The following is a 72,089-nucleotide window of genomic DNA, read 5'->3' on the forward strand; positions in this document are numbered from 1 at the left end:
CTACAAAATACTGCAATTGTTCACCTTCCAGAAACCATAGGTTTCTAGGGATGCCGGGAGGAAACAGGGGTGTAGCTCGTTCAGGAACTGTTACCTTTGAATGTGAAAGGTGTTTCTTTCATACTCGAAAGAAAGGTATCGACTTCGGATGTGAAGGCGCTGGTATTTTTCCAGAAGGCTTTCTCCTCTACCACGTTGCTTTGCACTTGGAGAAACCCTGAAAGCCAGGACAGGTGATACCATTCCCATTCAAGAGAACTGAGGTCTTCCCCAGGCTTGTAGCTAGCTAGAGGCATAATTGAAGGAAGGACCTAGGATTCTGACGTTTCTCTATCTAGGCAATATATTTAATGATTAGGAGCCCAGGTATGTACTTAACATGGACCCACATCGACACAGAAATATACACAGGTGTATCTTTTGCCCAGACCAAAACCCAAGTTGCACGCGTGCTGTACTTTTTGGCTTATCCACTGCTGTATCGCCATTGCCTGGAAAAGTAGGTTCTCAGTCAATGCTTATTAGGTAAAAGCCGCAGCCCTTACGCTCACCTGATTTCTGCATTTGCTGGCCGAGTGCCCTCCGTTCCTCTAATAAAGTATCAACACGTCCCAGGACTGGGAAAGACCCTGAAGAGTCCGTTCTCCTGCCTCTAGACAGCACCACGCCTGAGCCATTTCTGATGGAGAGCACCCCCCCCCCCTTTTAAAGGCTCGTTGATATACACACTGAGTGGGACAAGACCCACCAGACAGGAAGTTTCGTTTGTGTACTTACTATTTCTCTGCTTCGCACAGTAGAAACCGGGAGAAAGTCTTATTCTATGGCAAGTATAATAAGTAGGTTTCAAGTCCAGATTACTGGTGTCTTCCAGAAGTGCCGTGCTGAAGAATTTTAGATGGTAATGAACCCTTTTGAGTAAATTTTAATTCCAGTATAGTTAACGTACAGTGTTATATCAGTTTCAGGTGTTCAGTGTAGCGATTCAACAATTCTATATATTCGTCAGTGCTCACCATAAGTGTACTCTTTATCCCCATCACTAGTTCGTCCTTTTTCACCCGCCTTCCCCTCTAGCACCACCATTTCTTCTCTGTAGTCAAGAGTCTGTCTCTTGGTTTGCCTCTCTCTCTCTTTTTCCTTTGCTCATTTGTTTTGGTTCGTAAATTCTTCCTATGAGTGAAATCATAAGGTATTTGTCTTTCTCTGACTTCTTTCACTTAGCATTATCCTCTCCTTGCAAATGGCAAGGTTTTGTTCTTTTTTGTGGCTGAATAATACTCCACTGTATGTACACATTACTTCTTTTTGATCCATTCGTCAGCCGATGGACACTTGGGCTGCTTCCATAATTTGGCTATTGGAATGAGCTCTTATTAAAAAAAAATCCCTGGGGCACCTGGGTGGCTCAGTCGGTTAAGCGTCCGACTTCGGCTCAGGTCACGATCTCACGGTTCGTGAGTTCAAGCCCCGCGTCAGGCTCTGGGCTGACAGCTCAGAGCCTGGAGCCTGTTTCCGATTCTGTGTCTCCCTCTCTCTCTGACCCTCCCCCGTTCATGCTCTGTCTTTCTCTGTCTCAAAAATGAATAAACGTTAAAAAAATAAATAAATAAACGTTGAAAATAAATAAATAAATAAATAAATAAATAAATAAATAAATAAACGTTAAAAAAAAAAATTAAGGGGCGCCTGGGTGGCACAGTCGGTTAAGCGTCCGACTTCAGCCAGGTCACGATCTCGCGGTCCGGGAGTTCGAGCCCCGCGTCGGGCTCTGGGCTGATGGCTCAGAGCCTGGAGCCTGTTTCCGATTCTGTGTCTCCTTCTCTCTCTGCCCCTCCCCCGTTCATGCTCTGTCTCTCTCTGCCCCAAAAATAAATAAACGTTGAAAAAAAAAAATTAAAAAAAAAAATCCCTGGGGTTGATGGGGGGGGGGGCGTCTGCAGGGGCAGAGGACAGAGTAGTGGTGGCATTTCGGATTCGCAGTTCCTGAAAGCATGAAGTTTCCTTTTGACCCCCATCTACATCATCCTGCCTACGCTGGTGATGTCAGCAAAAGATTATGAATTGAAGAGCCGAGTCCCCGCTTTTGCTAGGTCTCACGGTGAAATAACTGTAAGTATCTTTTATTTTTCCTAATAACCTATAAAAGCACTAGATCCCACAAGCTCCCAAACTGGGAAATTTCAAGCACAACCTCAACTAAGCAAGGGGAGAAAAGCAGCCTAAGACAAGAGACCACTGAATCCCCATCTCTCCACACGACACAGGAGACACGTCCTCAGAATGCTGAATCGACACAGAGCTCTTGCGGGGCTCTAAGGGTGGGTGGCCACGGGCCACCTGGAGAGCGACGTTCCAGGGAGGCGGAAGGGCGTTTACAAATATGGGCGCGCGGAGAATGTCTCATACAAAGCAAGGACTTCAGTGAGCCTAAAAGTAGGAGGTATGTTTGACATGGGAAGGTGTCTCATGTTGAAAGAATAGACCATAGGTCTCTGATGATATTTCTAAAGCCTTGAGCCTTCACCTATAGGTTGGTACGTCTCTTTCTAGATTCTTATTTCCAACCCCCTTCCATACACGTCAACCTGGAATTTGCCGGGCAATTCCGACTCAACACGTCCCCGACAAAACTTCACCTTGAGATTTGATTTCACGACACTCAAAAGCTTTGCTTCCCGTCTCCCTAGTCATTCAACAGGTTTTCGTGCTCTAGCTCTGTCTCATGTACAAATCGAGGCACTGGGCCACAGAAGTGAACAACGCAGAGAAAGCCCCTGCTCTCGCAGACAAGATTGCCAGATTTCACAAATGCAAAGGGCGCCGATGATGTTGTGTTCTTTGTGGCTAGGGCTGTTGGGGTCGTGCCGCGACGAACCTGAAGCCGTGCCCGTCTCGTAGGACTTAACTTCTGGAGGGAGAAGAGAGGAAATAAGTGTGTGGGCCCTGCAAAACATTTTTTTTTTTTTTCCAGATAGGGAGAAGTCATACGTAGGAAGGAAAATGATGCGAATAAGCGAGTCTAGGCAGAAAATAAAATGCTGTCATCAAGAGTGGTTACACTGGGACACACACTGCAAGGGACAGCAGGAAGACATCCTTGAGGAAGTGACACGTGTGGAGATCCGGATCGTGGCAAGGAGTCAGCCATGCAACATGGGGGCCGGGCGTTTCACACACAGAGATCGACAAGTGCAGTATCCAGGAGGTGGCAACAAAGCCTGGGCCTTCAAGAAACAGAATGGAGAGGTCTGTGGCTGGAGATGACGAATAAGGAGCCAGTGGCAGGAGATGAGATCGGAAAGCAGGGCCACATCAGGCCGGGCCTCGCAGGCCACAGCGACGAATGTGGCTTTGGTTGCAGGCCTGTGGGAAGCCACCGGACTTTTTAGGCAGGATCGCTGTCTTAGCTGGCATCCCCCAGTCACCCAGTTGCCCAACCTAGAAATCTAAGTCCCTCCCTCCTCATCTGGGTGGTCACAGTCCAAGGCTGTTTACTCTCTCCCTTAAATATCTCTCAAATTGTCCCCTTTCGTTTCATCCTCAACATGCAAGTCCCTTCTGATCTCAACTTTCCCAGGAGGCCTCCTCGGGGGCCGCCCTGCCCCGGCCTCTCTCAGAAGTCTCCGCCCTTGACCCCTGCCTGGAAATCTTGGCTGGGTTTCCGCTGCCCACTGGTCAGGGCTCAAACGTGAGCATCACCCCTCACTTCGAGACACCTTCCCATGTCGAACATACCTCCTACTTTTAGGCTCACTGAAGTCCTTGCTTTGTATGAGACATTCTCCGCGCGCCCATATTTGTAAACGCCCTTCCGCCTCCCTGGAACGTCGCTCTCCAGTTGGCCCGTGGCCACCCATCCTTAGAGCCCCGCAAGAGCTCTGTGTCGATTCAGCATTCTGAGGACATGTCTCCTGTAGCACTTGCCAAGTTGGGCTCAGAGTTTTCTGGGCACGGGGCCAACGCCCTCACTCTTGGAAGTTCCTGAGGGCAGAGATCATAGCCTGTGTCTCTGAGAAAGCCAGTGCCAGGCAGATGCCCAAGAAACACTGAACTTAAGAAAGGCATTCTATGACCCCCCAGAGACCCATAGAGAGAGAGAGAAGAGGGACATGTAGCATTTTCTATGGCCTCTCGGACCATCCTGAGCACAGCAGCCAACAGCCGCACCCCTTCAGAGGCTGGCATCCAAGCTGTTCAATGCCTGTTGGGGACCCAGGCAAGGAGGGGACGCCATCCCTCTTTCCCGGCACCTCCGGAACCCATCAAGTGAAATCGGCCCTCGACAACAACATCAAAAGGACTGGATAATTTGTAACTAGTCAACAGGCCACTTGTGTAGTCAAGCTAATGACGAGGTTATTTGGACAGTGCCCATCTGGGTGAACAGATACGGGCGTCCATAGACTGACAAGGCTCTGTGCTACCACGGTCTGGGAAGAAACCAGGAAGCAAGTCTCTGGCCACACGTATGCTCAAACCCAGGAAAGTCCCCAAATAGATATTTGAGGAGAATCTAAACAAAGTAGGCGGTGGAGCTAAGGATGTTAATCTCCACTCTTCAAACTTCTGCCTTTGGTCTTTTTTTGCAGCGTGAATAGCACACCATCCAGATGGGAGTGCGCGCTTACTGGCAAACGCTGGTTATTTAGATTCTGACAAGAGTCGGTCAGTATTCATTCGGGAAGAGATTGATTCCACCCAGAGTCAGGAAGAGTCTGCCGAGAGGGGAAAGCGCGGGAACAGGGCCTGGGGAGGTGGATGGGACCCTCACAGATTCGGAGGAAGGCGGATCCAGGGCAGGATGCGTGAAGCAAAGCGGGAGGTGATTGGCTTCGCCCTCTACTCCTGACAGCTATGGGTTTTCCCCATCGTACAGACGAGCAGACTGAGTCTCAGAAGGGTCACATGTCCAACAGGCACCCATCAAGGGGCCCACACAACACAGATGGGAAGTAGGGGAAGGCAGGGAGGGGCGGGGCCCCGGGAGCCAGAGCTCCAGCTCACTTGGAGAAGAACCGCGGCCACCAAGGCTGCCAGGACGTACGGCGACTGCAGCCTCCTCGGGGGGTGCTGTCCCCAGGTGGGGTGACTCCATTTCTGCCGGTTCTCTGATGTAAGTCAGAATCCTCTAACCTGCCCGGGAGCCCGGGCGCGTTTCAGCAGCCGTCTGAGCAGGTGGAGTGAGCCAAGCTCGGGTGCAAGTTTGTGAACCAGAGCCCCCCGTCCGGAACGGACTGCCAGCGTTGCCTCCTGAGGGTCTACGCACGGGGATGATTACGTCACCAATACCCTGCCCCTCTTCCCGCCGCCCCAGGACTCCCCACCCCGCGACCCCGTGCAGTAACTGCTGTGTGTGTGTGCGCACATAGCTTTGGCTTCCTCACCCTTTCTCTCCCGGGGTTCGATTGTGCTCACAAAGACCCCCACCCCCACCCCCCCAATGACTCGAAGCATCTCACTGGCAGTGACAAAGGCGAAGGAACTCCGGGTTACGGCCACGGTCCGGGCCCCACTCTCCCGCATTGTGCCCAGCCGCAGCAGTGGTCTCAGAGCGGTCGGGGGTCTTATATATCTCATATGTGCAGCAAAGCAGGGGAACAATGTGACAAATTATGAACAAGCTCAGAGCCGAGCCAGCGGAATTCTTCCCTTTGTGAGCCTCCGTCACGTGTCAGCTGGGCTGCTGGGCCGGGCGGGGGACACGGGGGTGGGGGACATCCCAGCCGCGGGAGGCCAGTCCAGCTCTGGAACACTTTTCACACTTGGGAACACTGCCCCTCCTTGACTTGCATGGTGGCACTCTCTCTCTTTCTCTGTCTCCCCCCCCCCCCCTGCTCTCTCTCTCTCTCTCTCTCTCTCTCTCTCAAGGATTGCAAGGGAAAAGAAAATTATTCTGACCCGATTTTTTTCTTTTCTTTTCCTTTCTTTCTTTTTAAATCTTTTTAACATTTATTTACTTTTGAGGGACAGGGAGAGACAAAGCACGAGCAGGGGAGGGGCAGAGAGAGAGAAAGAGAGAGACACAGAATCCGAAGCAGGCTCCAGGATCTGAGCTGTCAGCACAGAGCCCGATGTGGGGCTCGAACCCACAAACTGTGAGATCGTGACCTGAGCTGAAGTTGGACGCTTAACCGACTGCGCCACCCAGGAGCCCCAGCGGTTTTTTTTTTTCTTTTAGATGTAAATATTCAATCCACATTATCCTTGCTAAAGGGAACAAAAGACCCAAGCAAATTGTGAGAGTCTGTATTTCAAGAACCAAAGGTGAGAGGGACGCCTGGGTGGCTTAATTGGTTAAGCGTCCGACTCTTGGTTTTGGCTCAGGTCATGATCTCATGGTTCGTGAGCTTGAGCCCCACATCGGGGCCTCTGCTGTCAGCACAGAGCCCCCTTCCAGATCCTCTGTCCCCCTCTCTTTCTGCAGCTCTCCTGCTTGCAATCTCTCTCTCTCTCACAAAAATAAACATAAAAAAAAAAAAAAAAAAACCAAGGGCAAGAAAAACTCCAGTGATGTGGGTCACCATTCTGGCTCCTCACACTTCCTAGTCTTGAAGAACCTGCCTCTTCTTAACCTCCCGCTGCCTCGGTTTCCTCATCTATAAAGAAACATGGCAGTGAGGGGAGGCCACCATAGTAAATGTGTCTCAAGGGCTTAGAGCAGTGTCGGGTACATAGAGAATCCTCAACATGTGTGTTGTTATTATAATGATTATTTACAACAGGATAAGCAGAAATAGACACCCAGTGGCCACTTCGACCATCCTTCTCGTGCCTTGGCACCCTCACTGCCCAGCAGGCGCTGTCCAAGAAGGCCCAGCCCTGATGCGTCCTCTGTGTCTCAGAGTGCCTGGCAGGAGGCAGGGGACAGGGATTCTCAGTGACCATTTGCTCCCTAACTGCCGTGAGATGGCCTGCAAAAGAAGTCTCTCCATCACTGATGCTGGAATAATCTTCCCTGACAAGATGCTGTGTAGACTGAAAGCCTTCTCTCAGGGTAGCTTCCCAGGTCGTGTTAGGAGATTCAGGCCATGTTTTCTCAGGATAACAAGAAGAAAGTGTTCTTATGCAAACCATTTGGGAAACACACCTTAACCATTTGAGGGTTCTAAGTAGAAACTTAGAACCTAAAAGTGGCCCCTTTTCCGGACACTACGCCCTGAGATTTTTTTTTTTTTTCCCTCTCTGGCCAATGGCTATTTTTGTAAGATTCTTACCAAACTATTAACTCTAGAGATTTCTGTTCTTCTCTCCTTTGGTTAAGAGATACGAAGTCAGACCTTTGGCTGATTTAGCTCTAAGTGGTTTTTATTCGATAACGGACAATTCAAAGACCCCAATTATGACCAAGATAGAACTCGTCACCAATTTGGCAAACCTACGCAGAACTTAGGGAAATGAAAGAGGGGATAAAGGGGCACCTGGGTGGCTCCGTCGGTTAAGCGTCCGACTCTTGGTTTCGGCTCCGGTCATTATCTCATGGCTCATGGGTTCAAGCCGTGCATCCGGCTCTGCGTTGGCAGCGTGGAGACTGCTGGGGAGTCTCTCTCTCTCCCTCTCTCTCTACCCCTTTCCTGCTCACTTGTTGTCTCTCCCAATAAATAAATAAACGTTAAAAAAAAAAAAAGAAAGGAAAAAAGAGTCAAGATTTAACGATATCTCTTAGAAGTTAGAAAGCCGGAGAAGACTCCCCTTTTATTTATTTATTTATTTATTTTTTAATGTTTATTTATTTTTGAGACAGAGGGAGACAGAGCATGAATGGGAGAGGGTCAGAGAGAGGGAGACACAGAATCTAAAACAGGCTCCAGGCTCTGAGCTGTCAGCCCACAGCCCAATGCGGGGCTCGAACTCACGGACCGCGAGATTGTGACCTGAGGTGAAGTCGGACACTTAACTGACTGAGCCACCCTGGAGCCCCTGAAGATTCCCCTTTTAATAGAATACATGGCGGAAAGCGACACTTTATTCTTTAAATTAGCAGTAGACAGAGTAATGTGTCAGTACACCATCCTCTTCTTTTTTTTTTTTATTTTTTTATTTTATTTTTTTTTTTTTTAAATTTTTTTTTCAACGTTTATTTATTTTTGGGACAGAGAGAGACAGAGCATGAACAGGGGAGGGGCAGAGAGAGAGGGAGACACAGAATCGGAAACAGGCTCCAGGCTCTGAGCCATCAGCCCAGAGCCTGACGCGGGGCTCGAACTCACGGACCGCGAGATCGTGACCTGGCTGAAGTCGGACGCTTAACCGACTGCGCCACCCAGGCGCCCCCGTCCTCTTCTTAAGTATCAGGATATTCACTTGTGGATTCGGGCAATTAATACACTTCCTTTCCTGGTAAGACCTTGAGCAACTTACCTGGAATGCTGTGTCTTAGGCTTTTGAAGCTGTGCTCGATAGACAGAACTGAGCACACAGTGTGGGGACTGATAGAAGAAATACCATGGCTCATTTCATCTCAAACCATGAAATTACATGAACTCGGTAACTCACTTCCTGTGTTACCGAGCAGTGTGTCCTATGTCAGGCTCTTTCATAAAGGGAAAGAATGTAGGTCCCATTCTGGAGAGAGGCTCATCCCACTGGGAAACCAAGACAGGCACCTAGGACAAAGGTCAGTAGTCATTCGAGGCAGACAATGATCCAATTCCCAGTAGAGGTTGGGACCACAAACCTGCTGACCGATGAATGAGGGGGGTGGTCACTGGTATTGAATTCTCCAGGGAAGAAGAGGAACTCTACTTTGACGCAGGAGGATGGCAACATTTGGAGGGAGGAAGGGAAAAGGTGGGCAACCCAAGCTCAGATATGGTGACAACTCAGCACGGTCGTTGCTTTTTCCATCCATGACCATGGCAGCCATCTTTACCACATCACTCTTGGTCATCACTAATCAATCAAGTCACTCCCTCGACCCTCCAGTCCAGCCTTCAGAATCCTTCTGAACACGGCATTCCAGGGAGGCATTACCAATTGTTCAGAGTTAGTTCATCAAATAGAACTTTCCATTCTTCTGAGGGACAGGAAGGGAGATGAATAATCACAATAGCCTGAGAGGAAATAGGGGTGTGTGAGAAACTCAGGTCTTGAGGGAAGGTCCCCAGGTGGCCAGGAGTCACATGGTAGGATGATGCAGAATAAGTAGGGCCTTAACTGCCGCATTATCTCTAAATAATAGGGAAGAGGGAAGGGGGGAGGATTAGAAGTTACTGCCTCTATTTCTGACAAATCATTGCATACTTAAAGTGAAAGGGTGCAAGCTCAAAGTCACCCAGTGAGCTATTTACACATAACTTCAGGGCACCACTGAGATGACGTCACACATTTTACCTAAGAATGTTACATCACAACCCAATGGAATTCGTAGTGTCCTGGAAGGAAAGCCAGCAAGAGGCACGCACAGGCAAGAGAGGGTGTGCATGAATTGCTCAATTTATCTTGACACTTTGGGAGAAGACTGTGCTGACATGTCACTGTGCCCGTAGACCTTTTGGAGGGGACTTGGGCAACTCTGTGTCAACCCCTCGTTCATCTACCCCACTTCCTGCTCTACAAAAAGCAGAAGGATGAGTTTTCGGTGGGAGAGTCTGGTTCTGTCTTTACTTGGGAGCTGCTCAGGGCTCTGGCTGCTTCTCCACTGCCAGACCCACTCGCGCCCCCCCCCCCCCCAACCCGGCACAGGCTAGGGCTTGGAATTCAACGCAGAATCTCACTCGGCTTGACCACGTTAGAGAAGGAAACTCCTTCCACTTCTCTTCCTTCCTTTCCCTTTCTGCATGCAGCATCTCCTCTTTTTGGTAAAACAGGACATTGTCAAGGTCACTGAGAGGATCAAAGGCACAGACCTAGTTTAGGGCAATAGAATTTTGTCAAGCCCAAAATTATCCTCTGTACCTGCAGATGGCTCTTTGCGCATCCCAAATAAAATGTCCCTCCCTAAAATGATTGCTTTGATTTCTTGCAGTCTCCCTGGGAAACAATGCCTCCCCCCCCACACCCCCCCACACTCCCCCACACCTCCTCCACCTCCCCCCCTCTACCCCCCTCCCTTCCCTCCCCCACGTCCCCCACCTCTCCCACCCCCTGCTCCCGGCCTCCAGGGAAAGAATCAACATACCCAGGCAGTATATATCTTGGAGACACCAAGTTGGTCAGGCAACTTCCCTCCTACTCTCCACATTCCAAAGGAGATTATTAATTGTCCCCAGAAGAGGAGGCCAGCTGAAAAGGAAGATCCCCAGTTGATATGCAAATCTCACCAAAGAAGCAATTGCTTTCCCCCACCCCCCCCCCACCCCTCTTCGCCCGACCAACATGAGCAGAAAGTCTGCTGACAACTTAGAAGTCAGCACTTACAGAAAACAAAGCCCCTACCCTAACCTCTGGAGAAGGATTTTGTTTTATTTTAGGAAGGCAGAGAGATGGCTTTTTTGGTTTACGTTGAAATTACGAGGTGTGTAACCTTTTCTTTCTCCTTCGCGCCCAAATGGAGGCTCTCACACCGAATTTTGTTTCCCGACAAGAGAAGGAGAAGCCACTGGCCTCCTCGTGGAGGGCATCCCCCACCCCCGCCCCCCATCCCCAAGCTTTTGTGTTTGCTGGAGATCTTGGACGCTCCCCCGGCAAACGGCATTCAGCAAGGTTATCGGGCTAGTCACAGCCTTCAAGAAACAAATATCTAACACCTCGTTCCCTTTGGCGGTTCAAAAGCCACTGTCACTGGGGTCCACTGGTGGTTTCAAACAAGGCCATGATTCATATGTCAACGAGAGGAGGATTTTCATGATTTCATAATAAAATGTTGAAACGCTTTGATCGCAAGTTGTAAGGAGGTGTGAAACAGTGCCTCGGAAACAGACAGATATTTGTGTAAGCATCCTTTATGTATTGCCAGTGCGGAATAATAACATATGAAAGCCCCAACTTACCTCATCTGCCTGGTACAACCAAGGCATAAATAAAGGGGAACAATGGGATTACTATTACTCACTCTCCGAGAGCCAGCGATATCACTGTATCCTTTATAATTGCTGGCAAGAAGATTAATGTTTTGTTAAATATCAGAGCAAGGTCACAAGGGGGCTTGCGGGCCTGTCTAAACATCTAGTCTTTAAACTCCTTCTCTCTCACTTGCTCATTTTTGAGGAAATGAACTTGTAGCGTTTCCTCTAATTATGGTGATTTCTGCTTTTGAAAGCTGGCCTACATCATCACCTCGCCCCAAACACACACACTCTCTCTCTCTCTCTCTCTCTCTCTCTCACACACACACACACACACACACGCGCACACGCACACACACACGCACACCTTCCCCGAATGATATTTGGGGACAGGCTTGATTTAGCTGCAGCATATGGGCAATGTTGTTATGAGGCGACCTTGCCCTTTTAACCAACGTGGATAATTCATTGCCTGCCACTGTGGCCCGAAGCAAGGGGCTTGGGCTTAAGAGATCGACTTTATTGGGGTCCTCAGGGGGCTCCCTACTGAAGACTGCTATCATCGTCCGCCGTGCTTCTGTTATGTTTAGCCCGTACACCCGTCCATGCAGATGTTTCCAACAGCAAACAGTTCGTGACCCAGAAAGAACAAAATATTTTGGCTTTTCCCAGCTTTCAACACCTGTTCAAACCAAAGAGGCTTCGGAGCTCTGTGCACACACCAGAAAGCCCAGCCAGCAACTGGCGAGAGGCCGCTTCGTGGCCGGAGCCAACCTATGACTCAGTGGCAAACCCAAGAGCCTTCCCGCAGTGACCCTTAACGCCCAGATCTTACAGAACGACCCATCATCTTCATGCTGAAGGATCTATCATGTGTATCTGTCAGTGTATCTCTACCACATCAAAAATTAACCCGGGAAGTCCACAAGCATCCCTCTGTCGTTTTGTTCTACGTTTTTCAGGGCAGGGTCATGGCCTTGTACAACACTGGGCTCCGGGTATTTGCCGTTTGTCCGGTTTCTGCGGGCTGGCGGTTGACTTTGGAAGTCCTTCTGGACTGAGTGATTGAGGACAGCACCCCGGGCGTGGTGGTGGACGTTCTTTAGAGTTTCCCAAAGGGAACCAGCGACAACACTGAGAAGGCTCGGGGTCGACAGGAACATCTTACAAATAATGGCTAAGAACACAGTAGAAGGCAGGAAGGGGAACCTTACAAAAAGCAAGAGGATTGCCAGGGGGGTGCAGGGCCCTGGCTCCGGGGCCTGCTGATCTCCCCGCTCCACACCTTGTGCCTGGGCAAAGGCTCCATTAGTTGCGGCCCCAATTTTAAGATTTGCTTATCTGTTTGTTTTTCCTCCTTGCGGCTCAGGGAGGAGTTAAGAAGTAAAAGAGACAGCTTGGAATGAAGGTAGGTGTAGGAGGCAATTCAATGTGAAAGAGGGGATGTCCTGACTTTGGGGACTTGCCTTACCTTCCTTCACTAATTTCAGCGACAGTCACAGGTGTAGGAACAGCCGCGATTACCTCTTGCCTCAGCATGAAACAAAAGCCCCACCTCTGTAGATGTCTGTGCCTCGTTTACACTGTAGACCCTCAACAGCACGCGTTTGAATCAGGGAGTGGCTAGCTGGCTGGGTGGGTGGATGGATGGACGGACACATAGACGGATGATTACAGAGATTCAGCACAAGATAGACTAGGCAAGCAAGAGCTCAGCCACCCTGAGGGTTGGCAAACCATGACCTGTCATCCAGGTTTAACCGGACACTTGTTTTTGTAACACAGGTTTTGCTGAGATGTTGCTATGACCATTCATTTATGCACTGTCTGCTATCACGATATGAGGCGGGGCCATAGAAGCAACATGGCCTTCTAATTATTTACTCTCTGGGCCTTTACAGAATAAGTTCACCAGCCCCTGAGCTATACTGTTACTAGACTGTGTGAGTTCTCATGTGGTCTGTCCTCTTTCTTTGTTGTCTTTGTCTTATTGATACAATAACAATAATAAAAAAAAAAAAACACAAACAGTAAAACCACATCGTACATCCATTTTACTCGTATAAACTCTTGCAAACCTGTTAGGCATAAACTAAATAAGTCTGTTGGGCAGAAGAAGCCTAGTCAATGAAGCCAACCTCTTCTTCTGGGGTTCAGGTGAAGAAATGATGATCTGTTCCAACGCAGAGCATACAACACTCAATGTGATAGGATTTTTGAGAGCCTGTACACAAAACCACGTGCTCTGTACTTTCTGTGGAATTCAGGGGGATTTACTTAGGGGCTAATTTTGACCAGATGGCTAATTTTTTCACGTTCTTACAGTCGCTTTTTTTTTTTTTAATTTTTTTTAACGTTTATTTATTTTTGAGACAGAGAGAGACAGAGCATGAACGGGGGAGGGGCAGAGAGAGAGGGAGACACAGAATCGGAAGCAGGCTCCAGGCTCCGAGCCATCAGCCCGAGCCCGACGAGGGGCTCGAACTCACGGACTGCGAGATCGTGACCTGAGCTGAAGTCAGGCGCTTAACCGACTGAGCCACCCAGGCGCCCCACAGTCGCTTTAATATAGAAGCTGGGGCGCCTGGGTGGCTCAGTCAGTTAAGCATCTGACTTCAGCTCAGGTCATGATCCCAGGGCTTGTGAGTTCGAGCCCCACCTCGGCTCCGTGCTGACAACTCGGAGCCTGGAGTCTGCTTCAGATTCTGTGTCTCCCTCTGTCTCTGACCCTCCCCCGCTCGCACTCTGTCTCTCTCTGTCTCAAAAGTAAACAAACATTTAAAAAAAATAATTAAAAAAAAATAGAAGCTATCCTCATGACACCTAGGAATCTTATGCCCAGAGCTCTTATACATCCCATTGTGCGTGTTGAGTTTTTTCCTCTTGCTGGGTGGGGAGGATTATTTCATCTGCTTCCCATGATTCAGGAGGAACAACATAACAGCTGCTTAGATAAGATTAACTGAATTTCAGGCTCCTTAGACGCATCGATAATGAATATGGCGCAGGTTGGTAGGTCGCCGTGATCTATTCGGGTCCATCAATAACAGCAGCCGGCAGAAGGAACACAAGAATGCATGAGGTTGGCCAAGAGAGTAGTGCTATAGCAGAAGCTCAAACATGGAAAGTCTAGCTTGAGATGTCCTTGCCTTAGAGAATTAATGCTGCATGAACTTGGCTAAAATGATGCACAAACAGGAAGGGTAACGGGGGCAAGGAGTGAGAAGGCAGATATGTAGATGCATCAGGAAGACAGATATTGTGGTCTGTTATTTTGCATTTGTAATGGTCACACCCTATTTAATAGGATGCTGTCACTGCTCCCTGCATGTCGGGGCAAGAACACTGCTGGCCATCAGGTAACTCTGCAGCACAATCCCATTAACTACTTGGAAGATTAAGGTAGTGGGCAGCTTCAAAGATGGCCACTCGTAATCCCCGCCTCCCATTCCTTCAGGCCCTTTATAATCCCCTCCCTGGGAGCGTGGGCTGGACCTAGTTACTCGCTTGTAATCCATAGAATATGGCAAAAATGATGACGTCTCCCTTCTGAGATCTGGTTACAAAAGATCGCAATTTCTGTCTTGTTCACCTCTTGGCCTCTCGCTTGTTCTGTTAAAGCCAGCTGTCGTGCTGTGAACTGCCCTGTAGAGAGGTCCACACGGCCAGGACCTGGGGCGCGGGGGCGCGGGGGGCGGGCGGGGAATCTCTGACCAACAACCCGTGAGGACCTGAATCCTGCCAACAGCCACATGAGCGAGCTGGGAAGTGGATCCTTGCCCACTTGAGGCTTAAGATGACCATAGCCCCGGCTGACGCCTTAATGACAGCTTCTGAGAGACACTGAGCCAGAAGACCAGCTAAGCCGCACCTACATTCCTGACCTCCAGAAACTGTAGGATAATAAAGATTTGTTTCATTTAGGCCAAGAAGTTGTAAGGTAATTTGTTATGCAGCAGTGGATAACTAGTACAGTTAGAGTTTTCCGGCTAGTTTGGCTTTCCCCTTTATACCTTAATCCAACTCCCTGTGTAACAATCACTATTTGGCATACTATATTTGGCTTGGTTTTTCTTTCGAAGACTGAAAAGAAACTCTGAGCCAGGGACGGGTGAATGATTTGTTAACTGCGTTACTTCCTTGCTGGAGAAATTAACTACCCAGTGCTTAGAGACTTAATGGAACACCAACTTATTCTATCTCATGGATTCTTTTCATTTCGTTTCATTTTTTTTTTTTTTTTAAGAGAGAGAGAAAGAGAGAGAGAATGAGCCTGCAAGCAGTGAGGAGGGGCAGGGGGGCAGAGGAAAGAGATAATCTTAAGCAGGCTCCACATTCAGTGCAGAGCCCAACACAGGGCTTGATCCCACAACCCTGGGATCATGAACTGAGATGAAATCAAGACTGGGGTGCTCGACCAACTGAACCCCCAGGCACCCCTCTGGTGCATTCTTTAAGTCAGAAATTTGGGCACCACCTAATGTCACACAGAAGCATCAGTCGATGACTGGTCTGGTCTGGAGGGACTAAGGCGACTCCATCACATGTCTGGCGCTTTGGCAGGGGCGACTGTCAGCCGTGCGTCCATCTAAGGTGTCATTTGGAGCACAGGTGGCCTGTCCAGCATGCAGACCTTAGGGTAGTCAACTTCTGACATGGCAAACAACGTTCCCAAGAACAAGAGCCCCAAGAAGTTTGGTTTCATATTTATCCTCCAGAGAAGTATTTTTCAGATTGATTAGATTCAAGGATGGGACGCTAGACTCAAGAAATTTCTTTAAAAAAAAAGGATGATATGGCCCAAATAAGTTGGAAAACCTTTTCTTCTCTAGCTCCTTCTTTGGCAGTCAAAATGCATATTAGCATATTTAGGCCTTAAAAATCAAGAACCCAATTTAACTTATTAAGAGTTTCCCAAATATATAGACTACAGAACCCCAACCTTCCTTGAGTATGTTAGAACATTCATCTGGCATATGGAAATAAGGCAAAAAGTTTGAGAGCACGTCCTTTCTACATCAGCACAATTACTAAAGGCCATTCAAAGATTGTCCAGGGAAGGGCTGTCCAATAGAAGTTTCTGCAGTGATAGAAATGTTCTATACTGTCCAATATGGTAGCTACCAGAGACATGAGGTTATTGGGCACTTGATATGTAGCTAATGTTACTGGGAACCTGAAATTTTAATTTCTTTAATTTTAACTGGTCTAACTTTAAATAGCCATATGTGTCTACTGGTGGCCATGTTGGATGGAACAGGTCTAGGAAAAGGTACTTAGTTGATCTCAGTGTTTTATCATTGATTAAAGGTCCCACACTCGGTGATGTCACTAGGCCCCTACTGCCCTCTCATCTGTTCGGCTACTGACCAGTCCCCCTTGACCTGTAGGGTCGACCCACAATAAAGCAACCAAGTGAGTAGCTCCTGGGCCATTAGGAAACTTCTAAGACTCTGCTTCAAAGCTAAGGTTTACTGACTAGTGGTGATGGTTGATTTTATCTGTCAACTCAACTGGGCCACAGGATGCCAAATGGCTGGTTGTGCATTATTTCTGCGTCTATCTGTGAGGCTGTTTCTAGAAGAGATTAGCCCTTGAACTGGTGAACTAAGTAAAGAAGATGGCCCTCCCCGATGTGGGTGGGCATTATCCAATCTGTTGTGGCCCTCCGTGGAAAAAAAAGGTGGAGGAAGGTTGAATTAGTTCTGCTTGGTTGCTGGACGATGATATTGATTTCCCCTGCCCTCGGCATTCCTGGTCCTCAGGCCTTCAGAGCAGAACTAGAATCTCACCCTTGACTTTCCTGCCTGCTGTGACTTTGAACTATACCACCGGCTTTCCTGGGTCTCCACCTTTGCAGATGGTAAATCATGGAGCTTCTCAGCCTTTATAATTGTATGAGCCAATATCTCATAATAAACATTTTCATATACACACATTATTATTGACATATATATGTGTATAAATGCACATATATACATATACACATGTGGCCCGGTCCCTGGAAGCCCTGAATGACAGTAGATGCTGCTTCTGGTATACCTGTCATGGTCTCCCTGTTAGACTGTGATACTGCATTGCTGGGTGGTGATAATCTCAGGAGTGGGATCACAGATCTTCAGGACATGGGAACAGTGGATAAAGTTGGGGACACCAAAGCCAAATGTCCATGTTAAAATCTGGGCCCTACCATCCACTCCATGTGTACATTTGGAGAAGTTACTGGACTTTTTCTGGATCTCAGCAACTTGTACTATAAAATAGAGATCATGCTAAGAAAATGTCGTAAGGTCGTGAGCCCACTCTTACCATTTGTGGGCTAAAGAAATGGCCGACAAAGGGCCCTCAGGTGGGCGATCTACCTGTCTTTGCTCCAAACAACCCCAAACAACAACCTTTTACCCCAAGTTCAGCTCCATTCCCCCAAGTTTACCCTCACACCCATCGACAGTCATCTCTAGACCTGCGGGACACTCATTGGTTACACCGTCTCCCCTTGAGAAGACAAACCCAGGACAGAGGCATATGCAGCCTGTATGTGAGCAGAAAATTCTGAGGTTCTGGGCATCCTTAGTGTGATCTAGAAGAAGGGACAATGGTTCCAGGAGAGCATAACCCCTTGGCCCCGAGTCTCCTCACCACGGGGAGAGGCACTGTCACCAAAGGGCCAGATCAGAGCCCAGGGAACATGCATGCACTCACACACCTACGCAGGGCACAGGGCAGGGGCCCCTCTTGCCCGGGTCCAAGGGAGGTTCTGGACTGAGGATTGACAGCTTAGGAAAAGGGCTGGCACCTGGTTAAGAGTCCGTAAGTCACTGGCATATTTCACTTCAGTTTCACCGTGGCGTCTAGCTGTGTAAGGTCCAGCTGTCCTCTGAACCTAAGACCTACTAACAGATGACAAGAAAGAAACTTTATTTGACTTGGAGTGAAAATAAAGCCAGTTTATCCCTTCAAAGAGTACCGGGGATAATGGGATGAGGAGACACAGGTCCGGGGATACAGGGGACCCGAAGTTCCCAGCGGCCATCGTATTCTGGATTCATAAGGTCAAACTTTACAGCCTTGTTACTGTCACTCTTGAGAATCCCTATCAAAGGTAGGCCATTTCATCCCTGCACTAAGTGGAAAAAAAGAAAAAAAAAGGCTTCTGTGTTTTTCTTATAATGACACTACCAAAGAGCATTATGAAACGCAAGAATTTAAAGGGAGAAACGTATTTTTAAACAGATAGCGTCTACTGAGGTGTGAGCTAGCCAAATACAAGGTCGTCAGGGGGCCAGGAAAAGAGCGCCCGAGAAAGGAAACATACATGCAGTGGATGTGAAGTTACTTCTGCCAGAGACACGTCTCGGGGCTGAGGCTGCGGGCGAGGCCCGAACCGGTGGCCAGCGTGCACATCGGAGGAGACGCTCGCTCTCGGGGCTGTGTGCGTGGGCACAGGGCGGGCACCTGAGAGGCCGTGGGCTCCGTGTCTCACTCGTCATTCTGGCCCCGGGGCCCCCCGTGTGTTATAACCAAGGCTCTTCAAAAGCAGTAGGGGAGGCTGTGAAATCGCAGTCGCTTCTGGGATAAACTAGGGGACAAATCAACACAGATAACCGTCTTCGGAGGATTCGCACACACCAGAGTTCGCCGGCAGCTCGCTCTGTTGGAGGTGGAAAGGCTGGAAATCGCTAGGGCGTTCCCCCCCAAGGAGCCACCCTCCCCAGATGCGCAGAAAGCCCGAACATCTGGCTGTTCCCCCTTGCTTTCAGCTCAGCTGGGAGGCTTGTCGAGAACGAGTGCCAGGGGGGATCTGGCATCTGATGGGCGCAGGGAAAGGGCAGACCAGCTCCAGGGTGAGTCCCAGACCAGCCTGGTCCCCCCAGCAGGCTCCGGGGAGAAGAAAAGCCAGGCAAGCCAGGCAACCCAACCCACACTCTCTCCTTCCACCGGGGATATTTGTCTTTGTTTCCCTAGGTATTTATTTGTGTTTTCCTCCGACTGTTTTGCATATCATTGAGAGTTAAAGAAGACATATTGTATGTCCTAAAGAGAGGCAGTAAAAATAATTTAGCTTATTTCTTTCATGTCTGAGTGTATTAATTCTTGCTTACACGAGGAAATACGAAAAAAACACAAACTGTAAACAAGGAATCATTTGGAATCAGATTATGCATGAATAACGACACACATTCTCATCTAAGATGTGTGTGCGCGGAGGGGGGAGAAATGTAGTTTTACTGCCAGTTGCTTTAAAAAATGTGTTTCTTTTTCAAAGGAAATTACTCAGAATGTAATAAAAACATGTTTTCTGTTCTAAAAGGATTAATTTACCTTTTGTGTCATGAAAAAATAAATGCAATCAATACCTCAATTCTCCTCTATGGAGAAGGAGAATTTCCACGTGCAAATCCTAGGGAATGGCCACTTAGCTTTGATTTCCTAATACTACCAAGATTGTGTTTCTCTTATGATTTCTCTGTTATTCAGACTCTTTCCCGGGCCTCAGATGACTTCAGAGCAAGGAGGGGCGGGGCGGGGGGTGTTCCTCTGCTTCCTTTTCCAATTCTGGCCCCTCTTTTTTCCCTGTGACCCCATTCTCGCTCATTAGCACCCAGAGACTGAGAAGTGCAAAGGGCTCTGTAAAGCGAGGAAGAGGCAAGTGAATCATTGCAGACTCCAGAGATGAGGGGCGGGGGTTAGTGGCATCTCTAATTCCACTGAGCACGTGACCTGGGACTTGTTTACCTAACCTTACAATCCTTCGCTTTCCTCGCTTGCAAAAGAGAAATGAAAAACTGTACCTCCTGGGTAGGGCAATTCTAAGGAACGAATGCATGGAGAGGGCTCAGCACGGTATCTTGTGGACCTCATTTTTTTTTTTTAATGTTTATTTATTTTTGGGACAGAGAGAGACAGAGCATGAACGGGGGAGGGGCAGAGAGAGAGGGAGACACAGAATCGGAAGCAGGCTCCAGGCTTTGAGCCATCAGCCCAGAGCCCGACGCAGGGCTTGAACTCACGGACCGCGAGATCGTGACCTGAGCTGAAGTCGGCCGCTTAACCGACTGAGCCACCCAGGTGCCCCTTGTGGACCTCATTTTACTGGAGCCATTGCTTCCTGTCTCTTTTTCACGCCTGGACTTAGGCATCCCGTTCAGAAATAACCTTTCGTTCTCATTTCTGTCCTTCCCGCAGGCCGAGTTCATTCACCCGTCGCCCCAGGGATATTTGAAAGGATTGTTCTTCTTACTATTCTTCCATTTGGTTTTCCTTTACTGAGCCCCAGACTCAAGGGTTGGAAGGATTCTTTAGGATCTGCCACCCAAACACCCATCCGCGCAGCCGTCCGTCCATGCAGCCGTCCAACAAATCTACTAAGCACGTCAAGCACGGTTCTAGCTTTGGAATGGAGACGTGAACAAAATGCTCAGACCTTGGCTCTCATGGTGCTTCATCTTGTGAGCGGACATTGAACAGCAGAACGACATGTGACAAGTAGGGCAGCCAAGTTGTTTCGGTTTGACCAGGACTTACCTCGTTTCAGCGCTGAGGTCCTGGATCCGGAGACTGTATCCTCTGTCGTGGCAAACAGGGATGTTTGCTCATCCTAACAGATAGATGCGATGAAGGGAAAAGCTACCAGGGAAGTTGCCAGCTGGAGACCTGACCCCCGTCTCAGGTGTCAGAGGTGGCTCACCCGGGGAAGCCCCGCTCAGTGAAGACCAGACGGACGGAGCAGTAGACACCCGAAGGATACGGTGAGGAGGGGAAGGCGGGTCAAGCGTACGATCAGGGGCACTGCTTATACAAAGGCCCGAAGGTTGGAGGACTTGGAAGGCGCAGAGAAATCAAAGCCAGGTGACATTGCAGAGGCGAGTAAGGAAAACCCTACAGACTCCACGGAGGAACGTGTGAGTCAGCGGAGGGGCGCTGGGAGGCTCTGGGGAGGTTGGAGCAAGGACACTGCGACGAAAAAGTTCCTTACGAAGACGGTCCCCCGGCTGTGCTCTGAGCACTGATGGGAAGTGAGGTGCCAAGACTAGGTAGGAAAGTTCTACCTAGTGGGCGTGGATGAAGGGCTCCCCAGCACAGAGTGGACTGGCCCAGACTGACTGGACCGGGGACAGGAGGCAGGAGAAGGGGAAAGGCGGACTCCCAGGTTCCTGGTGGAAGCTCTCATGCACGGTAGGACCGGTCAGTGAGAAGGCAACGCTCGCCGCAGCAAGTCAAAGTTCTCGCGAGTCTCGGTGCTTCCGACGCGTGGACTCAGAGGCCCAACACGTGCACCTGCTCTCCAGACATTCACAGGTGACAGAGGAGCACGGCCTGGCAACACACATCCCCATACAGTGGAGAGGGGCTGTGAGGCCAGAAACGAGCACAGGCACTGAGCAGGGGGCAGGAGGAGGGGACCAGCCAGGCGCACGAAGTTGAGGAAGACTTCACGGAACGGAAGGTGCTGCCCTTTGGACTTAAAAGCGAAATAAAAGCTCAGCAGGTGCAGACAGAGGGAGGACGCTCCCGGCAGGGAGCACGGCACATGCAAAGGCAGGGGCTCTAAGACCTGTTGGGGGGATGTCCAGGAGTCTGGCCCGGCCGGAGCAAAGATGGCAGGGCCACGGGATGGAGGGGAGGCAGGCCGTGGCCAGCTCGTGAAAGTCCCCTCTGTCTGCCACGCGAGGAAGTTCAGACCTGATCTGGGAGTCCGTGAGGACCTACCAAGGGTTTTTGGTTTTTGTATTTTTTGGTTTTATAATTATTTTAGACTTATATAAAGTTGCGGAAGTAATACAGAGAATTCTTTGACTTCTGGGTTTTTTTTTTTTTAGTTTATTTAGAGACAGAGATAGTGTGGATGGGGCACGGGGCAGGGCGGTGGGGGGGGAGCTGCAGAGAGAGAGGGAGAATCCCAAGCAGGCTCCACAGGGTCGGCACAGAGCCCAGGTTGGGGCTCGGACTCACGAAACCGTGAGATCATAACCTGAGCCCAAATCAAGGGTTGGACGCTTAACCGACTGAAACACCCAGGTGCCCCTAGAATTCTCTGTGACTTCTTCACCAGCAAGGGGAGGGCATCAGCTTTTACCTGCCTTCCCAAGTGGAGCTTTTTAAGACTCCCTTGAGTGATTACGATACCAATAATTATTGTAACAGCAACACACTTATAGTGTGCCACGTTCCGGGCACTCTTCTAAGGATTTCACGTATATCAGCTCATGTAATCCTCAATCAACCCGGTGAGGCCAATACTTTCGAGGACCCATTTTACAGGTGAGAAAACAGACATTCCTAAGACGCATGGTTAATGAAGTGCCACAACCCAGATGTGTGGCCCACATCTACGGCCCACCCACTTGTAGAGTCTAAATGCGTGAAAACAACAACAACCCAGACGTCCCCTAAACAGATCAGGCACCCACAACGGAGGTACGGCAGGTGCTATCACCTCCTTGCAAAGGTGACGGTTAAATCAAAGTTTCCGGAAAAAGTTAAATGGCTTCTCTGCAGCCAAAACCTGCGACTCTAGCCTCTTGAGCGAATTTACCTGCCCCCCACTTTTTCCTCCTCTCTGGGATCTCGGTGATTCCATGAGGCCCACCCTCCGTGGGGAAGGCTGCCTGCCCTACTCAGCTCTTCCCATTCAAATGCCAATCTCTTCCTGAAACACCCTCCTCGACACACCCAGAAATAGTCGGCTATCTGGGCACCCCCTGGCCCCCTCAAGCGGACATAAAATTAGCCATCATACCTATCCTGTCACCTGAGGCGTTGCCCATTTATTTCCCTGAACACGGATTATTGAGCCACTATGAAGCATTAAGCTTGGAGAACACGTCGACAAAGACAGACAACACAAACCATTGTTGCTTCTGTCATTAAGGCATCTCGTCGAGGACAGAAGCTTGTTTAACGTGGGCTTCTCCAGAGCCACAGCCTTCAGTACTTTCTGGAAGGGCTTCATGACCCAAGAAAGCTCACAAGCGCAGTGGAGTTTGGCTGAGTTCGAATCCCAGCTGTCCTGCTTCCCAGCAAGGTGACCTTGGGCAGCTCGTCAGCCCTCCTGTGCCTCCATTTCCTCATGGGAATAATGACACCCCCAACATCCCACGGATGTTCCGAGGATCCAGTGAGCAGAAAGCACCGGACATCGCACGTGGCCAGATGGTAAGCATTACATGAGTATTCACGTAATTTTTAAGCCAACCGTACGGAGATATTGCACGCATTTAAGCCGTGTGGTCGGATGGGCTTTGACAGTGGCCTTCGCGGGAGGGAGCCCTGATGCGTCAAGAGCCAGCTATCGCCTTACGTTTAGCGCAATTCTATTTACTTCGTGGCCTTGCCGTGGGAACGCGTCGCCTCCCGAACAGTGCAGGGCATGTAACATATCCTCGATCAACGTGAGCTCTTTTTGCCACTATCGTTGGCTGCAAAGAGTCTCCCACCGGGCAGTTACCTAGAAACTCAGAGCAAAAAGAGAAGCTCCCATGCGGGGAAGCAAAGCAGCTGAAAACTCTTCTGAGAAAATACTCGCGTGGTCCAGCCCGGCGATGGAAGGTGCGTGCCACTCGTGGTCTGATCGCCCCCTGTTTTGAGCCCCGGAGGTCTCTGAACTTGACCCTTCCTACAGCGATGTAGACTTGAAGGGTGGCCGCCAGGATTCGCAGCGATGACCTGTTCCTCGGGCAGCCAAGGGGCTCGGCCGCCGGGGACGGGGCAGAGAGGTCACTACCGAGAGAGAGACCCCTGTCCTTCTGCCGCTTTGATGGCGCTGCCAGATTCTCAGCCTCCCATCTGTAATCCCAAGTTCATGTTTTTAAAAAAAGTCTTGCCAAAGAAGCCAACAGTGTCGGCTCCCAGGAAAACAAACACAAAAGTATTTTTGTCAAGGCAGGAGCCCTGCAGTGGTTGGCTGCTTTACAGATATCTGTTCACCTTTCATAAATGTCAGACTTGAAATAAAAAAGACAGGATAATGAGGTCTCATTTCCACAGAAGCGAGCAGGCACCTACTAATTAACCCACAGACCACTAACAAACATGCTGTTTAGACGCTTTGGCTGCGATCGGCAGAAGCGCAATAGCTTGGGCTCAAACGATCTGATTTCCTACCCTCCTCTGCTATTTTAAAATATTTTAAATGGCCCCAATGATTCAACATCTGTTCATTTAGTCGGCACGCATTTGCATGATACCCACTGTGTGCAAGGCGCTCGATCAGGGCTGGGGCGGGGGGGACCCTGCGAGGCCGTATTCGTGAGGAGCAGAGGCCCTGTGGTCCGGCCGACAGGTCGGGATTTGAATTTCGGCCTCGTCCCTCGGCACATACATGGAAGTGTTGCAAACCTGAGTTGACTCCTGCATCCCGCAGCGTGGAGATAATGCCATTGCGTGTCGTAAGCTGGTTGGGATTAAATAATAGAAGCAAAATGTCTACCAGGCGGAAAGGGACACTATTGTAAAGAAGGAGTCGGTCAGAGAGAAGGAGGAAGGAAGGGGGAAGAAGAAAGAGGGGGAAAGGAAGGGGGGGAAGGAGAAGAGTACATGGTGGGGGTGACAGAGGAAGGAAACCAACTAGGTTGGGGACAGGAGAAGGAAAAGAGGAGATCTCCGTGTCACTGACCTCTGCGTACGGTGTGCAAGGACTGATATTATTACGGATGACGAGGGCAGAGTCAGTGGCTAGGGAGGGACAGAAACGTCTAGATACTTTAAAGAAAGCAATCGCTTCTTACCGTGGATTGAGAGGCAGTGGTCAAGGGTGAGGAAAACCGATGCTTGTGTTTGGAGTCCTTGATGGGCGGACACCGAGACTGGAAGAGAAGAGCAGGGGAAAGGTGCCTTAGGTGGGAGGAAACAGCCTGGACACAAGCCTGGGGGCTAGATTGCACAGGCCGTGTTTACTGCCCAGAGAGGTGTCACAGCTGGCTTGGCAGGTGGGGCGCAGTGGAGGGCGAGGCTGCAAAGATAGGGATCCCCTGGGCCGTGGAGACCTCGAATGTTTTGTCCTGAAGGTGGCTAGAAGTTCTCAATGAGAAGATTCCAGAGGCGGAAATCCAAAGCGGGAGAGATCATTCCAAGTTATTTCGAGAAGTCCACGAGTACGGAAGAGGTCCATTTCTGTACTGTGCAAACAACGCTGGTCCCTTACCTCTACAATGCGTTTTATTTGCTTGGAAAACAATGCTTCATGAATTATCGTATTTAATTCTAGCCCTCTCCTGGGTCGAATGGTGGCCGCCCAGATGATAGGTCTACATCCTGATTCCAGGAATCCACAAATGTGACCTTAGATAGAATAAGAGTCTTTGCAGATTAATTACATTAAGGATCTGGTGATAGATCATCCTGGATTACGCAGGCAGGCGCTAACACCCAGTGCGAAGTGTCTTTGTAAGAGACACAGAGGAGAGGGGCACCTGGGTGGCTCGGTCGGCTTTGAGCGTCGGGCTCTTGATTCGGCTCAGGTCATGATCTCACTGTTTGCTGAGTTCGAGCCCCATATGGGGCTCACTGCTGTCAGCCCGTCAAGGCAGAGCCCGCTTCAGATCCTCTGTCGCCCTATCTCCGCCCCTCCCTGACTTGCACTCCCCCCAAAATAAATATGTTGTTTTTAAAGAGGGAGAGACATAGAGGAGAGACAAACAGGAAGAAGAGAAGCTGTGTAAAGAGGGAGAGGTGCCGTCACAAGCCATGGAACGTTGGAACCACCCGAGGCTGAAAGAGACAAGGAGATACCTAGGTTTCATACATTTCTGTTAAGCCACGGAGTTTGTGCAAATTTGTTATGGAAGCTCTGGCAAACTTTATAATGCCAACCGTTTGCGAAGAGCAGAAGTGGGATTGTACTTCCTCTCGGACCACTGAGAAGAAAAAGGTCCTGCTTTCAGGTAAGTTCGTGGGGGGAGCAGGGGCCACTTGGGACCCAGCAATCTGTTAGCACTGGTGCAAGGCATGGTAGGAGAGTATGTGAAGTGGCCGGGACCCAGCCAAAAACACACCAAAAGACCCAAACAACTTGGATTCCAGGCTAAGAAACTTAGAAACTGGTGCATTCTGCGTTAACTGAGTTGTCAATCACCGGCCCTCGGAGGGACCCTCAGAAACCCTACTGATGGAGCAGAGCTAAGTTCATCCGACCTAACTCCAGGAACAGAAACCACCAGCTGGATAGAATCCCAATCCGGGGAGAATCGGGAAGGTATTCTAGGGCTTTAGGGTCAGGGCTGGGTGATTCCAAGGTGAGTTCTCTAAGGTGGGAAAAGGCAGTTCTCTAAGGTGAGTTCTCTAAGGTTGGAACCAGGCAGAATTTATTTCAAAAGGGTTTGGATTGGTGGGTAGAGGGAGGTTCCGACGGCAATTTCGACGAGCAAGCTGTTCGTCTCAAAAGGAGGTATTTTAGTTGAGTTATAGAAGCGGGGTTTTCCGGTGCTAGAAGCTAAGTGCTTTTCTTCTGGGCCCTGTAGTGCTTAGCACGGGCAGCGGGAAGGCTTTTGGCTTAAGTTCTCACACAAACATTTACTGGGTGAGGATCTTTGACGTCACAGGTACTGCTCTAGGTCCCTGTGTGGTGTGTGTGTGAATGCACATGCATGTGTGTGTAGGTACCTACCCTCATAAAGCCTGAAATCACACATACACACATACAACTGGATTTCAGAAAGTGCTTAGCTCTCCGAGAGCAATAAAGCAGGAATAGAAATGAGGACTGTGATGGGGAGAGAGGAAGAAGAAACACAACATTCATACACGTTGTGGGGAAATCACCCTGTGGCTGCACAGGCTTCCGAGGTGCCGGGTTAATCAAAGCTACCACGACCTCGTGGCGCCCAGAATATCTAGAAGTCTTCTGTTGGCCACCGCTTTGGAGGAGACTCCAGGAAGGGAATGAAACATGAGGTATTTCCTGAATGCCCTGGCTTCCAAGCCTTCTTCGAATTGAACCTCTTCAAGGAGCACGTTGTCCTTGGGAACGCGGTTGAGGGACGAGCGCCGCGGGGCGAAGGATGTCCACCCCGTTAGGGGTCATATGCGGAAGGAACTGAAAAGCCGGGGCGGGGGGGGTGGGGGTTGTCTGCGTGACGATCCACGTGCAGTGCAGACGTGGAATGCAGGGGTGGAGAGAGGAGGGAGAGGAGGGGAGGGGGTGACCAGCCACGAGCTTCTTCCCAGCAGCCGCAATAGGGCACCGTTTTACCCGGGGCTGGGGACCCTGGTCTCGATTTTTTGTTCTTTCTTCTGCTCCTGTCCCAGACTTGGTTCGATGTTGTTGAATGAATAAAGAGAGCCACTGGAATGCAGGAGGAAAGTAGGTAGTTAGTGGAAAACAGCGGGGGACACACAGGCCCGGGGACACACAGGCCGGGACCCCCCGTGGCACATTTGCAGACGACTCTCCTTCCCTCCGCCGCCTCACTCTGCAGGCAGCAATTACAGGTTACTTTTCTCGTCCGGCTAAGTCAACCCAGGCGCGCCCCCATGCTGCCTGGAGGAGGTATGACAACTCTGTTGCCTCCCCGCCCTGAAACCCCCAACCGCTGGGCCCCTCTCCTCCCCCACAGCGGCCCACCTGCTGGACTCTGTCACCTCCGACGCCGGATTGAGTTGCAGGTAGAGCTGGACGCTGGGTGACGGCTCCCTCCGCGCTAGTCCCCCCCTTCCCCACCCCCCCACCCCCCCCCCCCCCACCCCCGCCAGGGCCAGAAACCAAGATGCCTCGGGGCTTTGGGAAATCTCTCTCGTGCGCCTTTGCAAGACCCACCGGGCTCCCCGCATGACCGACTTCGCGAAGGTGCCAAGTTCCCTCCGATGACCATGCCGGCCTCTTCTCTCCAACCCTCAGACCTGGGGTCAGGCCGCCTTCCTTCTGTCTTCCTTGCCCTCTGCGCCCTCCCTGTCCTGGTTTGCAATCTTGGCCCCACTCGGGACCAGCCCAGGCTTCAGACAAGCTTAAGTGCCCCTGAACCTCAAGGGCAAGCTGTCTCCCACGAGGCTTCTCTGACCTTCTGTAAATCGGGGGGTACCGAGAGAAGCGGGAAATTGTCCGATTCGACTCGGCCGCATCCAAGCGCCGACGGAAAAGGTAAGCGTTGAGAAGTTCAGGGCCTGCCCATCAACCGAATCCAGGCCTCCAGGCCTGTCAGAGCTCCCGTGAACTGTCATTCTTGGCACACCTTGGACCTTTGCTTTCCTCAAGCCAGAGAATGAAACGACTCTTCCTCCGGCCTCTGGGGCCCGGGTCCACGCGTGCCGACCTGGTGACCGGCTCCCAGTTTCCCTCCGGCCCCCGATCCCCTGCTTCCCCCTCCAGGCAGGGCTCCTTCCGCGGCCCCCATATCACCCTCCCCAGAAACGTTTTGTTCCGTGCGTTTTTTTAAGCCTGCCATAAAAACATGGAATTATTTTTTTTTTATTTGAAATTCATTTTACTGTCTTCTTTTATAGATCTGTCATTTATACAATGGCTGGAAAACTTTCTAAAATCAGATATAATTTATGAACCCCTTCTTTGCGGCATAATGTCATTTTGTGCATTAAGATGACAATGACTGGGGGGGGGAGCAGATGTGTCTCTCCCGAGGGGGGTGAAGGGAGCGAGGGGGAGACGGTGGGTGGGGGGTTGTCCTGGTTCTTCTGAAATAAGTCCCCGTGTGCCTGCGCGCAGCCCCCACCAGGGGCTTTCGTGAAAGGAAGACAAGAGAAAAAATGTATTTTTCCCATCCGTGAGGCAAGAGTAACCATGAGAAGCAACTTAGGCCCCCTTACAAGAGAATAAAATCTTGACAAACAGTGAATGCTGCCATTCACCCATAAAGATTCCGGACTCTAGTCTCCAAAAAATCCTTCTAGAAGTAGTTGAGGGCAGTAACACGAGGCCGGGCTTCTCCGTCCTCGCCGCGTACTAAAACTGCTTGGTGGGGGAGCTTTTTAAAACTACCGCTTCCCGGGGGCGCCTGGGTGGCGCAGTCGGTTCAAGCTCCGACGCTTGATGTCGGCTCAGGGCATGATCTCAGGTTTCGTGAGTTCGAGCCCCGCGTCCGGCTGGGTGGGTGCTGAGAGCACGGAGCCTGCTTGGGATGCTCCCCCGCCCTCGCTCTCTCTGCCCCTCCCCCACTCACACTGTCTCTGTCTCTCTCAAGGTAACTAAACTTAAAAAATAAAAAGAAAAATAAAATAAAAAACAGATTCCCAGGCCCCTGTCCTCCTTCCAATTGGATGTGGCCTGGGGTCCAGACACAGGTATCTTTTTGAAGTGTTCCGGATGAATCCAGTATGCGGTCCTGGCTGCCAACATGGGAATAGTGGCCCTCAGAAGATGGGCTTCTAACTCAGTCAATATCGTTGGCATGAGGTTGGGTCCATGATAAAAGCTAATGCTTAGTTACTCCTTACCACGGGCCAGGTGCTGTTCCAAACCCTTTCCACGTATTGACGACTTTTCTGAGTCTGTGTGGTAGACTGTTGTTGTTATCCTGCTTCTCAGATGACGCAACGGAGGCTCAGAGAGATAAAGTAGCCTGCCTAGGGTCACACTGCCAGTAATTGACCGAAGCGGGATTTGAACCCAGGCGGTATGACTCCGGAGACCCCTGCTCGACCTGCTGTGCCTACTGACTTCCTAAAGGATCTAAGCATCTGTTTCTAAGTTGCGAAAATAATAATTAGTCTCTCATCTGTAAAATGAGGTAAACCGCGCTAGGTGATCTGTAACGTTCTATGGGTCGCCATGGTGGAAACGAGGCCAAGAGAAAGGAAGCATCTTGGTGCCATCTCCCAGTCAGGAAGTCGGGCAGAGCCAGTTCTCCAACTCAGGTCTCCTGAGGCGTGGTGCAGAATTCTTCCCGACCTCACAGGACAAGCTGGAGGAGGAGCTGGCCTCCAGAACATCCCACTTGAACTTAAACCACTTTGCGGAAAGAACTCCGGCCCCATGCTTCAAATCGTGACACTAACCTTAAACCCGTGTGCTCCCCTGTATTTTCCAAGAGACAGACTGAAGTGTTATCCAATATAACCAAACTTCCATTCCGCGTCTCTTGTTGATGGGACCCCGATATATGTACCATGAGGAACAGAAGAGAAGGAAAGAGTATGGTCTTGTCTTCACTGGGGGAAAAAAAATCACTCTAGAATGTTAAACGCAAGGGAGAGGAGATCTCTCCCTCACCTTTTGCCGGGATCATGGGCGTCCTCCAGCCCGGTTCTCTGCCTCCCCACTCCTCGCTCCTCCCCAACGGAGGGAGGAAAAGTCGTTTCGTAAGGCAGTTGAAGGATGGCATCTATCGGAGGGCACGTTCACCGTGTTAAAAAAGGCGTTAGACCTTGCCCAGCCTTTCCTTTGTTTCCACTCCCTGCAGTGGATAGGGTGGCAGCTGCCCCCCTCTGTCCCTTAAATGTATCCTGGAGTGCTCTGTACATTTTGCAGGACCCCATACCAGGGTAGTGGTCCAGGAGGCCATAAGATGGGCTGATCCCGATTCAGAGTTCAGGGCTATGATGTCAGGAGGAGATCCTTTAGGACCTCAAGAGTCAGAAGACACGCACCCTAACCCCCAATTTCCCGAAACTGTATGTTAAAGAGCATTCTTCCAACCACCTGCTCTACCCCCACCCTCAAATGAGTCATCAAGATGACTAATACTGTGCCGTGACAAGTAGCATTATCCTAAGTGTCCCCTGTGGTGGCATTAACAGAGCGAACACTGAATAGCATCACTGCTTCCAGCTTTTTCCTGAAGGAGTCGCTTAGCACTTATGCACGTCGGTGGACACTAACGTCCAAGCCAGCTTGGGCATTTGGTCTTAGATATTTAGGCAAATCCGGAGGGAGACAAGTGGTTTCTTTTTCTAAGCAAGACGACTCACAAGGAGAAGGAAGAGAAGGAAGAGGAAGGAAAAAGGAATAAAGAAAAGAGTGGTTCTTGGCCAACTATCACCTCTTTGGAAACAGCGTTTTTATGAGCTGAATGCTAATGAATAAAAGTGGATAAGAAACATGTGGGTTAAATTCTCCTGAAAACACTTGGCCTAGAATTTTAAGGGGAAAACAGGCCCAGGGCCAAATGCGTGGTGGTGTTGGCCAAGCCCAGGGGGAGGTGCTCTGGCCCATGTGCCTCACACAGCTGGGTCCCCGGGACCCTGCTCGGCCACCATCCTGCCCACCTGCCTTTCACCCACTGCGCTCCTGGGAGAATTGCACCCAGCTTTGGTGGTGTGGCTGGTATTGGGAGCGGTGGGACCCCCACGGGGGCTCCCGGACCTCGCGGCCAACCAACCAGGACTTAATGAGTTTTCCTAACCTGGTCAAAGTGCAGAAAGGGGCAGATTTGCCCAGGACAGACTCTCGTTTCTCTCGTCTAGGTAAAAATCAAAAAATCATAGCTTGATCTCTTCCCCTGAGCTTACCAAAGAGGTGAGCCTGGACTCAACAACAGATTTCCTACCTGGACGTAGGTAGTGTGAGGCTGGTCCCCTGGGCCCCTGGCCGGCACATCTGACGTATTTTTGAGGAGCCTACTCTCAACGCACACGAGCTTATGGAAGTCTTGATGTTTGGTAACCGTCCTTTCCTGAGCACCTTTTTTGAGCACTGGTATGTGCCTGGCGCTATGAAGAAGGGCTTGACCCTGACCTGCGTCAGCTGCCTCGTCAGAATCGTTATCGAAGGAGGGGATCGGTGACTTCTCCAAGGTTGTGTGTCTGATTTCTGACGGGGGGAAGATTAGAGGGAGCAGAAACCAGTGCGTCGTGTTCTAATGAATGACACCATCCTGGTAATCTTTAACCCCTTCATTAGAGTAGTATTTAAAATGTAAATTGAAAACGTGTGCCACAGCCCTCAGTAACTCCAAATGGCTCATTTACAGAAAATAATCACAGGGGGATGTCACCCCGTCATCTCTTCAGAGAGCACTTCTGGATAATCTCTTATCTGGTGGGTGTATTTGGACAACGGGCTACGATTTCACCACTAACCTGAGGGAAGCATCGTTAGACATGTAAATGTGTTGGAGGGAAAAAGACAGCCATCATATGATTATTTATCCATCCCTCCCTCAGGGCAGCATGGATCACGGACACATGGCTATGCCACAGGAAACATTGCTTTTTCTCCTTTGCCAACTCTCTTCCTTACCCGTGTCCGTGGCATTGTCCGTGGCGCTCTTGTCACTTTGTTGTAATTAGTCTCCCAACGATCTGGCTCTTTCACTTGATTCTGGAAGCAGAGGTCCCATCTGATGCACCTTGTACCCCCGGTTTGGGTTAGGCAGCCTTAAGACCCCTTGCACAGGGATGACAAGCGTGTGGCCTTCAGGCTGTCGCTCCGCCTTCGCACACCGGGAGCGACATTACGGATCAGTCGCTGCACTGCGTCTCTTGCCGGTCATAGACCTCCTTCAGGAGGGCCCTGAGGGTAGCCACCGGCAACTGATCAGAGATGACATGAAAAAGGAAACGTTTCCCATAGGTTTGTTCTAAAGCCTAAATATGCAGCCTGCCCAGGATAGGACGGGCTCTACCAGCAGGAGAACGCGGGAGCTGTAGACACTCGCCAATCAACATCTCCCCTCTGCGGAAGGGAGGGGCTCGTCAAAGGAGAGACGTAGGCAGGGACCCATGTTGGGTGACCACGCCTGGGATTTTTTGATCTGGAGCTAAGGGAGGACATCGGAGTTTTCTTCAGGGACGCAGCCCTGAGATGTGAGATTAGGAGGAGCCAGGGACCATGGGAAGACTACCCTGACGAAATAGAACCGTCATGCAGAGGGGCTTGAAAGCCTCCTGGCCTATGTGGTTTCTGGCATCCCGTCATCTCTGAGGCTCCAAGGGGCCTCTAATCTTTATCTTGGTGCGGGTGCATGTGTCAACAAAAACCCCCTTTTTGGCGAAGCTAGTCGGAACTCTAGCTACTTTGCATTGCGATTAAAGCCATAGAAAATCGATGAAATTATTTTACTCAGAAACTCTACTTGTGGGACCAACAGAATATGCTGCGGCAAAGCTCTGCGCTGCCTCCATTGCACCATACCCGATGGAAACACGACTTGGGGTTAGCCGATCACAGGATCCAGCCAAGAGGGACTGGTTCTTTCTCTGGGTTCTGAAGTCAGAGATTTGTCCTTCTCCGATCTAAAGCAACACCTCATTCTTAGTAAGACGCAACTCGGAGGGTTCTAGCCCTGGCTTCACCGTGGATGTGTACATGGCTTCGGAGGTGTCCCTTCCCTCCTCTGTGTTTCTGTGGGAGAAGACGGTGGAGACCGTGGCTTCCGAGGGCCCTTAGAACAGTGAAGGTGCTTGACTGGCTCTGCGTAGAGCTGCACACAGCGGAGGTTCCACGTTGACCTCGTCCCTCTGGCTTGGCACTTCCCCAGGCTGAAGGGGTTTGATCTTCCTCTAATCGCAGGCGGCGTTCCCAAACCACACAATGCTTCCCTGCCCAGCCTTCCACGAGCCTCAGCCTCCCACCGAGGCCTGTTGCTTTTTTGTCCCCGGAGGGGAAAATCCATTTCCCTGTTCCGAGTTCTGTGATTCTCACTGTTCCTCCTCCCTCCTCTCGTGAGGCTTAAGCCCCTTCCAGAATAACCCACCCAGAGCATCCGCTCCCAGCTCTTAGGGATGCTAGGTGACTTTTCCTTTTACATGACCTTCACTAAGTCACAGGGTGAATTCAGTCAGGGCTCAGACCTGGGCCTAGTTAGCAAAGTTCTTCCAGAGTCCGGAAGCAAAAGGCCAGGCTCCCACCAAAACCCAGGGGCCGAGAGATCAGGGAGAGTCTTTTCTAACCAGCCCCCTTGGACCTTGGATTGAACTCTTGCCTCAGTAGAAGAGATAAGACCGAAGGTCAGGCCGGTGGAGGAGTAACCCCGTGGGGTGCGTGCATGTGTGTGTCTCTTTTAAATGAACGCCTTCCAAAGAAACATCTTGCCTGTGTGGGTGGACACTCTTTGAAGAGCCACGAATCAGCCTCTGTCTGCTCTAATGGATGTCTCGTCTGAGACTTCTCAAGTGATTGGCATTTGGTACCCAATGGGTAATCAGGTGGAAAATCTTTTTAATTTGGTAGAGTTAGGGATGTCACATCTGCTCTCATGATGTGATGGACCAAAATGTTCATCATTACAGAAGTGCACGGGGGGGAAGAGAAAGATGAGAGAGTGTAGGGAGACCATCTCCCATTCCGTGCACAAAATGCTTCCAAAGACCTAGTAACACGCTCATGGTTTCCGAAACCCCGAGGAGTCCATTTTAGAACCTGGGTCTCCTCACTCTTTGTCCAGGGCGTTTTATTCTTGAGCCCTTACTTCCCGTAGTGAAGGCGCCCCCCTCAGCTGTTTCTTCGGCACTCCGAGTGCTCGGATGCTCAGACACTTTCACGGCCATCATCTGGACCACGCCAAGGCTTCTCTAGAGTACACGGATGTCCCATTTGGGACCACATCAGAATGATCACCTCCGCCCGTGGGTAACGTTTGGTTTCCGAAAGGGCTCTTCATCTTGCTTTTGCCGAGAGCTTCTTTGAGGAACAAGTTACTCTGTGTTTAAATAGACCTTTGTTTCCAGAAAGCGGGACTGAAGGTCAAATGCTGCAAGCAGAGGCTGTATCCTGAAGAGCCACGGGCAAGGCAAAGGGATGGGATGTGAAGACTGAGGAAGCGGAAGGCGTGACGCAAAGCAAGGACACGTGTGTGGAGTGGCAGGCCAGGGATAGCGGGGAGAGGCCAGAAGGAGCACAGAGCCGGCGATCTGAGGACAGATCCCCCAAATCCTTCCACTGAGATCCAGAGAGCCACCCTGGACCCAGTCCCTGCTCCCCGTGGCCTCACCTGATTGCCATCTCCCCTAGGGACAATAGCCCCCATTCCCAAGTCAGCCAAGGGAGACACTGTTCCTTTGTCCCCCCAAGCGCCTAGTTGCATTATTTGTTTGTTTCAGGAATGAAACCATTGTGTAAAATTCAGCCCATCCAAACCTCCAGCAGCTTATGGCAAGAGGGAAGTCCTGTAGTTTGGCTAACGATCAGAGAAAGCCACAGTGGACCAGCAAGGACACTCTCTTTGGGACTGACCCAGTGTGACTCGTCCCAGCAGCAGAAGGCTGGGTAAAGAATGAGAGTGGATGGAGACACATCCCACTAGGGCATTAGGGAGAACAGCTAAGTGACGGGAAACAGTGGGCTCAGTCACTGCAATCAGCTGCTTTGACAAATAAGCAAAGTCTTTCTTGGTTATTCCCACTGTTGGGTTGACTCTTTGTTCCGTCCCAGTCCCAGTGAACTATTCTCACACAATTCTAAAGGCTGGGTTCATACTAAGCCTTCTACTGTGCCAGGAAAAAAAAAAAAAAAAAAAAAAAAAAAAAAAAAACATTTCCTTCAGCCACTTTTAAAGCGGTGCAATACTTTGGTAATACATCAGACAAGCGGAATCTGCTTTCTGTTCCCCAAAAGTGGAGTCCACAGGCGTACCAAGCAAGCAACCTAGCGAAGGGGGAAAAAAAAAAAAAAAGCCCATCTATCTTTTTTTCTCTTCCACTCACACAGAACTCTAGGAGACCCCTGAGATAACAGGATAATTAATCTCCTTTCAATAGCTAATAGAAGTGAGTGGAAGCAGTTCTGATCAGAGAATGTGGGAAATTGCATTTAACGCCAGGTGCCGCCGCCCAGCGCTGCTTCTGTGGCCTCGGGCGAGTCCTCAGCCTCTCAGGGCTTTGGTTTCTCCACTTATAAAGTGAAATTGGGGGATTTGGCCAGTCGTTTTTCCTCCCGCACTTGCTGCGGCCCTAGGGCAGAGTGAAGGAACGGAAGCAGGCGGGGGTCCAGGCTCTCGATCTGCATCCAACAGGACAGTTCTGGGCTGATCTGTGTTACGGACTCAGCGTCTGCCCATTTGTGCCTTTAAAGGGATTTCATTGCTTAAAATAGTTTTGAAAATCGAATAACGTGGAAAACCACTGAACTTGTTGTGGCTTTCAGCGTGAACTCTGTGAGAAAAAATTATTCTTGCAGAGGCAAAAATAACGTTTCTAAGATTGGTGCACAGGCCACCTGTTAATCCCCATCCCCAAATATTTGACCCATGCGTAGTTGCTTAAAATAATCAACCACATTGGGGCGCCTGGGTGGCTCAGTTGGTTGAGCGTCCGACTTCGGCTCAGGTCATGATCTTGTGGTCCGTGAGTTCGAGCCCCGCGTCGGGCTCTGTGCTGACAGCTCAGAGCCTGGAGCCTGCTTATTCTGTGTCTCCCTCTCTCTCTGCACCTCCCCTGCTCTCTGTCTCTCTCTCAAAAATGAACATAAAAATACAATAATCAGCCATATAATAATAAACTCTATAATTAGAGTTTTGTTTAATATCCATTAATCAATATTTTATATCTGAGAAAACCCCCAACATTCTGTTTTAGAGTGGGTAGCGTGGGAACTTGGAATATGCAGACCCTGGCATGGAGTTTGTGTTTAAGTACTGGATGAAGTAATTGCTCCCTTTAGAAATTGTCCAGAAAGTGGGGGGAGCAGGACAAGAATGGGGGGGAAACATACATTAGGGTATGACTTCAGGTCCCAGCTTTAGTCTGATCCTACGGAGGGATGGCCGAGAGTGTGTTCCTACAGGAGTCAAGAGATCTCTAGGCTCCCACAGACTTGTCCCAGTCGGCTAAGGGCTGACCCACGGGGAGTGCAAACCCACGTACCTCCAGCTGTCTGCATTTTGAGGCAAAACAGCTCCACAGCCTGATGGTGGTTCTCACGAGAGAGACTCTGGTTGACGCAGGGCAGGTGGAAGGAGGGGATCTGGCTAGAACAGCACGGGTGACATGCATTGCAAATTGCAGGCTTTCAAGCGGGTCAGGCTTCCGGGGCCGCAGTGTAACAACACCTTCGGCCCAAGATGCTCCTTTGCTGACAGATCGGTGCGAACGAATACGAAAAGATGCGAAAGCCCAAGGAAACATTTATGGCAAGCTTGCATGAGTGAACCAGAAAGGAATACCCGAGATGAAAATGTTATTGTCCTCATGCATTAGTCATTTCATGTAAAGTCAAAGGTCCCTTAGATATGGCAGTGTCATTCCAAAAGAATATTTTCTATTCCACTGGCATTAGATTCCTTCTTGCTATCTTGGAGGGCAGCATCATGGAAGAACTTCCCGCTGCTACTTTCCACTTCAAGTGCTCAGCGGTTAAGCTGGCCAGCCCCCTCCATCAATCTCAGTCCTTTCTCTTCAAGGCACTCTCATATTTCTACATTTCTGAGGATTATGCAAATCCTTCTTGTCTTCGCGACTGAGTCATTGACTCCCTGAGGGTAGAGACCATGTTAATTATCAATACATTCCTGTGCCTACAGTAAAGGTGTTCATAAACTCCGAGCAAGTAATGAAGGTTTGCAAGTTGACTTAAACTACTGAAACCATCTATAGTCCAAAGCTTTACTTTGATAGGTCCATGCAAGTTAAAGTGTTCCTCGCCCTCTGTTTTATTGGATTCCTTAGGCTAATCAACCAAGGATTCCCTTAGGTGATTAATCCTAATTCCTCGGGTAATTAATCAGCCAAGTATTTATTGAGCACCTAGTCTGTACCCATCTCGACATTAGGAAGATTACAAAGTGATATAAAACACAGTTCAAGCACCCTGGGAACTTCAACTGTTTGGGAGAAACAATGTTTAACTCACATGAATCAAGAAAAAAGACAATATAACAATATAACTGAGTGCTACATTATCAAATGTTACAAAAATTCAAATGGTGGTAAATATACCAAAAGTTAATTGGAAAGTACAGACCATAAAAGCAAAAGAAGCTGGAACAGCTTTTATCACCAAGATCAGTTGGTAGTGGTTGCCTAGGGAATCAACTCAAGAAGTCTTAGTCCAATTCTGAGCTGTGTCAGTGTCCAAATTGATAAACAATGTCTGCCAGGGCAAGAAATGATGAGTGACCACACGGTGCAACAAATTTTACATCCCTGGCAACAATGTTCACTCCATGGTCAAGAGTAACGTAATAGAAGAGAGCTTTGGAACCCAGCTACCAAAGGTAAATCCAATGCCAATTTCTTTTTAGAAATTACATTTCCTAGGAACAAGCTGGCTCTTCCCAGAATCCAACGTTCATTTTACTCATGGAGCCCAGTCCCAATGCCCACTTATTTTCTTTCCAAACAAATGTGCCAAATCAGATGAACTCCTGGAGGGGGGGGGGGGATACATATATCTAAATCTATCCTGGGCACAGAACTTGCAGAAAAAAAAATAAGAAAAAGAAAGGAGAAGGGAGGCTGGTCTGAGTTTAATGTCAGTGGAGAATTGGAGGCAGAGGAATCCTCCAGCATCCACCCGTGGTACCTCCGTGCTATCTTATCTGCACATCGTTTGGTAAAGAATGTGGTAAGAAAGTAATCATGTTATTCCCAGCTTTGATTCTCTCCGGCTTGGGTGGAGCCTTGGAAGGTCAGGTAAGAAGAGTAAGTGTAGGAAAAAGAACATTGAATTTGCCAACTCCGAAGAATTGGATTCTAGTGCCAGATAGAGCACTTCCTTGTGTGAAACCTTAAGCATCATTTACATCTCAATTGTCTTATCCGAAAAATGAAACTGGTATTTTTGGCTTCTACCCATGATGCTTGTTGTTTGAGGCTAACATCTTTTGCCCCCCTTTTCTTGGTAAACGTGCCCTGAATATATCTTGAGTCATCATCCTATGACTTTAAAATCCTTTAAAATATCCTATTATTTTTAGGCATATAATTTGAGGGAGAATGATCCCCAGTTTTAGCACCTAGGGAAGACCTGTGAATAGGTTAAACCCATCTTTCTAGTGACTGATTCGAAGATGGGTATAAAAAGAGTGTGTAAGTGGGTAACAACTGGTTTTATGAGTAATTAAGGTGCTTTTTTGTCGCTATTGCTAATTTCTGTAGTGTAAATACTCCCACCGTGGCTGACTTTGAACTACCAACATGACGTCCCTGAACTTGGAGCTGGGAAGAGAAGTTCATAGTATGAGCTGGCCCCAACATTGGTGACACAATCCAACAGATGTAAAACTCAGGCTGGGTCAGCAAGGGTGTAAAGTCTTTTCCACTTGGTGTGGTTCCCTGAGGTGTAGAGCTTGAAACTAGTAGAACTATTTACTACAAAGAGAGGGTCTTGGAGATCTGGAACCTCACCAGAGAAAGTATGACACATTTGGGTCACGCCACCTGACTCTTGGATCATTTCATGTCTAAAGCCATTTCTATCTACAAATTCACAGGTTAGCCTCAGCTAATAGCCTAAGCTATCTTGAGTCAGATTTTATGTCAATTACAACCAAATGAAAACTAACCATACCCTACATTTGTCACAGAACTGTTACAAGAATTAAGACTTGTCTGGAAAATTAATAGAGGAACTGAACGAACAAGTGAGAATTTCAACAAAGGGATAGAACATACTTAAAAAGCACCAAACAGAAATTATGGTGCTGAAGAATACAATAACTGAACTGAAAAACTCAGTAGAAGGGTTTAACAACAAACTACATCAAGAAGAAGGTATCAGCTTTCAAATATTTTCTCTAAAAATGGGTTTTTGATGCCATTTTATTCTTTTAATTTTTTTCTTAAAGTTGATTGATTTAAGCAATCTCTACCCCCATCATGGGGCTTGAACTCATGACCCCAGGACCAAGGGTCACACATTCTACTGACTGAGCCAGCCAGGCAACCCTATGGCATTTTAATACAAGTAAATGGTTAGGAGAAAGAAGTTATTGAAAAAGATTATGGCAAAAATTCTTTCTTTTGATTCATTCTTTGTTTATTCTAAGAGTTAGCAAGTTATTGCATTTAACCGAAATTCTTTCTAAATTTAAGATAAAACACATTATTGTTTCCATTTATTAAGATATAGACCCAGCAAATTTAAAGATAAGACAGTAGAATTCATCCAATAATCAGACGAGTAAAAAGAACAAAAAGGGATAAAAAGAAGCGGAGATAGGTCCAGAAAACCCATAAATTACCAAATAAGTTGAATCCAAAGACAGCCACACTGAGACAAATTATTTTAAAAGTGTTCAAAAATTAAAGGTAGGGAAAGAATCTAAAAGCAGCAAAAGAGGGGCACCTGTGTGGCTCAGCCAGTTAAGGGTCCGACTTCAACTCTGGTCACGATCTCACCGCTCGTGAATTCGAGCCCCGCATTGAGCTCTGTGCTGACAGCTCAGAGCCTGGAGTCTGTTTCAGATTCTATGTCCCTCTCTCACTCTGCCCCTTCCCCGTTCATGCTCTCTCTGTCTCTCTCTCTCTCTCTCTCTCTCTCAAGAATAAATAAACTTTAAAAAACTTTAAAAACAAAAAGCAGCAAAAGAGAAGCAACTCCTTGTGTTGCACAAGGAAACCTCCAAAGACTATCATTAAATTTTATACACAGAAACCAAGCAGGCCACGGGGAAGTGGGATGCTATACTCAAAAATGCTGAAAGAAAAATCTGCCAACCAGGAATACTCTACCCAGCTAAATCATCCTTCTGAACTGAAGGAAGATAAAGAGACAAACAAAGGCTGACAACAATAAACTGGCCTTATAGGAAATGTTAAGGGAGTTCTTCAACCCGAACCAAAATGGTGCTAATTAATAACAGGAAAAGATGAGAGTTCAAAATCCACTAATAATGGCAAATATATCGTTAAATTCAGACACTTTAATGTAATGGTGCTGAGTAGATCACTTACAACAGTAGTATAAAGATTAAAAGACAAAGTATTAAAAATAGCCATACAATAACTTGCTAATGAATACACAATGTAGAAAGATGCACATTGTGACACAAAAAAATATGAGCTATGGGAAGGGAGCATAAAAATATAGAGCTTTTGTATGCATTCAAAGTGTAGTTGTTATCAGCTTTAAAAGAACTTTAGAAATGTGTTTTACGTAAGCCTCATAGTAGCCACAAAGCAAAAGCCTGTAATAGATATAGAAGAGAGAAAGGAGTATGTAAACAGAAAATAGTTAAATCCTACCATTACAAAAATCATCATACCACAAAGAGAGAGAAGAAGAAGAAGAAGAAGAAGAAGAAGAAGAAGAAGAAATAGAGGATGAGAAGAATCACAAAACAACTGGAAAACAATTAGCAAAATGGCAATAGTAAGACCATGCCTATCAATAGTTACTTTAAATGAAAGTGGACTAAAAATCCAATCAAAAGACATACGGAAACTGATGGATTTTAAAAAAACACCAATATGCTGCCCACAAGATACTCACTGCAGCTCTAAAGTAAAGATACTCACACAGACTGAAAGTGAAGGCAAGGTAAAAGAAATTCCATGAACAGGGAAACCAAAAGAAAGTAGTGGTAACTATGCTTCTATCAGGCAAAATAGATTTCAACCTAAAGACTGTAACAAGAGATAAAGAAAGTCATTGTGTAATGATAAAGGGGTCCATTCATTCAGAGAATATAACATGTGTGAATATTTGTGCACCCAACAAAAATCACCTAAATATATAAAGGAAACATTAACAGATCTCAAGGGAGAAATTGACAGCAATACAGTAACAGCTGAGTTTAACATTCCGCTTTCAACAATGGATAGATTATCCACAAAGGAAATCAATATGAAATCATGAGACTTAAACTACAGCTAGACCAGCTGGACCTGACATGCAGAACATTCCATCCAATAGCAGCAGAATACATGTTATTCTCAACACCGATGGAACATTCTTTTTTTAATGTTTATTTATTTATTTTGAGAGAGAGCAAATGAGCAAGCAGGGAAGGGGCACAGAGAGAGGGAGAGAGAGAGAATCCCAAGCACACAGTCAGCACAGAGCCCAACATGGGGCTCAAACTTAAGAACCATGAGATCATTGAGCCCTGGATGGGGCTCTGTGCTGACAGAGCCTGGAGCCTGCTTTGGTTTCTGTGTTTCCCTCTCTTTCTGTCTCTCCCCTGGTCTCTCTCTCTCTCTCTCTCTCTCTCTCAAAAATAAATTTAAAAATGTTAAAAAAAAATTTTAAGAACTGTGAGATCGTGACCTGAGCTGAAATCAGGAGTCAGTCACTTAAACGACTGGGCCACCCAGGCGCCCCTCACAAATGGAACATTCTTAAAGTCAGATTCTGTGTTAGGCCACAAAACAAGTCTTAATCAATTTAAAAGCTGAAATTATATCAAGCATCTTTTCTGACCATGGTGGTGTGAAACTAGAAATCAATTATGAGAAGAAAACTACAAAATTCATAAATATCTGGAGATTAAACAACATGCTCCTGAACAGCCAATGGGTCAAAGAAGGGATCAAAAGAGAAGCAAAAAATATCTTGAGACAAATGAAAATAAAACACAATGTATCAAAATGTATGGGATGCGGAAATGTAGTTCTAAAGGGAAGTTCATAGAGATGAAAGTCTACATTATGAAAAACAAAAAAATCTCAAATAAACGACCTAACTCAATACCCCAAGAGAGTAGAAAAAAGGAGAACAAACTTAGTCAAAAATTAGCAGAAGGAAAGAAATAACCAAGATCAGAAGGGGTATAAATGAAATGGAGGCTATAAAGACAATAGAAAATATCAGTGAAACTAGGAGCTACTTTTTTTTTAAAGATTAACAAAATAGAAAAATTCAACTTACCAAGAAAAAAAGAGAGAGGTCTCCAATAAAGTTGTAAGTAAAAGAGGACACATTGCAATTGATAGCACAGAAATACAAAGGATCATAATCGGATGATGTAGAAGAAATGGATAAATTCCTAGAAATATACCACTTACCCAGATGAATCATAAAGAAATATAAGATCTGAATAGACCAGTTACTAGTCTGGAGATTGAATCAGTAATCAAAAATCTTTCCCACAAAGAAAATTCCAGGACCGGATGGCTTCACTAGTGAATTCTACCAAACAGTTAAAGAGGAATGAACGCCAACCCATCTCAAAATCTTCCAAAAAATAGAAGAGGAGGAAACATTTCTAGACTCATTTCATGAGGCCAGAATTGCCCTGGTACCAAAGCCAGGTAAAGACATTTACAAAAAAAGAAAATTACAGGCCAATACCCTTGATGAATGTAGATGTGAAAATTCTCCACAAAATATTACCAAACAAAATTCAACAATACATGAAAATGTATTTTAATATACCAGAGGTATTTTTATTTATATTATTTATACACCAGGTTTTATTCCAGGGGTACAATGATGGTTTGAATTCTGCAAATCAATCAATGTGATACATCATGTTAACAAAGTGAAGGATAAAAATTATGTAATCGTCACAGAAGCAGAAAAAGCATTTGACAAAATTCAACATTCTTTCATGATAAAAACACAACAAACTGGGTATTGAGGGAACAAACTCAACATAATAAAGGTCATGTATGACAAGCCCACAATTAACATCATAGTCAGGGAAGAAAAAGGAAATACAAGGCATTCAGTTCAGAAAGGAAGAAGTGTAATAATTTCTATTTGCAGATGACATGACATTATATAGAGAAAACCTTAAAGACCCCACCAAAACACTGTTAGAACTAATAGGCAATTTCAGTCAAGTTTCAGGATACAAAATCGATATACAAAAATCAGTTGCATTTCTATGTACCATCAACAAACTCTCAGAAATAGAAATTAATTAAGCAATTCCATTTATAACAGCATCAGAAAAATTTGACCAATGAGATGAAAGCTCTCTGAAAACTATAAGGCATTGATGAAAGAAATTGAAGACACAAACAAATGTAAGACATTCCGAGTTCACGGATTGTACAACTTTGTGTTCTTAAGATGTTCGTACTATCCAAGGCGATCTATGGATTCAATGCAATACTTGTCAAAATGCAAAAGACATTTTTTCACGGAAATGGAAAAAAAAATCTTAAAACCTGTATGAAACTACAAAAGACCCTGAATAGCCAAGGAAATCTTGAGAAAAAGCTCAAAGCAACATACTTTCTGATTTCAAACTGTATGAAAAGTTATAGTAATACAAACAGTATGGTATTGGCATATAAACAGACACATAGATAAATGGAACAGAGCAGACAGCCCAGAAATAAACCCACATATATATGATCAATAAATTTATAACAAAAAAGCCAAAAATACACAATGGGAAAAAGACATTTTCTTCAATAAAGCAAAACAATGAAACTGGACCTCTATCTTACAACACATACAAAAATCCACTCTACATGGATTAGACTTGAATGTGAGACTTGAAAGCATAAAACTCCCAGAAGAAAACATAGGGGATAAATTCTCTGATGTTGGTCTCGGCAAAGATTTTTTTAGATTTGATGCCCAAATCTATATCCAAAATATACAAGGAACTTCTACAACTCAATACTGAAATAGCAAATAACTCAATTAAGAAGTGGGCAAAGGTGGGGCGCCGGGGTGGCTCAGTCGGTTAAGCATCCAACCCCTGATTTCAGCTTGGGTCGTGATGTTATGGTTCGTGAGATCAAGCCCTGCATTGGGCTCTGTGCTGACAGTGTGGAGCCGGCTTGGGATTCTCTCTCTCCCCTCTCTCTGCCCCTTCAGCAGGTAATGCACGCTCTCTAAATAAATAAATAAATAAATAAATAAATAAATAAATGTTTAAAAAAATTATAAAGAAAAAAGAAATGGGCAAAGGGACTGAATAGACATTTCTCCAAAGAAGACATACAAATGGCCAACAGATACATGGAAAGAGTCTCAACGTCACTAATCATCAGGAAAATGCAAATCAAAACTACAATAAGTTGCCTCCTTACATCAGTTAGAAGGTCTATTATCAAAAAGACAGAGACAGCAAATGCTGGCAAGGATGAGGAGAAAGGACTGTTGGTGGCGTTGTAAACTGGTACAGCCCCTGTAGAAAACAGTACAGAGGTTCCTCAAGAAATGAAAAATAATTGTCTCAAAAATAAATAAACATTAAAAAACAAAAATTAAAAAAAAGGGGGAGGCGCCTTGGTGGCTCAGTCGGTTAAGCGTCCGACTTCGGCTCAGGTCACGATCTCGCGGTCCGGGAGTTCGAGCCCCGCGTCGGGCTCTGGGCTGACAGCTCGGAGCCTGGAGCCCGCTTCGGATTCTGTGTCTCCCTCTCTCTCTGACCCTCCCCCATTCATGCTCTGTCTCTCTCTGTCTCAAAAATAAATAAACGTTAAAAAAAAAATAAAAAAAAAAAAAAAGAAAGTTGTATTTATAGAACTAGGAGAAAAGTGGTTGCCGGGAGCTGAGGGGTGGGGGAGTGGAGAATAAGGAGATGTTGGTAAAAGGCTACAACGTTTCATTTATAAAATAAATAAGGTCTGAAGATCTAAGGTATAACGTTAGACTCATGTACAAGGGGGCGACTAGTTGACCCCATTATGGTGTATGATTGAAATTTACTGAAAGGAGAACTTACATGTTCTCATCCATACACAAAAGGTAAGTAAATGAGTGAGGTGATGGATGTGTTAACTCCCTGGGGAACTGGGGTCCCTTCACAACATGTAGGTACATCAAAGCATCGCATTGTACATTTCAGAAATTCTACTATTTTGTTTGTCAATTATACCTCAGTAAAGCTTCACAAAAGCTAAACCTATGTAAAGAAAAGGTAAAAGGAGTCCCTGGGGGTTGGGAATTTGGGAAACGGATCTTGAAGAATGGTCGGGAGTTAACTAAACATGAGAAAATCCTATTCCTTTTCTAAGGTACCGATGGGTGACATTGTGGCAGCCGCCCCCACTTCTCCTTGAGAAGCCTGTGTGCACACACACGTTTGTATGGTACAGGCACTTATCACTAGTCCAAAACTACTCTAACTTTCCTATCAGTTGAAGTTGGAGTCTCTTGTGATCAATACGACTGCCACCCATATGTGGAGGCTTAGTCTCATGGGTCTCCACGTCCTATTTTTCCATCCCCAAATCTACCAATTTTTTACCAATCCTCAATGGCCACGATAATGCCACGTAATTGAAAACCACAAGGGGCGCCTGGGTGGCTCGGTCAGTGAAGGGTCTGCCTTCGGCTCAGGTCATGATCTCCCAGTTTGTGAGTTCGAGCCCCGCATCAGGCTCTGTGCTGACGCTCAGAGTCTGGAATCTGCTTCGGATTCTGTGGCTCCTTCTCTCTCTGCCCCTCCCCCACTCACGCTCTGTCCGTCTCTCCCTTAAAAATAAACATTAAAAAAAAAAAAAAACCATGAAACCTCTGTATTGTAAGCCTACGACAATACAACTTTCCTGAGCTAACAAGCCTGCAGGGTTGCATTGATCTGGACCGGGCTCAGCTGATCTTGGGTGGGCTCGCTCACATGGCTGCTGGTGGCTAGCTGCTGACCCAGCTAAGAAAGGTCTCAGCAGAGGTGAGGGAAGTGATTGCTCTATTTCGTGTGTCTGTCATCATCTATCACGAACGCCTATGCTCACGTGGCCACAGTGGAGGGTAAGAGGCAGCAAGTCTAATCACACAAAGTGGGAGTCAAGCCCCAGCGCGCATCATAACTGCTAACATTCCATTGGCCAAAGCAAGTCACACGGCAGATTCCAGACTGGGCGCGAGAGAGCGCGACAAAGCTACGTGGCAAAGGGGCTGAAGGACTGGGCCCCTTAATGCAACCGATCTACCATGAGGGTTATAACAACCTGTAATTAGCAAGGCAGGGAAAGGACCAATAGGTACAGCCCTGTGATCCATTAGACACCCTTCCCTAAAGCCTTTTACAAGCCTTGAACACCGGGAGGAGGAGGGGCTATGTTATTTTTTTCAAGTGAGCTAGCTGAGCAGCAGCATTTTCCCAAGGCTGCCCTGCTCTATTCAGAATAAAGACGTGGGCAATAGGTCATGCTTGGATGCCTCGGACCATCTGCCAACAAAAACAGAAAAAAAATTAATTATGAATGGTGTCTTCCCATGCTAATCATTTATTGTAAAGGATTTCTCCAGCTTGTTTATAATAGCTGTTGCCTAAGGGTGCATGCTGTATAAATTGTCTGATTACAGGATACAGAGTGCTTCTTAATAGGCCTCAGCTGATTAGGAGAAGGGAAAGAAATTAAAGAGGCCATTTCCCTTTAGGTATGCAAATCCCTCCCAGAACAAAAGACAAAGATATGATAGACCACGATGAAACACACCCTCTTTTCTTTTTACCTTAAATTATGTACCAGGCAAGGAGCAGGCTTCATTGCATGTGTCAGCTGAGATGTGAATGGTCTAGTAATTGAAACAATACCAAAGCCAGAAATGCATGTTAGATGTCGCGCTAAACTAGATCCCTGGGCAGCCGTGCAGCAAATGGCAGTGTATTGCTTGGATCTTTGGGTAAAGGGTCACTTCTGACTTTGGGCGGAGCTGACTCTGCCTTGTTGCGTGAAATTTGTTTGTATCACGTTGGTCTTCTCATTTCTGGAGCCAGAACTGAGGCGTCAACATCTGGCAGGGAGGGTGGTTGGAAAGGCAGACTAAATATGTTTGAGAAAACAGTGAAACACACACATGTGCACAGACCCATTTCTTCTTCTCAGGTGCACACAGATTCACAGACACACACACACACACACACACACACACACGTGTATGAAAGACCTCTGTTTCTACATTTTCCTCTTATGATGTTCCTTAGTGTTTTGAAGGAATAGATCCAATGTGGTATTTCACTGTGATTTCACTTGTGGGTGGGGGAAGAAAAGATCTCATAGGTCTCCCTTCTCATCCAGCTTATAAGAACCAAAATGCAGAGGTGCAGATGTTGAGGGCGGCTCCCAAGTGAGGATTCTAGCTGTTTGGAAGGAAAAGCCGTGGGCCCCAGATCTCAGGCACTTCCAAGCACCAATTACAGTCCCTGATGGATGAAGAGAGATCACTCGTACAGCCTGCCTGGACAGATCTTGCCTGCTTCAGAGTTCAGTAAATCTCACGTGCATCTTGTCAATGCTTCATTAGAGCCGAATTAGTTTTCTGTTGTTGTATAATAAATTACTCCAAAACCTCGTGACTTAAGACAGTGCCATTCATTATATCTCACAGTGAATCAGGAACCTGGGCGCAGTTTAGCGGAGTCCTTGGTCCCAGGGTCTCACAAGGCTGCAGTCACGGTGTCAGCCAGGGTCGAGGTTTCATCCGAAGCCTTGACAGGAGAAGGGCCCCCTTCCCAGCTCACTCGCGTGGTTGTTAGCAGAGTTCAGTCCCTGTAGGCTGCTGACCAAAGGCGGCCTTCATCTCCTTGCCAGATAGCCTTCTCCAACTGGGCAAGTTGACAGAAAGAGCCAGGGGGAATGCCAGGAAGACAGAAGTGGCGATTTTTTATAACCTAATCTCAGAATCAGTATCACATCGTGTTTGCTATGTTCTGTTCATGAGAAACGAGTCCTCGGATCCGGCCCACACCAAGGGGGTGGGAATTACACGAGGGTATGAATGCCAGGAGACAGGGTCATTGAGGGCCATGTTACAAGGCTGCCTACCACAAAACCCATTTGGCTTCATTTGCCGTAGATAATCCTGTCAAGAAACTCCTGCCCTTTGCTGTCTTGTTGTTTGGATCAACCCCCAATGCTGGCCCACACCGTCTGCCTTTGTGATTGGGGTTCCCTCTACACACTCTCTAAGTGATTAATTTTATTTTCTTATCGTTTGAATATCCATAAAGATGTCTCCCTTTCAGAAAGTGTTTTCTACCCCTCTGTAAGCTAGTTACTTATTTCTAATCACTTACTTGTTATCTCATTAACCCGTTTTTTGTTTTCTCTAGAGCCTTCATGAAAAAAAATTATCTAATTGTTCACTCTTTTTATAATGTTACTTCCCACTCCAGCCTGTCCGCACCAAAAGGAAGGAAAGACCTGGTCTGTCTTGTTGAGCTTTATCTTCAGTACCTAGAACAATATAATGGGTGCATTATAAATATTTGATGAATTAACGGATAAATGAATTAATCCAATGTAATGTGACTCAAGGAAACCCAACTCCCAAGTTCTCCTGCATGTATCACTACCTCCGTATAAATGTTCTATGGCTTTAAATAGACTTATTACTGTTCTTACAAAACCGGACCATTTAGAAGCATACTGGTGGATAGTATCTATTCACGACCGAGGGGGAAACATATAAATTTTTTTAAAAATTGCATGAATTTCGGGGTGCCTGGGTGGCTCAGTCGGTTAAGCGTCCGACTTCAGCTCAGGTCACGATCTCGCGGTCCGCAAGTTCGAGCCCCGCGTCGGGCTCTGGGCTGATGGCTCAGAGCCTGGAGCCTGCTTCCGATTCTGTGTCTCCCTCTCTCTCTGCCCCTCCCCCGTTCATGCTCTGTCTCTCTCTGTCTCAAAAATAAATAAGCGTTAAAAAAAAAAATTAAAAAAAAATTGCATGAATTTCTAAAATTAGTTCTAAAACTACTTTAAAAGCAAATCGTATACCAATGTTTAAGGCAACATGCTTCATGATGGCCAAAAAAAAAAAAATGGAAACAACCCAAATGACTATCAGCTGATAAAGGGACAAATAAAATGTGGTATATCCATAGGATGGAATATCAGTTGGCAACAAATAAAATACTGAGACATGCTACAATGTGGATGAAGCTTGAAAACACTGTGCTAAAGTCAAAAAAAGCCAGTCACGAAGAACCATATACTACTACATGATTCTACTTTTGTGAACTCTCCAGAACAGGCAAATCTAGACAATCAGAAAGTAGATTAGTGGTTGCCTAGGGCTGGATGGGATGATGGTTTGTGTAGGGAATGACTTTCTTTTTTAGGGTGATGAAAATGTTCTCAAATTGATTGTGTTGAAGGTTGTACAACTCTGTGAACATCCTCAAAGCCGTTGAATTGTACATTTTAAATGAGTGATTTGCATGGTGTGTGAATTACATCTCAATAAAGCTGTTAAAAACCAACCAACCAAACAAAAATATGACCCTGAACTGACTCAGAGAGTTTGCTAAGCTCAGAATGAAGTAGAGATACAGTATTTTTTTTAAGTTCTATTATTTAACTTTGAGTTAAAAAAAAAATCAGCCATATACTTTTCCTATGGGAAAAGTTAAGTTTTATGTTTCTTATGTCTTTTGTTTTTTGCTCTGTGTGTGTGCGTGTGTTTGCTTCGAGTGGCTTCAGAGGTAATGAAATTAGAGTTGAAGATGTATTTCATTATTTTTCAAGGCTGAATGAAACTATTCTTTCTTCTGGGAGGGTGAGGCCTTCCTGCCAGTCTGGAAAGGACTAATGTCACTGCTTGTCTGTGCCCCATACATATGTGAGGATACAGCATACTTCGGGCCAGCGGTCACTGCCTGTGTCTCTTCCCTCTCGGCATTAATTTAATATAGCCAAGCAGACCCAAAGAATCTCTCTAAGGCCTATTCCTCGATTTCCTGCTGCTAAAAAACGGAGCTTATTTTCTTACTTTGACGCTCTGAGAAGCACAGGCGGGAGACAAAAAAGGAGGCCTGGCTGGATCAATTAGAGACATCTTTCAAGGTGAACGGACCCCATGACAGGTGCTGTCGCTGTCCCACCTGGTTTTCTGGGCCCAGGCGGCTTCCTTGCACGCCTGCCCAGCTTTCAACTACCGGTGCCTGCCTCCTCTCCCTGAGGGCTTTCTCTAGCTGCCAGGGCCACTCTCCCGCGTGTGCCACAGGCCATGAGTGCAGGGGCCGCGCAGTGTGGGAGCGGCCCTCAGCCCATGCCTCCGTGTGGAGTGGCCCTGAGGTACAATCAACACCTTCTCGGGTCCCCAGTGGGATGAAGGTCCAGTGGCTCTCCCAGCTGATCTGCTTAATACCACGTCTTGTCTTGGTTTCTTTCCTTTCTCTGTCTTCCTTCCTGTGATGGTTAATTTCATGTGTCGACTTGGCCGGGCCACAGATATTTAGCCAAACATCATTCTGGATGTTTCCACGAGAAACGTGTTTGGACAAGAGTTACGTTTGAGCCACTAGGCTTTGAGCAAAGCAAATTGCCCTCCATGATGCGGACAGGTCCCATCTAATCGGTGGAAGGCCTGAATAGAAGAGGCGGGCCTTCTCTGAGCAGGAAGCAATCTCCAGCAGACTGCCCTTGGACTTCAGCTGCGACCTCAGCTCTTCCTGGTTCCCCAGCAGAAGGCCCTTGCACGTTCTGGAGTCTCGGCAACTCTGAGTCTCGCCTGCTGGCCTCCCGCATCAGAGTGTGGACCGGCCAAACCTCTACAACTGCGTGAGCTAATGCCTTGAAATAAACCTCTTCCCACGCATGTACACATACCCTGTCTGTTCCGTTGCTCTGGAACCCCAATCGACTTCCCCACTGGAATTTCTTAGGATACCCTCTCGAACCAATTACTTGTACTTGAATCCTGGTCTCTGGATCCTTTCTCTGGCGTAACCTAAATAAGACAGTCCTGAGCACCTCAAGAGGAGAGATGTGTGACCCCGGGTGGGAGGCGCCCTACGCGCTACATTGAGAAAGTAAGACTGAGATACTCACTATGCGTTGTCACACGTCGCTCTGCCTTGCATACGGTATGTCAACCACCGTGCAGGCCGTGGCCACTCCCGGCAGCCCCATCTTACAGACGCAGAGAGCAATCCACAAGTTCATAGGGGATTAAGGCCCAAAATGGCTGACTCCAGAGTTTTCCTCCAGGGCCCGACGTTTTCTTATGGAGTCAAGAAAATAGAAAATGATTCTTCCACGCTGAGGCACCACACAGGTCTCGAGGGCAGATGCTCTTGAAAGGATGGCAAGGTAGAAGCTTGACTCCACACCCGTATCGGGTCTTCCTACAAGAGGCCAGCGGATCCGCTGCTGGGGGCAAAACTTCCTGTGTCTAAGAAAAGTGTGCTTTTGAAGGAAAAAAAAAAAAAGAGAGAGAGAGAGGTGGGGGGGGGCTGGCGGGAGGCGGAATGTACGAAAAAGGACTTCAGGAGTCTTGGAAAGCAAACAGCTTTTGCAAAGCAACAGTTTGATGAGTTAAGTGCAAATGAATTAGGAATAATGAGAAACACATGGGCTAAATTTTCCTTAAAATATACGAGTTTAAAAATGAAGAGGAAAAAGTGCTTGGGGAAAAATGTGTTTTAAGTTTTAGCCAAACTGAAAACATTTGCAAAACGGATCGAGATATTTGTTGAGCCCACAGAGTGACTAGGTGGGTCCATCCCGGGCAGATAGAGTGATACAGAGTCAGGGACACAGTGGAAGGACACACGCTGGCTGGCTGGGGACAGAGCTCTGCAGCTGACCCGATCCAGGCTCCCCGAGAGCTATAAATTGGGAACTTAGAGCAACATTGCTTTTCTTTCGTTTATTTGTGCAAGCAACCCAAGGCACCGCACTCCGCATGTAATACTGATGAATAAATAATACAGTCACTTGAAAAGCTGTTTGTTGAGAACGCAAAATGGATCTGGTGTTTTTTTCTTAAAGTCCTTCAAAATCGGTATTTTAAGTCCTTCAGAATCGGTATTAGCGAGAAACAAGGAAGATTCCAGAAGCTGGCAGAATGGGCAGGCCAGAGGGACTCAACTCCACTGTCGCCAGCTTCTGGGTGGTAAAAATGACATATGTCAACAAGGAAGGACCACAGAGGCCAGAATTCCCTGTCGCCAACACAGCAGCCATCCAGCCAGGGGGTCCCTGGAAGGTAGAGCTGGACTTTCTGTGAAGAGCTCACCAGAGGCACCAATTCTCTTCGCAAACACCAGGGTCCACGGTGCCTCCCCATCTTCTTATCGGTTGGACGTGGTGACACTTTCCATCGGAGTCCATGCATACTCTCAGAAACAACGACCAGCGTTTCCATTTTAATTTTTGACCCAAATACTTCTTAGGTAAGAGAAAAAAAATGTAAATATTGGGGAGACATTTACTTATTTTTTTAAGAAAAGCGGCCCCGCTTTACAAGGTCCAGAGCTATCGCCCGTGACACTGGGTCTGGATGAACGAATAGAACGGGCACAATGGGTCTTGAAAGTTATTTTTCATGAGTCTGAGCCCGGGATGCCCACTAGTCTACAAAAAAACCAAAAGGCTCTTTGATCACTACCAGTAGCCTCTTCCCTCCCATCGCCACTCTTCCTAAAGGTGGCCTGCAGGGAGAGCGGGTGGCTTCATGGCCACCGTTGACTCCACTCAGTTTCCACAAAGGTCCATGAGGAAGCCAAGAACCCAGATCTAGGGATAGACACCACTTTGGAGGAATGTGCAGGATACTGGGTTTTCCAGTTGTGAAGATGGGCCAGGGCTGGGCACAGAGAACAAAAGAAGAGTGCGTTCCTGGGAGCAGACCCCACCCCCACCTGAGCAACGCGGAGATACATTTTTTTGCTTTTTGCGCTGACTGCCGTCCTTTGCCAAGACTAACAAACTTACTGTTGTGGGCGGAGCGCTTTATGGGGTTCAAAGAATATGATTTTGGGGCTTCACAGTCCAAATATTCTCAGTCTCCCTTAATGTCTGGAACTTTCTGTAGAAAGTAAACCCCCTGGTTGTAGCTGAAGAGCAGAAAAACAATGGCTTTGCCCCCACGTTGTCTCTGTGTTCAAGACAATCAAAGACACTGGATGCAAACCCAAGGTGTTGGGGGTGGGAAATGGAAGCAGAAACTTCTGCAGAAAGGAAAAGAAAAATGGGCTTTCTGAGGCTACTTTCGAAAGAAAAGAGCCCCGGTTTTAGAGACAACCAGCTCATTCTGTCCCTTACCAGGGGAAGAAGCTCCTTAACTTTTCCGAGCCTCAGTCTCCTCTCCTATAAAATGGGAGCAGATTTGCAGGGCCCTGGAAAGAGGGGCCCTTTCCAGGCGATACGTCTGCACAAAAGTAGGTGATTAGTAGGTGCAGGCCAGTTGCTCTATGGTCAGCTGTCAAGGACCGGGAACATGAGGTTGACACGTAGCTACACAGAAGCGACGTGTTTCGGTTCCCATCTGCCTGCAGAGCAGAGGAGGTGGAGGGAAACCTGGGAATGTTTGAGTCTCAGCAGAGCAGTGTGGGCTTCCCTCGCTGTGGAGGTGGAGTGACATTTCTGAAATGCTTTGATTGACACCTTCAGCCGTAAAAATACAATACAATAAAGTAACCTCGGTCTTCTTAAGAAACACAGGCAGCCCTCCTCTCGATCACCCACCTGAAACACGAAAAGGCTTGGGCTCTGCCAGGAGTGAGAGTTAGTCTCAAAGAGGCATCTCGGGTGTCCCTCGGCAGGGCCCCTGGGTCCTCCCTTGCAGGAATGGTGCTGCCACAGCTGTCCGGGGAGGCGTGAGGCACGCAGTCCTTCCCCCACAAAAGCAATGGGGAAAGTCGAGGCCACGCATGTCTGGAAATGTTGCCAGCAATCAAGGATGGAGTATTTCAAGGCAACTACTCAGTGCATCTTCTCTCGCCTCATTTCTTCAGATATGCTCCTCCTTAGGTCTTTAGAGCTGTTAATAATTAATGAAAAGAAGTTCTGTAGGCAAGTTCTTTTGAGAAACATTCTGTTAAACATTACGAGACATGTTTCTTCAGGAGAGATCCTTCTAGAATGTTTTATATACTCTTTAAAAAAAAAAAAAAACCTGGGAATCTTGCAGAGAGGAATGCAGCTTGGAGCTTTTCCCATATTTACTTGATCTCAGATCCCCTTTTGTGGAGGAATGTGGTCAGGAACCACATGATCCCAAGAATCCACCTTGGAGAGAGCTGATAGAAGCAATGTTGGTCCATCAGCCAATTGTTTCTCCTTCCCGGTTCAGGAGAGGAAGTTTTTTCTATTTAATTGGCTTTTGTTACTGTTGTCGCTGCGGTTGTGGTGGTGGTTGTTTCTGGTCTTACATCCCCGGTTCTCAAACTGGCGTCTGAGTCATCCAGGCTTCTTTCAAAGAAAAAGCTATTTAAATTCTGAAGCCCCATCCCAGATCCCCAGAGAAGGCAGCTCATGACTCTGCACTTTTAAAATTTTCCACCGGGGAGTTTGGGGGTAGCCAACCTGGCACAGCTAACCAAGGCCTGACACTCAGGGGTCACACTTCTACCCCATGTCAATGACACCACCTCCCGTCTTTCGTCATCACACAGTTCACAGCTGTTGGCATGAATCTTATCTAAAAGTGAAACTGGCATGTAATGGCACCAACCCAGAGGGAATGTTGAAGCCTGCGGAGAAAGGGATATTTTCTTTCCCTTCTCCAGACTCAAGTAAGAGCGATCATTGACTTTCCCTACAACCCATTAATTCTATATTTAGGCGACTAAAAGGAAAGGGGAAAAAAAAAAAAAAAAACCAACCACAACCTCACACACGATGGAAAAGATTGTAGATTCCCAGTGGCGATGTTGGCAAAATGCAGAATGAGTGGCCTTCTGAGGGGTGTCACCATTCTCATATTGGATTTTTCTTTCCTAAAGTAGGTGAGTTAATTTATCTTGGACCCACATTCCTACAGACAGAGTAGAGATCTGGTATCTTCATCACCACTAGAGGTAGTGCTATCTGGACATGCCAAGTCTCATGTATGCCTGTGAGCAGTTTTAAAAGGTTTTGGTTAGTTCCAATTTTATTAGAATGAAAGCTTTTCACAAGTAAGAGGTTTTATGGGAGTTATTTTTAAAGTAATGTGTTTTTATTGGTTTCTAGTAAGATCAGTGAAATCACATGGCATTTTTAAAGAATTTTAAACCAAAAAAAGATGTTCAAACAACTTGCCTGAAACACAAAAGCCAAGAAAGTCCCAGTAAGATATTTGAATGCAAGGGGGTTCATGCCAAGATGAAAACAGTCCTGGGGAAGCAGGAGACAGGGGTAAAGGGGAATTCCAAGCCAGGACAAAGATGAACTGAGTTCAGCACCTGAAGTGTCACTTGCATGTTGAGGTATGAGTACTTGTGTCTCCCTCTGACTCGGTTGCCCCAACAGATATGGGGATCACAATTTGGTGTGTATAAATATTAAGCTCTTTAGAAAAGAGAAAATAATCTTAATTACCCAGACCTCAAATGAATGAATCAACTGACACATAAAAATCCAGCTGAGTGACGGGAATACCAGACACACAAATCACAGAAGATCCATGTTGGAATTCTACATTCTCCTACTCCGCCTCCTTCTTCTTTGTCTTCGTCTTCCTTTATCTTTATTGACTTTATTTTATGATTAATAAAACAATGTATACTCAGCACAAACAATTCAGAGATGCCTGATGCAACCTGTAAAAGATAACCCCTTCCTTCAGGTGAGAAATCAGATCATGAGAGAGAAAAAGAAGGATGAACTTGTCCCTGGCCCACAGCAAGTCAGTTGATGATCTAGGACCAGAAAGCAGATATTCTAATAGCTCTTTACCACAGTCTATAATCCCAATATGTATTTACTACATAAACATATGGATGGGTTTGCTACTAATTTGTGTCCCTACCTCCCTGAAGCACGCACATATGAACATACACGCCCCTACCCCTACACACGCAATAAGAAGTGACACGATCCATGTGTTTCTAATATACACTGTAGATCAAGCACCTAGGGCTTATTAGGTGCTCAATAAATGCATGAATGATGAATTTATCTCTGTACAATGCTTTTTCTGTCAAACCATGCACAAGGGAGCAACTGGATAAATCTATCAACATGATATAAAACTTGCAAAAGGAATCCTCAGAACCCTTCCCTCTAATTATAGAAAACAATTTAGGAAAGAATGTTCACCTGTCCCTTGAGGAGGATGGGCATTAAGGCAACTGGGCCTTCTAGAAAGAGAACCGTAACAAGCTACTAGAGACCTGGGTGTAAGTTATATCTCTGCCGTTGCAATTGTGTGACTAGAAACTCCCGCCCTTCCTGTCAGTGGCATTACCTGTACCCTTTTTCCCAAGTTGGTATAAGGGTTGAGGGGAACAATAATTTGGGGAAGGAACAAAAGTTAGAAAAGTTAGAATTTCTGTCAAACAGAAGAAGCCTTCTTGAGAATGTTACTCTGTCTGTTTAGGTTCCATGAAGGGAAGTTATATAGAAGATATGAAAATCGTTTCATAATGTTTGGCCCCATCTTACTGTGCATTCTGGTTGCTTTTATGGAGTATGAACACCCACTTTTTGGAAGTGAAATCTTCAAGGGGATCATCTCCCCTTAGGAGCTCTGAAGAACGACTCCACCCCTTTCCTCAGAAGGGTATCGCCTTCAACTTTGAAATACTAACTGGTTCCAACAAGACTCAATTTATCTGTGAGACACAACACTGCTCAGTTATAGGTCACCCAGCTTAGACACAAACTGAAACAGGGGAAAAAAGGAACCTCTTGTTAGAGGTTGTCAAACGGATAAAGGATTAAGCTGTGTTCCATATACTGACCACATACCACTGTGGTCAGTGCCTCTAGCTTCTCTCATTTCTTTTGGGTAGTAGAACTTTCCACCATTCCCCCCTCTTACTGGGTTGACTTATAAGCAGTCCGTAATGGGGCTCGTTAAATATTCTCCACCTCTTATGCACACTGTAGGCCTGTACTTGACCTCCTGAGTTGAGTGAAACTTCATGATTAGTTCCTACCAACAAGTTGTGGGGACAACTGATGTGTGTCACTTTCACACTAGAAAGCTGAATTGCTAACCCAAGGATCTTCAGAGATCTCTTTTATCTGCTATGACACCCACCAATACTTATGGTATCAGCCCACATCCCAGAGTATGGAGAAAGGGAACAAATCCCCTGGCTGACCCCAAACAGATGAGTGCAAGACATCAATTTTGACGTTCTGAGCTGCAGAAACTATCGGATTGTTTGTGACTGCGGTGTAACCCAACTCGTCAAGACGAAGGCAAATTAGAAAGATAGAGAATATCTACATCAACTCACCTATTGCCTATCCCTCACATAAACCACACGGAAACCTAGCGGCTTAAGACAGCCATTTTTGCTTGTGACTCTGCGGGATAGCAATCTGGATTAGGCTCAGCTGGGTGGTTTTCAACTTACTCTACCTGGGTCATTCCTCCAGCTGCACATCCACGGGTCAACTGGGCGGGAGCTGATCTGTCTGGGGATCCTCCAGGGGATGGCCCATCTCTGTTCCTCTTATTCTCAATCTTCAGTCCGTTGGCCGAGGTTTCTTTATATAAGCATCAGCACGAAAGCACAGGCACTGTTAACGCCTCTTGAGGCCCATGGGGAGAATCCCCCTTCTCGACTGATCGGAGTGAGTCACTAATTCAGACTCGAGGAGGTAGAAAAATAGATTCCAGCTCTTCATTGTAGGAGCAGCGAAATCACAGTCAAAGGGGTAGGAGCATAGGCAAAAGAGGGACTTGTGTTTTTTTTTTTTTTTTTTATTTTTTAACCATCTACCACACTGTCTCATGATTAGAGCACTGGTCCAGAAAGCGTAAACGTTGAAACAGCATACTGTCAACTTGTTGTTTTGTTGTTGTTGGGTTTTTTTTTTTTTTTTAATTTTTGCTGGTTTGCTTGTTTGTTTTTAGTATCAAGATTTTGCTGCAGAAATAGGAATTCAAGGGGCACCTGGGTGGCTCAGTTAGTTAAGCATCCGACTCTTGGTTTTGGCTCAGGTCGTGATCTTGCGGTTCGTGAGTTCGAGCCCCACATCGAGCTTTGTGCTGACAGTGCAGAGCCTGCTTGGGATTCTCTCTCTCTCTCTCTCTCTCTCTCCCTCTCTCTCTCTCTCTCCCTCTCTCTCAGTCCCTCCTCTGTTTGTGCTCTTTCTCTCTCTCTCTCAAAATAAGTAAATAAACTTTAAAAAAAAGAAATAGGAACTCAAAGAACCCATTATGTCACCACCTGCCTAAGAGAAGTGTCATCACCTGGTGTCCTCGATGCTCCTACATTGCATGCCTCCTTCAACCAGTAGCCACCCCACCTCCCCTGACATTACGTATACAATGTTTAAAAAAACCCACATCCCTCTCAGGAAGGTGACTTGGAAAAATCAGATAAGCCCCAAAGCACCCTTACGTTTCCTTCAGTAGATGGTCACTTCCCACAATGGCAGGGTGACAGCTGATATCTAAAGACAACGAAAGCCAGAGGGGTCACTTGGGTACGATTCCGGACAACTTGATGACAGCACTGCTGAGTAATAATCGCATTACTTTCTGAGTAGTTAATGTTACTACTGCTCCTAGCATTACGTACTAAATAAAACAGATACTTTCCTCACAGTGCCATTACGTCTTTACCAAAGTGTGAGGGGTTTGAAGAAATGGAAGAAGGGATGTAGAAAGTCTGTGTTGACTAGTTGCTTCTACAGGTGTACCAGATTTGAAAAGGATACTGAAAAGGATAATTACCGGAAAGAAAAAAATAGGAAGTGTTAAGGAGTCAGTTGGGGTTCCCTACCCCCCCTCCCCCAATCTGAGTGAGACGCACCCACTATTGATCTTCACTTCTCCTCCTCAACCCCCCTGGCTCCTTGGGCCCGGAGCGTCTTCTCCTGGTATCCCGCGAAGGGCCGGGAGGATGGCTGCCTTGCAGAGTTCGCAGGCCTGACGTCCCAGGGCCTGCCCTCTGCCGCGGCCACAGACAAAGCGATCGACAAGGGGGCACATGAGGACAGGAGATTGTCCCTCAGCCACATCACCCCCGAAGGCTGCCGGGAGACCGAAAGGCTGCCGCTCTCTTAGATGGAATGTGAGTGAACTTCCCCAGGGCAGTGGGATGGATCCAGCTCCGTGAGTTTCCAGAATTTGAAAGGGCAGCCAGCTTCCGGGCTTGTTGTGAAGGTTGTAGGAAAATTGTAGTACGTTCTTTAGTCACTCTCTGCAGGTCTGCTTTCCACGGCTTGCCAGTTCTTTTTTGCTCTACACGGACATCCTGTTTTCTGGTGGCCATGGGGTGACTCTTGAGGGAAGGAAATAAGTCCACCTCTTCCAGAAGGTCATCCTGAGCCAGCCAAGGGGGCTGCAGAGTGTTACCTGGAATTCACGTCCCCAAAGCTTGTTTCAGTCTTAGCCTGCCCTACTTTTAGCCGCCCCATTATCTTTCTTTTTTTTTTTTTAAGGTTTATTTATTTATTTTGGGGGGAGGCAGAGAGAAAGAGAGAGAGAGAGAGAGAGAGAGAATCTGAATCAGGCTCCTAGCTGTCATCACGGAGCCCGATGCAGCACTCGAACTCACGAACCATGAGATCGTGACCTGAGCTGAAGTCAGACACTTAACCGAGCCCCGCTCCGTTATCTTTTGTATACAATTAGACCAGGGCGTTTGAGGTGAGACCGGATTCTCCAAATCCTGGTAGTTGAGAACGAAGGATAGAAAGCTGTTTTGAAGCTGCCGACAGATTCCTAGTTCAAAGTGGTAGAGGGATCACAGGCTTTTATCTTCCTTTTTTCCCCCCGAATACTGGTAAAATAATGCCGATCCGTTCAAAGAGTGCTGAGAATAGAAGGGAGTCCATCAGCAGAAGAAAGGATCTGAGCAATTTCTAGAATATGGAAAGTGAATGGGACCCTGAGCAAAATCCTAGAAGCAAAGCTGAAGTCCGGAGCAGACAGAGAAGGCATCTGCATGTTCTGGACTTCGAAGATGGAGGGCGTTCCTCTTAGCAGGGCCCTGGGGACACCACAAGCTATATGCCTGTGGGTAAAGCAGAAATGGGAAGTGGGGGGTGGAGATCAAGGTGATGATCTGAAGATCTTTCAGGCTCCCCTCTCCCAGGCTCTATTCTTTTCGTGCTGAGTAAATGATGGTTTACACCCAAGTCCTGGCCTGGTCTGATATTGCCGTCAGTGCCTCTCTCAACATGGAGGAGGAAGCAATCTGCTTTAGCTGGTCTGCCCGTTCTAACCTCCCATCCCATGTGTCAAGGTTCAAGCCACCCTGCCATACCACTCAAGGGAAGTTGTGCTGGGGACGCAGAACTCTTACTGCCGAAATGGAAACCCATGCCACCTGCTGTAGACGCACCAAGTCCGTAACGGACTGCTCGTATGAACAGACAGCCAGCGATCAGGAAGAAGGTGGAGAATCCCTTGTGCATAACTTGCCATCCCAGACAAACATACAAACAAACAATGACCCTGGAGAAAACAGAAAATTCAGAAGATAGAAGAGGATATCGAAATGAAATGAAAGAGAGCCTTAAGGCAATACGGCATCTATAGAAAAGAACGGGCCACTCGGAAGACAAAGCAATCAGACGATAAGCAAAAGTGCTTTGAAAAGAAACATACGATCATCTTGTAGATGTTTTTGCTTCCCTACTCAGCACCCATTCCTCCCTCATTCCTTCCCCAAAGAACCCCCATTTTGTTGTGTTCACGCATCCCAGAGAGCGCATGTGACTCAACAGGCATTTTTTTGGTTATTACAAGAAGCAGATATAGGGCAAAGAGAATGGAGGTGTAGGCTGAGGAATGGCTTCTCGGAGATGGGAGCCGAGCATCCAAATCCTTGGAACTTGTGAATATGTCACCTTACATGGTCAAGGGACTTCGCAGATGGGATTAAGTTAAGGGTCTTGAGATGGAGAGACCGCACCGAATCATCTGGGTGAGACCAAAAGATTACAGGTCTTTACAGGAGGGAGACAGGGGCATCGGGGAAGCAGTAGGAGAGAAAACAGTGGAAGTAAGACTTTGGAGTGATAGGAAACAAAGATCACAAGCCAAGGAATACTCGTGGCTTCTAGGAGCTGAAAAGGGAGAAGAAATGGTCTCCCCAGAAGCCTGCAAAAGAAATACAGCCCTACTGACATCTTGATTTTAGAGCTCCAGCCTCCAGAACTGTGAGAAAATAAATTTGTGTGGTTTTAAGTCATTAAGTTTGTGGTTATTTGTTATAGCAGCAATAGAAAACTAATATAGGGGGGTTTATTGATATTTAGTGGGCAGATACCATAGATGCTAAATGTTCAGAAATGCACGAACAGTTGCTTGCAATGAAGAATTATGTTAACAGAATGGCAATAGTGCCCTAATTGAGAAACATTGGAAGCTGCTCAGAAGTATCTTTTCTCCTTTGCCAGTTGTCGGGTCGGGAATGGGCACGTGACAAAGTTCAGTCGAAAGAGATGTAAGCAAAGAGAGATTGTCGAGGCGTTTAGAGACCCTCCGAGGTCTCCTCCTCTGGAGAGACATTAACAAAGAAACATACATAACTGGTTCTTCCTGGAAGCCATCCCACAGTCATGAAGTGAACCAGCTTTAAGATAAAGTCAGCACTGGGGATCACAGAACAAAGACGGAAAGAACTTAGAGCCTTCATGACATGTTGGAACAGGTAAATCAACCAAACCCTAATTCTGTCCCACTTCTGAACCTACAGTTCTACAAATACAAATACCAGATTATTGCACAAGCTACTCGAATTCCACTTTCTGCCGCAGAAAAGGTATTCTAAGGGGTGCAGCTACCAAAACATCAACAGAAGTGTTAAAAATTAAGGCCAAAGATAACCCCCTAAAAGAAAAAGGTACATAACGAGTGAAAACATTTACATTTAAGCTAGCAACATAGGAGTTCCTATGCACGCCGAAGTCGACGTGGTCAAATAACCAGAGTATAGCCCTACAGCGGAATGTTCTCAGGCAGTAGAAAGAATGAAGCACGGTCCACGCTATCACATGAATGCATCTTGGAAGCATTATGCTAACCAAAAGAGGCACAGAAGATCCATATTACATAAATGTCCAGAAGAGGCAAATCTATAGAGACTTAAATTAGATTCGTGGCTGTCTAGGAGTAGAGGTGGGGGTGGGGTAAGGACAGAGGATGGGGAGTGCCAGCTAACGGGTATCCTTTCCGTTTTGTTGAGATGATGAAAATCTTCCAAAATCGATGGTGGTGATGTTTGCACAACTCCGTGACTATACAAAGAAATCATTCAGTTGTGTTGTACTTCAATCACATCTCAATAAAGCTGTTAAAAATAATTTCAAAATTACGGAAGAAAACGTTTTACACGTGAAAGCGCTTGCTGAACAGAGGCACCAAATACTCCGCAGGACAGGAAAGCAAAATTCACATTTCTCCATTTCAATATATTTTTCTATAAGTTTACAGAGAGCAAGAACGAATCATCTATAAAGGATGAGACTCAGAGCTGCCTCTAATTTGTTACAAACAATATGGGATACTGCAAGAAAACGGGCAAATCATGGAAACAGAGGAAAAAGAAATGATTTTGAGCCAAGAATGTTATATGCAACTAAACTATAAAAATTATGAGTGTGATAGGGGGAGGGTGGGGATAAAGATATTTTCCAGACATGAGACGGGTCAAAGGTTTTCTCCCGCATATCTTTTCCCAAAATTTACTTGACAATGCAATACAGGAAAGAGAAACAGAAGAGGAGAATACCCAGATTCGATCACCAGAGGATCTGACGGGATGATTGAAATGAAGACAGACTCCTGGATGAGTTTCGTGAAGCAGATTTAAGAAACAGTATATCCAAATTTGAATTATAAGTCTCAGGCAGAAGCTTTCAAGAGGAAAGCAGGCTCATTCTTACAAATAGGGCGATGGAGTACTTGGATAATCTTAATCGGGGCATACAATTTTGGTCAACGAGGAAAAAAAAAAGACAAACTTTAGGGGAAAAAAATATAAGCAAAAAATCTTGGTGCAAATAAAGCAAACCGAAAAGTGGCAGAAAACAGAGCAGGAGAGGAGATGTGTTAGCTTCCTGTGCGGCTCTAACAAATGGCTACAGACTTAGCGGCTTAAGATAACAAAAGTTCCTTCCTTACAGTTCCGGAGATCAGAGGCTGAGATCGCTCATACTGTGCCAGTCGAGGTGTCTTCAGGGTTGTTTTCTTCTACAAGCTCTAGGGGAGACTCTCTTTCCCTGTCTTTCCAGCTACTAGAGGTCCCTGTGTTCCTTGGCTCGTGGCTCCTTCCAGTATCTTCAAAGCCAGCAAGGTAGCATCTTCAAATCTGCTTGGGATTCTCTCTCTCCCTCTCTCTCTGCCCCTCGCCCCTCCCTCATAAATAAATAAATAAATAAATAAATAAATAAACTTAAAAAAAACAAGCCCTTCCCTGGAAGCAATTCTACTTTTCTCCTCCTGGAGAGAAGTTGGTACCCAACACTCAGAAAGACATTTTCACAAACTATCATGTCTCCCACCTATTCTCCTAAGGGACTGATCATCCTTCTGAAAAGCCCTTTGCTTTTCAGAAGCGCCTTTTGTCCCCTCCCTCTCCTCTACTAAGCCAGGTGTATAGACCCCACATTCTAACCACCCCTTTGAGTTACTTATCTCTGGGTGCTCTCAAGTGTGTGTACCATGCGCATGAGAACAAACTTGTTTATTTTTCTCTCGTTAATTTGTCTTTTGGTGGTTCAACATACAAGAGCCCAGTTGGAGAATGTAGAAGGATAGAAGGAAACAGAACCTTTCCCTCTCCATATTTCTATAACCATATCTCTTTTTCTGACTCTGCCATTTCTCTCTGTATCTTAAAAGGACCCTGGGAATTTCACTGGACCCCGCCCCCTGCCCCCCAATAATTGATAACCCAGGATAATCCCCCCATCTCAAAATGAGCTCTTTTTCCATGTAAGGTGACATATTCACAGATCGGGGGATTAAGATGTGGACACCTTTATGGGGTCTCTACCATATACAGTGAGAGGCAGGGAATCCATGTGACTGATGGTGGGGCCATTTTCCTAAGGGCTATACCACTGCAGGTTTTAGGTTTCAACCTGCAGGGAGAAAAAAATTGATTATTTATTATAGTTACAGGACATGACTGATATAAACCTTGGCAATGTAAAAATAACAATGTGGCTGATTGAAAGGAAAGAAAGTAGAAAGAATATATAAAGTGTTAATTTCCTTCATCTTACAGTGGGATACAATGTAATGCTATTAGATGAAGAAAGACAACTATGTTATATAGTTATACCCCCTCCTTCCCCCCCACCCCTGCAATAGAAACATCTGAAATAATACAAGTAACAAAGTTGAGAGGAGGACATGGGGAGAATGAGCTCAGACCCTCATCTTTCTTAGCACAAAGTTGGTAGACATTGAGGGACAGAGAAGTAAAGTTGTGAGTTATCTTGTGTGGACATTTGAAATCAATTCAGGGAAACTAAAACGAGACAAATATGTTGACCTCTGGGGCGTGGGGATGGGAATACGGAGGGCAGGGAAAAGGGATGCCCTGCTTTCCATTTCGTACCCAGGTGTCTTGGAAATGCGCGTGGAAATGAAGGAGATCGCTTCCGCAGCCGTTGGGAGCGCGGCTGGCAGAAAGTGCGCAGCCATCAGCCCAGTTCAGGGCGTGCCTCTGCCTTGCCCGAGTTGGCATCTGCTACAGAGGTAGCCTACATACAGTGGCTGGTCTGGGGCAGAGAGAAAAAGTGTTCCTCAGTCCCCCCAGGACAATCCCTCCGGGCCATCCCAATGTAAGGCTTCCTATGGGGCCATCGCTCTGCAGAAGACCCCCCTCTGTCCCAATCCCTTTCCTTCATGGGCGTTGATCGCATTGATCCCAGAGTCTTCCGTAATGAACTTCCTACCTGCAGATTTCCATCTGAGTCTGCTTCCTGAAGGGTCCAACCTGGGATATAACGCTTTATACTAACCGTTGTTTTTTGACTCTGCAAACGCTGCTTTTTATAAATGTCAACACAGAGCTCTGAGCATACTGTTGTTTGCTTCTCTCAGGTCCATTTCACCTCGGAGGGAAGACGGAATTTTTATTTTGAGAAAAATGCCTTGATGTTGTTTGCCTATACAGAATTAAACCCGCTCTCCACATCTATAAGGGAGAGATTGAAAATGATGAAGAGCTAAACTGCTTCGCATGGTAAGAAAAAAGATTGTCTTTTGAGGGCATCCGGGTGGCTCTGTTGGTGAAGCGTCTTGACTCTTGGTTTTGACTCGGGTCATGAACTCGTGGTTCCTGGGATTGAGCCCAGCATCGGGCTCCGCGCTGACAGTGTGGAGCCTGCTTGGGATTCTCTCTCTCTCTCTCTCTCTCTCTCTCTCTCTCTCTCTCAAAATAAATACATAAGCTTAAAAAAAAAGATTGTCGTTTTGGAGTGTGTGTGGCCTTGCATCTTGTATACTTTGTTGCGGTGTCTTCAACGGTAGGGCTGGTAAGTGAGCTGTGAACTCAGTTTGGAAAGTCAAAGTCAACATTTTTTCTTAAAGAAGCAATCGTGTGTTGCTATTCTCTTGCCAAATACATGGATAGATAGAAATTATTATCAGAAGCGTCGAATGCTGTGGGAAACTACGTGGGCTCGGTAATGACTTCCAATGGTTTCTCCTCCCACTAGGAGAGAACCAACTAGGTAGGTTTCTCCTACCACCAAACCCAAAATCCAAAACAAGTTTTCCCAGGCTCTCCGAGATGTCACCTCCGCCTCTGCCTTGATTCACTCACTATCACTTCTCACTCTCCTTAGTTCTCTGGCGCCAACCTTCAAACTTACCAACCTGATTTCTGCCTCAGGACCTTTGCACGAGCAGTTCTCGCTGCGTGAAATGTCTGAGTCACTTTTCCCTTGGATCTTTGCTCTGTCTTGTCATTCAGAGGGCTTAAATGCCACCTCAGCATAGAGCCTGTCCCCGCCCATCCAATATAAAGCAATGCCCTCTTTCTTGTCTATTTCACCAGCCTTAGTTTCTCCAGGGCACTTACTACCGGCTGGAATTATCTTGTATACTTGTTTACTTGCTTGTTATCGACTCTCCTTGTTCCGCCTAGAAGGTAACCTTCTCAGAACAGGATGTTTCTTCATCTTGCCCGTGTTGTGTTGGCCACGGGCAGACTAGTTCTTGGCCCTAGGAGGTGCTGAATAAATAATTACTGAATAAGCAAACCCGGTAATACTATCTGAATCTGGTATGTTAGAAATGCCACCCCAAATGAGGGGGAAAGTGCTTTCTTTTCAAGCAAATTAGGAGGGAGATTCGCGATTCCCAAACAGCTAAGCATTGACAACTTAACTAGGTGGCCCTTAACTTATGTTGAGACAAAGGAATGCTCCAGCAACCCCAGGCATTGAACGCTATGGTTCTACTCCCCAGGGAAAACGAAAAACAAACAACAACCACAAGAACCAAAAAAACCAACGGGACCCCCAACCAAACAAACAAAAAAAAAGCAAGAGGCTTGTATATACACGAAGAATGGTGCACCCGATTTTAAGATTGATCTGCCCCTCCCCCGCCCCCAGGTTGAGAAGTCCTACTTTAAAGGCTATGTGGAAAACGCTTGTAAATGCACGTTGTTAGCAGGTAGGCGAGTGTTGCTGGTGCAGCTGAACACCGATCCCCCCCACCCCCTGCTTGGTGGTCTACACCATCAAAACAGGTCTGGCTAGATGGGTGTCAGTGCCTGGAACAGGGAGAGCGGGCTGGGCTGGCAGGAGGATTGAAGGCGTCATCCCCTCTCCCCCTTGGCAGGCATGACTGTTCTTCTCAACACCCTCAGCAGGCTCCCCGATCTCATCAACTGGCCTCCCAGCCTCGTCTCAAACTATAAATTCACGAAGACAGGCTGACCGAAGGATCTCAAGGACAGAGTTAGTGCAACACTGTAGGGTTTACGAAGCAGATACCAAGGAGCAGGCATTGGGCTCAGAACTTTACATCAGAAAACGATCGTAATTTTCTTTTTTCTTTTATTATTTTTATTTTAGAGAGAGAGAGTGCTTGCAATCGGGGGAGAGGGACAGAGGGAGTGAGAGAGAGGGAGAGACAGGGAGAGAGAATCTTAAGCAGATTCCACGCTCCGTGTCAGTGTGGAGCCTGACACGGGGCTTGATCCCACAACCCTGGGATCATGACCTGAGCCAAAATCAAGACAGGACTCTTAACCAACTGAGTCACCCAGGCAACCCGGACTATTGTAATTTTCTAACACTCACTACTCACCACCATCCCAAGAGTGACGTCCTACCGATAATGTCCTTCTAGAAAGTAGATTGACCATCAGTTTCAAGTGAATCCAATAAATATCGTTGAGTAAGTGAATGAATGGATGGGTAAATGAATGAATGAATGAGTGAATGCCTACCTTGTGCCAGGCACAACTCTACACACAATACAAAAGAGAGCAAGATAAGAAAGGCCCTGCTGTCTTAAGACAGACAAATGGTGAGCAAAGAAAGACCATAAATAAGTAGATAAATATTTTGTTTCAGATGTGATAAGTGCTCTAAAGGAAAAAAAAAGAAAGGAAGGCTGGTTAATGAACTGGAAACTGACTTGTGGCAGAAGGACGTTATATTAAAACATCGGAAGTAAAGTAATTAATTCAATAGGTAGGCAGGGGGAGCCCTCTCTGAGGAGGTGACATTTAAGCGGAGGTTGGGTGGTGACATGAATGTGGCAATGGTAAGATTCTGGGCAAGAGGACTCCAGATGGAGGGAAGAGCGAGCGCAAAGGCCCTGAGGTTGGGATCTGGCTTGGTCAAGGAGCAAAAAAAAGGCCATTGTGTCCAGGGCCAGCGAGAGTTCAAGTGAAAACTTTGGGGACCCTGGCAGGGGCCGGGTCATGTGGCATAAAAATCCTGGATGGTCTTCTGGTGGCTATTGGAAGCCACAGAATGGCTTTAGATAGGGGACTGGCCTAATGTCTTTACAAGAGTACGTTGGCTTCAGCCTGGAGAACGGACTGTGGGGAACAGCGAAGAGCCAGGGAACGGACAGATGGACAAAGGACTGGATGCGGGATGCTGCCTGTGAGTCGGGTGACCTGAGCTCCCCTCCTAGCCTCACTCCGAGCACCAGGCAGGAGGCGGGAGTCCCTCTCCACCCAAGCATCTGTTTCCTCGTTCATAACACAAGAGGACTCATGGGGTCATCCTTCAGGGACCCTTCGACGGTGACGTTCTATCAATATCTGCACGTCAGCCTTGTTCTCGTCATCGGGGCTCTCTAAAGACAGCAGGCGGCCCCCCGTGGGCCTGGGCAGCCCCCCTGGCACGCAGGTGACAAAGCTCAGGCTCTGATGCCCCATGGCCGGGGCCGGCCGACGGAACCCACTCCTGACCTTCTCACTGGATTCTGCTTCTTCGTCAAAAGACAGACGGCACCCAGCTTTTAAAACAGCGACGCGCCAGGGGCCCTGGGACCGGACTCGGTCTCTTCCTTTGCCCTTTGCTCTCCCCAGAGAACCCCCCGGACGCCCCTCAGGGCTCAAGCCAGGGTTTCCTCCGGGGGGAAGGGGGAGACCTGCTCCTTCTAGGCCAGCATTCCGAATGCTGTGGCTTCGTGGCCTGAGCAAAGAGAAAAGGGGTTTGACCTGGTTGGATATTGAATCTGGCCTCCTCCCTCCCTCCTTCTCTTTTATCTCCCAAAGTGGTCCTCCCCTGGCTTCTGGGAGAGGGCCTGCTCTGTGCTGGGGGTCACCCCTCCCCGCCCCCTACTTCCTCACGCCCCCCTGCTCTCCGGACACTTGCTTGTGCAGCTGCTTGATATAAATTCCTCACATACATCTCCGGCCAGCCGGTTTATTTTTATAAACAATAAATAGGACGACATTCCTATGATGTCCCTCTCCGGCCGGCCGGCCTGGTTTACAGAGCTGGGGGGACAGTGACGGAAGATTGTTGGGGTTTATAACAGATGGCGGCCCGCGCGTCATAAATCTCATAAACACGAAGCGAGGGTTTTTTTTTTTTTCCGTTTTAAGAAACACCACCAACTCACTCCCCCCGCCACCCCATCTTCTTTCTCTCCCCAAGATCACAAGACATTACTGAGGCCCACAAATCACGACCAGATGATATTAAGTTGCTTCGCTAACACTCGGGATCCCTTCCGGTGTGTTATTTTTCTTCATTAGAAACGATGGCCCAAGTGCACCAAATCCTCTTTCCCTCTCCTCAAAATTTATAGATCACAGCCTCTAAACTAATTGTTACTTGCACACTGGGCCGCAAGCTGTTTGTCCACGGAACAATTACCTTCGAGGCCTTGATTAAAGGCGCGGGGAACCATAGAGTGAGGGAAATGAAACCCCGGCAGGATGGGCACGGTGTCCTGATGTCCCTCTGTGGATAAAAACGAGGGAGGCTCTCTCTTATCCATCAAAGACCCTGGTGCAAAGCCCCAGGTGTCACAGGCAGTGGGGTGCCGGCCGCCCGCGCCTTTTCTGACCTCACGAACCAAAGCAGCTTCCGGGCCACCGGGAGCACCTTCGATGCCATGTGTCCCCCCACCCAGGTCACGGTCCTTCCCGCTGCCTGTAACTTCATGTCCTTCCCGGTGGTGGATAAGCCAAGTGGGAGGTGGTTTTGCCCTGGAACCACTCGGGCTCCATGCTTCTCCCACCTTCGGCAGGTTCTCAGGGCCTGGGGGTGAAGCTGGCCTTGTAGGCGGTTCTCGCTGGCCCGTAGGTACCGTCTTTGAAATCATCCCATCCCCTAATCATTTCCCTTCCGCTCAACAGAGCAAAATCTGAAGCCCCGGAACCCAAATTAGAGATGCTGTCTCACTGCCGCTCTTTCTAGGTAGGGAAGGCGAGGCTCAGAGACAGACAGCAACTTGCCGGCTGTCACCCAGCAAACTGGGACCCGAGTGAAGTCTCTTAATCCCATACTCAGACCTGCTACTCTCTGGAAACATGGATGCCCTGGAAACTCTGGCCATTTGAGGATGGAACATCAGCTCAAATGTCAGAGGAGGAATGGTTCCGGCTGATGTCCCCAAGCTTGACCCCTGCACCTCCCCAGCAAGGAACACTACGAAAGAGAGTGGTTATTTAAAGGGCTTCTGAAGGTGAAAGTCCTTCTCCAAGTGCCTCAGGAGGAGAAACGTATTACGTTGGATACAAATAGTCTTGGTCAATCAGGCTTCTGATAGAAGTCCGTGATACAAGGATGCTGTTATCACCCCCACTCGAAGCCCTCAGTACCCACTGTTCCTGCCCAGGGAGACAGCTGTCCCCCACCAGCCCCTGGGACTGAGCCCAAGGGCGTTTTCAGACGGAAGGACGGTGTTCCAGCCCCGCGTGAAGCCGAACAGGAAGGCCAGCCCGTGAACACAGGGGGTGCAGCCCTCCGGCAAGAAAGGAGGGGGGCAGGAGAATAAATGCCACCTCTCCTCCAATAGACACAAGACCTGCCAGTCTCCCAGAGGCCCCCAATAGGTTTGAACCCTGATGTGCCCAAGAGTACCCTACTTCTTGGCACGCACATTGGTGGCTGCCTTCCCTTCTTCCATTTCACTCCTCTCGACCCTGCCAATAATTCCTGAGATCGCCGACCAGACAAATCCCCCACATTCAAATTCCTGCCCGGACCTCTGCTCCTGAGGAGACCCAACCTAAGGTATCTCACTGCCATCTTCCCCCCTGTATAGAACATTGATGTCAGTTCGGTGGCCTGGCTTTTTGCTTTTTATTTATTTATTTAAAAAAACAAAACAAGAATATTCAATTCAGGATATTTTAAATCAAGACAATTCCCATTTTCTTTAAGCATCAGAAATGCCAGCATCCATGCACGGCAGCCCTGATCAGGGCCTGGGAGCAGCTGGCCGTTGTGGGTGGACCTGTTGTCTCTAGTCGCTTTTGGTCCCCATAAGACCCTACCGTTCTTCGATGTCAGCTTCCGAGCGTTTTAGTCCTAGACTTGTCTAAAGGACTGCAAACAACCAGTCAAGCGTCATCCCTGCATTGTTTCTTTTCTTCCCGCAAAGTCCTCAAAAAGGGACACTCCAAGATTTGGGCGAGTCTGTCTCTTTACGCCCTTTTTAATTTCAGGCTTTCGTAATAACGGTTCTCAATTTTTGCGGCAAAAGAGATTCTCCCCCATCTCCAGTCAGACTTTCCATTCATTAATGTCAACTCCATGCACTTGATTCAGGTTCAAGGGAAACCCAAACCAGTGAGTTTTCGTGGTGGGTTCCACGTAGCCAACTTGGGCGGTTTTGACTTTTCCTTTGAATAGATGAATTTTCAAAAGTAATTCCTACCCTTCCTTCTACCCCATGCTCCACCAATACTAATACTCACGGATTGTGTTCTCCTTATATAGCTTCCCAATTTTCAACCAATTCCTTTTGCCCTCACACCAAAGGACTGAATGGTGCCACTGTTAGCCTAATAATATAACCGAGTATGGTAAGAAGATACATTCAAATATGTATTTATTTTTTTAATGTTTATTCATTTTTGGGAGAAAGAGAGAGAGTGAGAGAGCACAAACAGGGGAGGGGCACAGAAGGAGGGGGACAGAGGATCCAAAGCAGTCAGCCCGAAGGGGGGGCTCGAACTC

Source organism: Lynx canadensis, chromosome E2, assembly GCF_007474595.2.
Source record: "Lynx canadensis isolate LIC74 chromosome E2, mLynCan4.pri.v2, whole genome shotgun sequence".
Classification (NCBI taxonomy): Eukaryota; Metazoa; Chordata; class Mammalia; order Carnivora; family Felidae; genus Lynx; species Lynx canadensis.